Genomic DNA, 68273 nt, shown 5'->3' with positions numbered 1-68273 from the left:
AAACAAGGCGGACGCAGATGGCGAGACTGTGCCTGCTGGTAATTCCTGTACAGCTGCACCCCGTACTGGGGGTGGGGAGAGAAAGAGCGCTTGAGGTCGAGAGGTCCTGGGGGCGTGGCTGTGACCCCCCTTCAAACCAGGACTTGCCTAGACTAGGGCTGTATTTCTGCCTTCAATGGGCACTTCCTGTAACTTCAGGCTTGGACTGAGCGTTATCAGAGAGCAAGGCTGTGATGCCCTCCTAATTCCTGAGACTTCCTGGGGGCAGAGCTGGGAATCCCTCTGGCCAGGTCAGCCCCCCATGCCACTCCCAGGGTCTCACCTTGAAGAGGCGGAAGGCAGCCAGCCAGCAGGTGCGGCTCTGCTCATCTTCACTGCAGAAGATCCGAAGCCCCTTGTGGCCATTTCGAAGCTTGTTGGGCTGCGGAGAGAGGAAACTGGCTGGTCCCGTATCTGCCTTTGGGACCACATGTCTGTCCCTGCTCCACAGAGCACAGCAGGATCCAGGGAGTTTCCAGCAGGCCAGGGTGCAGGGAGAGGAGTCTGGGCATCTGAATTGGGACTCAGAAGCCCTAGGCAGGATCCAGGGGCCTGAGCAGTTCCTGCTTCCGCAGGCCAGGGGCCAGGCCTGGTCAGGTCTTCACCTTGACACAGAAGCCGAAGTCGGTGGGCATCCCGTAGAGCTTGCGGCCTTGCGTCACCACGTACACGTTGGACTCGTTCACATCTGCCACGTACTGCAGGTGCCTCGGATCCTGAGCAGCACGAGTGAGCAGGACTTGGTACAGGTGGACCCCACCCGCTATTACCTCCCCCCACAAGCCAGGTGGGGAGATTTCAGGACCAGAGAGGGGCAGGGGAGTGCCCAGGGTCACATAGCAAATAGAAGTAGAGCCAGGACTTAAACTCAGGTCATCTTTTCTCCTGCTACCTCCCTGGGCAGGTGAGCTGGGCAAGGATGTAGGGAGAGATGGTAAACTGGAGGTGGTTGGCCTGGGGGGTACGGGGGGAGAAGGGCTCAGGGGTTCCAGCAGAGAAGGGGCAACTTCTAAAAGGACCAGGGACTGCAGAGGCTGGAGCTGGCACTCTCAAGACCTCACCTTAGAGGTGCCCTTGGTGGAGTAATAGAGGCCAGATCGGCGCAAGAAGCAGAAAAAGCGTTTCCAAAGCTTCCGTCCTGAACCCCGCAGCTGCAGAAAGCCCTGGATCTCAGGGAAGCTGCCAGCATTCAGGAAGTTCTGAGCCAGAAAAGAGAAGAGAGTGGGAGGTCTGACCTCCTCCCTTCCCCTCTACCACCAGGACGTCTTCTCTTTCTTTTGGAGATGGGGTCTTATGCTAGTGCGGTGGCATGATCACAGCTCACTGCAACCTCGACCTCCCAAGCTCAAGTGATCCTCCCACCTCAGCCTCCCAAGCACCTGAGACCAGGCTCATGCCACCATTCCTGGCCTTTTCCTTTTCTTTTTTTTTTTTTTTGGAGAGACAAGGTCTCACTATGTTGCCCAGGGTGGTCTCAAACTTCTGGGCTCAGGTAATCCTCCTGCCTCAACCTCCCAAAGTGCTGGGATTACAGGCATGAGCCACCACACCCAGCCCACCCTCAGGTTTTTACAAGGAAATGCTCCACATGCATTTCTCGCCCCCATTTAACAGAAGAAACTGATGCTCAGGCAGGGAAAGTGACTTGTCCCCAGTCACACAGGACTGTGGTTTGGCTCTTTCTACCACATAGAGGGGAGGCACAGGACCTAAGGGCGGAGAAGCACTGGTCAGTTCTGGGGAGTCGTGAAATTGGGGGGGGTCTCCCCACCTGGATGAGGTCTTCATGGGATATACCAGTGTGTGCATCGAGACAGCTGGAGACCATTTTTTCTGGGAACAGGGAGTGCTGAGGGCAGAAAAGTGTCAGGGGTCAGGGCTCCAGTGTCCGGTTCAGGCTCAGGGCATCCCAGCGCCCAGACAGCCCTCACACACTCACTGGGGAGCTCTTGAACAGTTCGTACTTGGCGAAGTTTTTCCGGAAGACGAAGCGGCTATCTCCGCCCACGGGCCAGGCAGCCTGCACTTCCACCACGGACTCGTGGTCCTCCAAACCCCGCTCTGGGGTCAAGGGCAAAAAGCAGGAGTTATTGGAGATCAACCAGATCTCCCAGATGAGTCACATGCCTAGCCCAAGATGCGAGACATCACCTTCCGGCCTGGGTAGTTCCATGCACCCGACTTACCCAGTGCTAGGTGGGGGTGGCACTCCACCAGCCCCCAGGTCTCGTCGCTCAAAGCGTGAGCTCGCTGCACCAGCATTTCACACACATGGCGAGCTGTGGCACCTGCCGCCACCTCCACAGACCTGCAGGCCCCGTCCTCACTGTACACCTTTACTACCTGTGCCCCAGGAATTGCAGATGACTTGAGGGGAGGCAAAGGGTGATTCCTTCCCTTTCCGCACCTGCTAGACCCTCAGGGACTCCTAACCAAGATCCCCCGCCTCCATGGAAATGGCTGTCTATCTCCCACAGATCCAGAACCCCGCATCCCTCCCTTCCCTTCCGAGGGACAACTCACATGGGGGCGGCTGGCATCGCGGGGGAGCAGCCCTCTTGCACTAGAGGGGCCCCCAAGAATGGGGCTCTGTGAGGGAGGACTGCAGAGCTCAGGGAAGGGGTTGGGGATGGAGGGGAGGGAGGTGGCACGCCGCTCCTCCTCTCGAAGTTTCCTGTGGCAAGAAGAAAAAGGGAGAGAGATGTGGGGAAAGGAGCAGTGGCCTGCAAGCCTCTGTGTATTATCCAGCACTGACCTCCCCCAAGCCCCACATCCCATCGTACCTGCCGGTGGTTGGGATGAGGAGAGGCTGGGACCTCTTTACCTCCTCAGGCAGAGGGGTATCAGGGGGCCGGGGAGTCCCAGGAGGGGTCCCGGGGGCTGGGCAAAGGTCTTCCGGAGAGCTGCCAAGATGAGGTGGAGACAGATCCAGCTCCATGGCATCTGAGGGAGAGAGGGGCAGAATGGAACCAGTTGTGTCAGTTGTGTGCCCTTGTCCTGGGGAGAGGGGACTAGAGAAATCAGACCTCCTGACCTCACACGGTGGTTAGGGTGCCCCTCAGAGTTTACCTAGTACCTCACTGCTCTAACTGGAGTTTCCCTGAAGCCCTTGGGGAAGGACAGAATGAGCCTCATTTTATAAAAGGGGACACTGAGTCTCTGAGAAGGAAGCATTCTTACCCTCAGTCACAGGTGAGTCGGGGAGTAGAACCTGGTGCCCTGAGTCACAGGTGAGTCAGGAGTAGAACCTGGTGTTTAGACTCCAAGTCCAGTGCTCTTTCTGTTTTGTTTTTTGTTTTTTTTTTTTCACTGCAACCTCTGCCTCCTGGGTTCAAGCGATTCTCTTGCCTTAACCTCCCGAGTAACTGGGATTATAGGTGCATGCCACCATGCCCAGCTAATTTTTGTATTTTTAGTAGAGATAGGGTTTCACCACGTTGGCCAGGCTGGTCTCGAACTCCTGATCCGTCCGCCTTGGCCTCCCAAAGTGCTGGGATTACAGGCGTGAGCCACTGCGCCCAGCTCCAGTGCTCTTTCTTTAGCACAAAGTTGCTCACAGGAAGAGCTGAGGGTCCACCCACCACAAGCCTGGTGGTCACAACAGATTTCACAACCCACACACTCTCAGGCTCAGCCCTCAGGGTCAGGGCAAAGGTCCACTCCTTTGCCTCCACGCGTGGGGCACTCACTGCTCCAGGCACTGCCCGGGTTTTTCCAGCACTGTGTTGCCAGACCCAGTTGCCAGAGCCTGTTCGTACCTGGTGAAGTTTGGCCTGCCCAAGGGATGAGTGATGCAGAGGGGAGAAGGAGGTGGGGAAGGATGGGAGCCAGAAAGTCAGGAGAGCCGGCTCCGCTTCAGTGCAAGGGGGAGAGCAGACCTGGGGTAGGCGTCCTGGCCACAGCAGCCCCTAAACCTTGCGTACCCTCCCCAGGCCATCCTCCTGCCCAACTCTTTCCTGAGGCTCCAATGCTAGAGCCACTTCCTCTGAGAAGCCTTCCTGGCTTTCCACATTCTGAGTGAACGACTCCCTCTCAGCACTGTGCAGGGGCTACATCATCCATTACTGCGCACCTGTCCTATCCACTCATTTGTCCAAGGGTACCCGGTACCCCCAGGCAAGGCCAATCTCACCCATGTCTTATCACTTACAGGGGCTGCACAGACACTCAGGACAAGTAAAGACAGGAGGGCCGGCAAAGGCGAGCACTAGAGGTGGAGGTGGGGCTGGCCCCTCCTCAGGAACCAGGCAGACCCCTTTGGCTGGACTGAGACCTGGGAGAACCTGCAATCCCAGCCCCTAGCCTGTTCTCCGAACACTGGGCCAGTACTATGAGGCCACCTGGGATTGACCCCTCAGGAGGGCACAGGCACCTGACCCCTCAGTGAGGGCATCAGGGGATTTGGGGGACAGGTGAGTCAGGGCAGGCGGGACAACACTGCCTAGGGCTCTCCATTCAACCTTGACTCATCCACACAACTTCCTGGCTTAGGAGAAACAAAAACAGCCCTGCCTCTACCCTCCCCCAACCTCCCCAACCCAATGGTAGCCACAGCCGAATGGGGGAGGCATGGGACTGGGAACAGGATGGGGGAGGAACATGTGGGGCCTGAGGCTCCTCTGACATCACCTCCTCCTCCCCACCCTCGGCCTAGCTCCAGGCCAGGTGGGACCTGTGATCTGCTCTCACCCCCAGTGCCAAACCACCGCCTTGCCAGGGAGTCCCTCACCTGGGAAAGAGAGAGGCAATGCCCAGCCTGGATTCAGAGGCCCATTTGGAGAGAAGCCAGCGTCCCAGCGGTGCCCCTCCCCACCCAAAGCATCGCTCAGAGCCCCCACCCCGTGTGGATGAGGTTCCTCCCGACACATTCTCCTGGGTGTCCCGGGCAGAGGGGTACCACAGGAGCAGGAGCAGAAAGGGAAAACGCTCAAAAAGACAGACAGACAGGATGAAAGGCCAGGGAGGGGGCCCAGGGTCCTGCCAGGAGGGGCAAGATATACCCACCACCCGCTAGCAAGAGACACCAGCACCTCAATATCAGAACACGATCCCCCACTCCCACCCCAGTCTACCCTCCAAACAGCCCCGGTCTCCAAACAGCCCTGGTGACTTCATTCCAGGTTGCAGGGGGCCAACAGTGGGGTGGGGAGAGGAGCAGAGAATTCAGGAGGGCAGCGCTTGGAACGGGTTAGAAGTGGATTTGAATCACATTACAGCCTGGCCTCAGAGATCAGAGAGGGCCAGCCCAAGGCTGGGGTTTGCCTTCAGATCCCCCCACCCGGGCCCTTCAGCCCCTTCTAAGGCTGGAGGCGGGTGGAATCCTCAAGACCAAAGGGGTGAGCAGGGAGGGGAAGGGGTCCTGGCTGTAGGCCTGGCAGCTTAGAGATCTGGAGTTTTGAAACTGAGGCACCGGGAAAGTTTCGGTTGGAAAAACCGACCCCCAAAATCAGTTTGTCCCCTCAACGAGGTAACTCCGGCGGTGTCTTCCCAGCTGCCTCCTCCCCCAGTGGCTCCGGCCTCACCCGCGTTCCCGTCCTCCCAACCTCCTTGTTTACTTCCTGAATCACGCCCCACCTGGCTGGCCCTAAGGGCGGGTGGCGGGGCCCGGTGTTCAGGGCCAACAGAAAACAACTCTACTTCCCAGAGTAGGGGGAAGGGCTTGCGGGACTGAGGCCTGGGCCAGGGGCCTGGATGTGGCGGGAGCGTCCCTGTCCGCCCAGTACTCCACGCCCCGCCCCCACGGGACAGGCTTATAACCTTTTAGGGTGCAGGGCCCAGGTGAGAAGGTGAGAAACCCCTGGATGACTCCTAGTAAAAGGGAGGACCCGGGACTCTGAGGCCCCGCCCACTCTCACTCAGGAAAAATACCCAGTGAGAGAAGGCGGGGCAGCTCTTTTAAAGTTTAATTTGGGAAGAATGCTGGAGTGTCTGTGCGGTTAATCATTACAGGCTGCCTGCTTCCATGAGGTCCCCCCACCCCGCACACAGCAGGATATCAGGAGAGAGCAGAGTCCAAGACCGGCGGACCAAAAGGGAGCATTCCTGGTGGGCACTGAGGCTGGAGCGGGGCGGCGAGGGGGGGTTCCACCTTGCCGGCAGGTGCATTCTCTGTCCTCAATCTGCCAGGGAGACCCAGACCGGGTACCTGGGTCTCTCCTCAGCCTCATCAAGCAGAGGAAACAATCTGCCATCGCCTACCCCACTCTCCCCAGGCCCCACCGCACTGCAGAGCCGCTCACCCACCCCTCTAGCCTTCCTGGCCACTTCATGCTGAAGCCAGGAGGGACCCCGGCTCACCCGGCCTCCACTTTCCCACCCGAGGGCCGGAGGCGGTGTTGCTGAGCAGGGCATACAGTCTGGAGAGATGGAGCCTCAACAATTTAGAGGATCCCTCTCCTTCACCGTCCTCCAAAGTGGAGGGGGCCCTCCCCACATCTCCCCGCAGCCCGCGGAGACGTCTGTCTTAGAGACTTGGGGAAACCCAAACTGGGGTAAACTGGGCGAGCCAGGGAGTGAGGGCGGCTCTCCCAGGGTGTGCGGGGAGGGGCCAGTTTCAGCGGGAAAGCCAAGTCGGAGGAGAGAATCAGGTCTTCCTTCCCGTTCTCGCTGCTGGCTTCGGGGAGGTGTACCGGGAGGGAACAAGGAGGGCTGGAAACCAGGATGGGAACGAAAGAGGGCGGGTGGGGAGGAGGGGGCGGGGTGGGAGATGGGAGGAAAAGAGAAAAGTGGGAGGCCGAGCAACCCAGCAGGAGACCCAGCCTTTCCCTACCGGCCCCCAGACCGGCCGTGCCTGCCCCCAAAGGATGAATGCCCGCTTGGGTTCTTACCTGAACCCCGAACATCAGGACACCCGGCTGGGACCACGTCTTCAGGGAGGGAGACGCCAGGCCCTTAAGTACCTGTCCCCCTCCAGCCCCCGCCCCGGGCCTGACATCACCGAGCGGGGGAGGGGGAGAGCCAGGTGGCTCCAATCCGCCCACCTGGGCCGACGGCCAGTTCGGCCGGAGACGGGCACAGCCTGGGGCTGTGCGGCTGGGGGTTGCCTGGCAGGCTGTTGTCTGAGACCGATCTCTGTCCCCTTACCTGGAGGAGCCCCAGCAGGAGTAGCAGGACACCCGTTCCGAAGTCTGGCTCCGTCTAGGAAACCCCAGATTCCTGGATTTTATTTCAGATCCACTCCCGCTTCTCTACAGGTGGTAGGAGGGTGTCCCGACTTCGGACAGAGAAGTCAGGGCCGGGGGAGCCCTGTGTGTCCAGATTCCAGGCCCAAGGAAACTAAAATTATCTTGGGCAGATGGGGGCGTGTCCAGGGGAGGCGCCTGGGAGGAGGAAGCCTGGGAGGAGGGTGGGGACTCCCTGACACTCTACGCCAACTGGGATTGTTTTTGCCCTTCCTAGCCTGGCAGCAGGTGCCAAGAGAGGGTGCAGGTGCCTAGGAAGAGGCGGGGAAGACAGCCGAACAGACAGCACCAACAGCGAAGATCAAGAGTCCCGACCACCTGGGAGGGCGGGGGGAGGGTCTGAGGGCTGCGAGGTAAAGGGAACCACCCGTCCACTCCTCCCAAACATCCTCCCTGAACCTGGTCTGTTCATTGGCCAAGCCAGGGGGCACTTCTGCAGCTCTGGATCCCACCCCATGGGGCAAAGAGCACCCTGCCAAGGAGGGACGCCAGCCACGGGGGTGTCCAGCAACATGGCCTGCCCGTCGATCTGCAGGCACCCATACCATGGTGGCTGTGCCCTGGCCCCTCAGAGGCACCCAGGGTAAGCCCCTCCCCCGCCCCCCACCTTCTGAGCAAAGTCCAGAGTCTTGGCTTCCCCTTTAAAATCGAGGGGCTTAGGCTGGGTGGCACAGTGGGAGAAGCCATGGTGACCCAGAGAAAGCTCTGGCCTGGGCCCCTGGAGATTCCTCTTAGAGGGATCACTTTATTTTTTTGAGACAGAGTCCTGCTCTGTCACCCAAGCTGGAGTGCAGTGGCGCCATCTCGGCTTACTGCAAACTCCGCCTCCTGGGTTCAAAAGATTCTCCTGCCTCGGCCTCCTGAGTAGCTGGGATTACAGGCCACACACCCAGCTAATTTTTGTATTTTTAGTAAATCGGGGTTTCTCCACGTTGGCCAGGTTGGTCTCGAACTCCTGACCTCATGTAATCTGCCCACCTCGGCCTCCCAAAGTGTTAGGATTACAGGTGTGTGCCACCACACCCGGCCTGAGGGATCGATTTAGTTCTCTCAGGGATCACTTTAGCTCTCTAGTTCAGCACTGGGCAAACAGGGTACTTGGGAGAAGGGTTGGGAGGCAGAAATCAAAGGCTGTGGCCACCACCCAGCTTGATGCGGGTGACAGGAAAACAAATAATCCTTAGGGTGATAAGAGGTCCACCACGGGGGGGGGGGGGGGGGGCACAGAGGAGTGACTCCTGCCTCAATTTTCTCCAGAGTTTTCCTAGGAAAACCGGTATGAATGTGCCCAGCAAAGAAGTGGGGGAGGAGGCAAGGTCTCTTAGGTGATGGAGCAGCTTGTGCAAAGGCAGAGTAGACAATTCACTCATTAATTTATTCAACTCTCTGTTCAGTACCTACCATATGCCAGCCCCATGTTTGGTGCTGGGGATACTGAGGTAAGCAACAAAAACAGACCCCGTCCTATCCTCACACAGCCAATCAGGAAGATTGATGTTAATCAAAGAATCACACAAATAAGAAATGACAGGAGACAACTATGCTGGGAGAATGACTCACATAGGGAGTCAGGAAAGACTTCTCTGTGGAAGTGACAGCTGAGCAGAGGAGAAGCTGGCTGACATGGGAAGGGGGTTGGAATCAGTGCATGGGAACTGGGGAAGGAGGCCACCTTCCCAAGTGAGGAAACCACTGCCAGAGCTCTGGAGAGGAGGGGATGCAGCATGCGGAGACAGAGAGTGGGGTTGGAGGAGAAAGGAGGAAGCAGAGGCCACGTGGGTGAACCTGGACAGGTGTGGAAGGTGTGGAGAGAGGGGCTATGCTTCTGCAAATGTGGCCTCCAGACCTCCCTAACCTTGTGTGGAAAACAGATCCTTGGGATCCTCTCCAGCAATTGAATCTCAGTCTGTGGGGCTAAGACACAGGAAGGTGTGGTATTGACAAGCCCTCAGGTGGCTGTTCCGCAAGCCAGGTTTGAGAGCCATCCATCCTGTTTGTCCAGATGGGCAGGAGTAGCGGTCAAAGACCAGACCCTTCAAGTTGTATTTAGACTTAAGTAGAAGCACAGAGGAGAGGGCACATTTACATTTTAGAAGGATCATCCTGGATGGTGAAGGATGGGATGGAAACGAAGCCACGGTCAGAGGGCTGAGTGCTGTAGGAATCAACTTATATGGCTTTCTGGAGGGGGTGGAACTGTGTGAACAAAAAGCAGGTCTGGGGTTGGGGAGGAGGGAGAGGGGTCCACAGTAGGGGGCACAGGGACTTGTGGGAGGTGATGGGACCATTCTGTATCTTGGTTGTGGGGTTGGATGCACAGCTGTGTGTGTTTCTTAGGACTCATAGAAAGGTACACTCAAGGCCGGGCGCGGTGGCTCACGCCTGTAATCCCAAGACTTTGGGAGGATGAAGTAGGCGGATCATGAGGTCAGGAGTTCAAGACCAGCCTGCCCGACATGGCAAAACCCTTTCTCTACTAAAAATACAAAAATTAGCCAGGCGTGGTGGCATGCACTAAAATCCCAGCTACTCAGGAGGCTGAGGCAGGAGAATCTCTTTTTTTTTTTTTTTTTTTTGAGACGGAGTCTCGCTCTGTCGCCCAGGCTGGAGTGCAGTGGCCGGATCTCAGCTCACTACAAGCTCCGCCTCCCGGGTTCACGCCATTCTCCTGCCTCAGCCTCCTGAGTAGCTGGGACTACAGGCGCCCGCCACCTTGCCCGGCTAGTGTTTTTTTGTATTTTTAGTAGAGACGGGGTTTCACCGTGTTAGCCAGGATGGTCTCGATCTCCTGACCTCGTGATCCGCCCGTCTCGGCCTCCCAAAGTGCTGGGATTACAGGCTTGAGCCACCGTGCCCGGCCAGGAGAATCTCTTGAACTCAGGAGACAGAGGTTGCAGTGTGCTGAGTGTGAGCCATTGCGCTCCAGGCTGGGCGACAAGAGTGAGACTCTATCTCAAAAAAAAGAGAGAAAAAAAGAAAGGTACACTCAAGAGGATGAATTTCACTGTGTATAAGTTGTATCTGAATTTTAAAACAACAACAACAAGGCCGGGCGCGGTGGCTCACGCCTGTAACCCCAACACTTTGAGAGGCCGAGGCAGGCGGATCACGAGGTCAGGAGTTTGAGACTAGCCTGGCCAACATGGTGAAACCCCGTCTCTGCTAAAAATATAAAAATTAGCAGGGCGTGGTGGTGCGCACCTGTAATTCCAGCTACTCGGGAGGCTGAAGCAGGAGAATTGCTTGAACCCGGGAGGCAGAGGTTGCAAGGAGCCAAGATGGTGCCACTGCACTCCAGCTGGGGCGACAGAGCAAGACTCCATCTCGGGGGAAAAATAGTAATACTAATAAATAAGAATGAGTTTATAGGTCAATGGAACAGAATCCAGAGTCCAAGTAGAAACCCTTTTACATTTCTCAATTGGTTTTACAGGGTGCCAAGACAATTTGATGGAGGAAAGGATAGGCTTTTCAATAAATGGTACTGTGATCAATTGAATAGCCACATGCCAAAAGGTGAATTTAGATCTTTTGCTCACAGGATGCATTAAAAATAAATAAATAAATAAATAAATAAACTCGATATAGATCATATACCTGAATGTGAGAGCTAAAACCATAAAACTTCTAGAAGAAACCATGGGAGATAGTCTTCGTGGAGGCCGGGCGCGGTGGCTCACATCTGTAATCCCAGCACTTTGGGAGGCCGAGGTGGATGGATCACCTGAAGTCGGGAGTTCAAGACCAGCCTGGCCAACATGGAGAAACCCCATCTCTACTAAAAAAAAAAAAAAAAAAAAAAAAATTAGCCAGGCATGGTGGTGCATGCCTGTAATCCCAGCTACTGCGGAGTCTGAGGCAGGGGAATCGCTTAAACCAAGGAGGCAGAGGCTGTGGTGAGCCAAGATGGTGCCATTGCACTCCAGCCTGGGCAAGAAGAGCGAAATTCCATCTCAAAAAAAAAAAAGAAGAAGAAGAGGCCAGGCATGGTGGCTCATACCTGTAATCCCAGCACTCTGGGAGGCCGAGGCAGGTGAATTGCTTGAGCCCAGGAGTTTGAGACCAGCCGAGACAACCTGGCAAGACCTCATCTCTACAAAAAATATAAAATTTATCCAGGCATGGTGGTGCGGGCCTATAGTCCTGGCTACTTGGTGGGGCTGAGGTGTGACAATCGCTTGAGCCTAAGAAGTGGAGGCTGCAGTGAGCTGTGATTGTGCTACTGCGCTCCAGTCTGGGTCACAGAGCAAGACACTGTCTCAAAAAAAAGAAAGAAAAAATGAAGCCAGGTGAAGTGGCTCATGCCTGTGATCCCAGCACTTTGGGAGGCAGAGGCAGGCAGATCACTTGAGGCCAGAGATCCAGACCAGCCTGGCCAATATAGCAAAAACAGCCTGACCATTGCTACTAAAAATACAGAAAATTATCTGGGCCATGGTGGCACATGCCTGTAATCCCAGCTACTTGGGAGGCTGAGGCACAAGAATTGCTTGAACCTGGGAAGCGGAGGTTGCAGTGAGCCGAGACTGTGCCACTGCACTCCAGCCTGGGTGACACAGTGAGACCCTGTCTCAAAAAAAGAAAGAAAAAAGGCCGGGCGCGGTGGCTCAAGCCTGTAATCCCAGCACTTTGGGAGGCCGAGACGGGCGGATCACGAGGTCAGGAGATCGAGACCATCCTGGTTAATACGGTGAAACCCCGTCTCTACTAAAAAGTACAAAAAAAAAACTAGCCGGGCGAGGTGGCGGGCGCCTGTAGTCCCAGCTACTTGGGAGGCTGAGGCAGGAGAATGGCGTGAACCCGGGAGGCGGAGCTTGCAGTGAGCTGAGATCCGGCCACTGCACTCCAGCCTGGGCGACAGAGCGAGACTCCGTCTCAAAAAAAAAAAAAAAAAAAAAAAAGAAAAAAAAAAAAAAAAAAGAAAAAAGAAAAAAAATTAGCCAAAGACTGGGAGAAAATAGTTGCAAACCATATACAACTATATATGGTTGTATATATGGTTGTATATATTTTGGTTGATATCCAAAATATATAAAGAATTTTTACAAATCAATAATAAAGAGACAAACAATCCTAATAAAAATGGGCAAAAGACTTGAATAGATATTTCTTCACATATGTATATGAATGACTAATAACTACATGAAAGATACACAACAGTCATTAGATAAATGAAAATTAAAACCACAATTATATATCATGTCATGTCCACTGGGATGGTTATAATCAAAGAGACAGAAAACAAGTATTGGTGAGGATATGGAGCGACGAATCCTCATATATTGCTGGTGGGAAAATTTTGAAAAACAGTCTAGCCGTTTCTTAAAAAGTTAAACGCTAGCCTGGGCAAAACGGCAAAACCTTGTCTCTACAAAAAAATACAAAAAAAATTAGCTGGGCATGCTGGTGCGTGTCTGTCGTCCCAGCTATTCAGGAGGCTGAGGCAAGAGAATAGCTTGAGTTCAGCAGGTCGAGGCTGCAGTGAGCAGTGTTTGCACTGCTGTATTCCAGCCTGGGCAACAGAGCGAGACCCTGTCTCAAAAAAAAAAGTTAATCATAAACTTAACACATGACCCAGCAGCTCTACCCTTAGGAATCTACCCAAGAGAAATGAAAACACACACCTATGCAAAGACATCAAAACATCTGTAGCAGCATTCTTCAAAATAGACAAAAAACACTGGAACCTTAAATATCCATCAACTGGTGAATTAAGAAACAAAATGTGGCAAAACCACACGTGGAATACGACTCAGCAATGAAAAGGAACAAACTAGGCCGGGCGCGGTGGCTCAAGCCTGTAATCCCAGCACTTTGGGAGGCCGAGGCGGGTGGATCACAAGGTCAGGAGATCGAGACTATCCTGGCTAACATGGTGAAACCCCGTCTCTACTAAAAATACAAAAAAACTAGCCGGGCGCAGTAGCGGGCGCCTGTAGTCCCAGCTACTTGGGAGGCTGAGGCGGGAGAATGGCGTGAACCCGGGGGGCGGAGCTTGCAGTGAGCCGAGATCGCGCCACTGCACTCCAGCCTGGGCGACACAGTGAGACTCCGTCTCAAAAAAAAAAAAAAAAAAAAAAAAAAAAAAAAAAAAAGAAAAGGAACAAACTACTCTAGACGCTACAGCATGAATGCATCTCAAAAAACATATTGAGTGAAAGAAGCCGTAAGCAAAAGACCACATAGCATATTATTCTGTTTATATGAAACATCCAGAAAAGGCAAAGTTAGAGACAGAAAGCAGATCAGTGGTTGCATAGGACTGGAATTGGGAGCTGAATTGACCAGAAACAGGTGGGAAGGACTTACCAGGTTGACGGAAACATTCTGTAACTGGATTGTGGTGATGGTTAGGCAACTGTACAAATGACAGCATTTTCTTTCTTTTCTTTTCTTTTCTTTTTTTTAACACAGTCTCACTCTGTCGTCCAGTCGTCCAGGCTGGAGTGCAGTGGTATCTCAGCTCACTGAAACCTCCACCTCCCAGGTTCAAGCGATTCTCCTGCCTCAACCTCTGGAGTAGCTGGGATTACAGGTGTGCGCCACCACACCCAGCTAATTTTTGTATTTTTAGTAGAGACAGGGTTTTGCCGAGTTGGCCAGGCTGGTCTTGAACTCCTGGCCTTAAGTGATCTGCCCACCTTGACCTCCCAAAATGCTGGGATTACAGGTGTGAGCCACCATGCCCTGACTGTTTATATATATATATATATATAAAATAAGCCCAGGTGCAGCAGTAATCCCAGCACTTTCGGAAGCCGAGGTGGACAGATCACAAGGTCAGGAGTTCGAGACCAGCCTGGTCAACATGGTGAAACCCCATCTCCACTAAAAATAGAAAAATTAGCCAGCGGGGTGGCTGGCGCCTGTAATCCCAGCTGCTCAGGAGGCTGAGACAGGAGACTCACTTAGGCCGGGAGGTAGAGGTTGCAGTGAGCTGAGATTGCGCCATTGCACTCCAACCTGGGCAACAGAGAAAGACTCCGACTCAAAAAAAAAAAAAAAAAATACAAAACTTAGCTGGGTGTGGTGGCTAGCACCTGTAATCTCAGCTACTAGGGAGGCTGAGGCAGGAGAATCGCTTGAACCCAGGAGGCGGAGGTTGCAGTGAGCCGAGATGGCACCATTGCACTCAAGTTTGGGTGACAGAGCAGGACTCCGTCTCAAAAAAAAAAAAAAAGAAAAAGAAAAAGAAAAATAGCCTAAAGGGACACTAGAGTGGGTGGCGTGCTAGGATACCATAGCGGTACTGCAGGCAGGGAAAAGGCAGCGAGGACCTGAGCAGCCTCCATTTCCAGAGTTGCAAAATGGGAATAATGACACCAGTCCCCCAGTGAGAGGCTGGATAAGAAGGGGATGTGCAGGAACTGTTGGGGGCACACAGCCTGAAGAGTGTCTACGGTTCTCCAGTGCAGGCAAGAGGCAGTTACAAAAGACTGGAAAAAGCAGTTTAGAGCTTTGGGATCAGAAACACTTGGGTATGTAACTATAGGGCGGTTCCAAATGGCATCAGCGCCGGGCGTGGTGCCTCACGCCTGTAATCCCAGCACTTTGGGAGGCCAAGGCGGGCAGATCATTTGAGGTCAGGAGTTCGAGACCAGCCTGGCCAACATGGTGAAACCCTGTCTCTCCTAAAACAAACAAACGAACAAAAAACTGGGCCGGGCGCGGTGACTCATGTCTGTAATTCCAGCACTTTAGCAGGCCGAGGAGGGTGGATCACCTGAGGTCAAGAGTTCGAGACCAGCCTGACTAACATGGTGAAACCCTGTCTCTACTAAGAACACAAAATTAGCCGGGTGCGGTGGCACGCGCCTGTAGTCCCAACTACTCGGGAGGCTGAGGCAGAAGAATCGTTTGAACCCCGGAGGCGGAGGTTGCAGTGAGCCGAGATCTCGCCATTGCACTCCAGCCTGCGCAACAAGAGTGAAAAAAAAAAAAACAAATGCCATCAGCATGTGAGCGAGAAAATGTCAACTATTTCATACATCAGCCACACCCACTCCCATCTCCAGGATGGTTGCCCCACCGCTTTCTCTTTCTTTTGTAAACTGAAAAGCGCTCTGCAGTCTAAGATAGTCCATTAGAGTAAATGAAGCCGTGAAGTCCGGCGGACATCGGGAGTGGGGAAGCCCGGCATTCCGGCAGACCGGGCCGGGGAAGGAGGCTCTGTACGGGTTCTCCCAGACTCTGCCCGGGGCGCGAGCTCCGGAGCTGCCGTACGAGGTCAAAACGTAGCAATGGCGGAGGCCTACAGGGGGCGCCTGGGCGCCACGCTCGGCCCCGCCCCGCCCCAACGCCACGCTCGGCCCCGCCTCGCTCCAGAGGCCCCGCCCCGTCACGTGCCCGCTGAGCGCGTCACACCCGGAAGCAGGGGCCCGAGCGGAGCAGGCAGCTATGAGCGGGGAGCCGGGGCAGACGTCCGTAGCGCCCCCTCCCGAGGAGGTGGAGCCGGGGAGTGGGGTCCGCATCATGGTGGAGTACTGGTGAGCGGTCCCGGCTGGAGGACCCCTACCCTGGTCCCGTGGGCCGGACGGAGGTGGGTCCACGGGAGGCCCCACCCCCGAGTCCCCAGCCCAGCCCCATTTCTTCTCCCCAGTGAACCCTGCGGCTTCGAGGCGACCTACCTGGAGCTGGCCAGTGCTGTGAAGGAGCAGTATCCGGGCATCGAGATCGAGTCGCGCCTGGGGGGCACAGGTGAGGCTCATGGAACACCTGCTGAGTCAGTCTGTACTCTAAATCCCAGCTCTCCCGCTTTCTAGTTCTGACATTGGCTGCTTTATGTAAAGTGCCTGCAGTGCCTGGCACATGGTAAAATGTCCAGCCAACATGAGTTCCCTTCCATATGTCAGGGGGTTCACAGAGGCCTGCGGGGGAAAAACCTATTAGACTGCAATCGTGTAGGGTTGGAGGGGAGGGAGTCTTTCATTGTTGCCAGGGGCACACAGGCGAGGCCTCCCTCAGGTTCCCTGGAGTTGACCCAGGGTTGGGGAATGGCTTAAGGAGCTACAAATGGGTCTCCAGTGGGAGTGGTGGGGGACCCCTTTGAAGGAACTCCTGATTTCTGCCTATGTTCTCAGGGTACCATTTATTTATCTGTTGATTTCTTACCAGGTGCCTTTGAGATAGAGATAAATGGACAGCTGGTGTTCTCCAAGCTGGAGAATGGGGGCTTTCCCTATGAGAAAGATGTGAGTATTTGCAGTGTTGGGAGGACCTCTGGGTCATCCTACCCCAACAGTGCATCATCCCGTCATTCCACATCTCTGTCCTCTAGCTCATTGAGGCCATCCGAAGAGCCAGTAAAGGAGAACCCCTAGAAAAGATCACCAACAGCCGTCCTCCCTGCGTCATCCTGTGACTGCACAGGATTCTGGGTTCCTGCTCTGTTCTGGGGTCCAAGCCTTGGTCTCCCTTTGGTCCTGCTGGGAGCTCCCCCTGCCTCTTTCCCCTACTTAGCTCCTTAGCAAAGAGACCCTGGCCTCCACTTTGCCCTTTTGGGTACAAGGAAGGAATAAGATTCCATGGCCTTGGGGGCAGGAGAGAGACACTCTCCACGGACACTTCCCCAGCCACCTTATACCCCCTTCCCAGGATAAGTGCCCACAAAAGCCTGGTCCACTCTTCACCTCGGTAATACCTGTCTGATGCCACAGTAGATTTTATTTATTTTCCCCAACCCAGGGCAATGTCAGCCATTGGCAGTAAAGTGGCACTACAAACACTAATGCTAACTAGTGTGTGTTTTTATATGTCCAATCTGGGAATGTGGGGGGCACAGAAGTCCGGCCGGCCCAGCCTTTGTACCGCCAGGGTGGCTGTGCTGGCTTGGGTGGGCTTTCTGGACAGCTACTCCTTAGGTCAGTGAGCTCCTCTGGCATAGCCAAGGCAAGGAAAATGAGTCCCACAGTAGACCCTGCCTCGTCTTTCGCCCACTCAACCGCCACTCTCCTGACTCACAAGGAGGAAATAACCCCATTCTGGTGAGTGGCCTTAGGAATTCGTTCTAAGAAAGAATGATCTGGTTGTTAAAGGGCTCTCAGATCCGAATCCAGCTTCCCGATCCCCCCCAACCCTGAAGCTAGAGAACTGGATGTCAGGCTCCTCATCCAAGCTTTCTGAAGATTCCTGGCCACTCCCTCCAGGAAAAGAGGAGTTGAGTGTAAGGTGAGCAGGAAGGGATGGTGCAGAGCTACCCCCAGACATAGGCAGGTGCCTAACTGTTCTCCAAAATATATTTGCAAATGGAGAAAGTGGGTGTGGAGAAGGACCCCCCACATCTGCCTCCCCATACAACACCCATTCTCCCCCTGGGTCTTTATTTCATCTTTAAAAAACAAAACAAAGTAAAAACTAAACAGAAAAGCACTCTGTACAAGGCCTGGATACTGACACCATTGCTGCTCCTTCCTCATGGGGGGCAGTACTAGGTCTCAGGGACAATCTCTGAATGGGTCGCTCTTGTTCTTAGACACTCCCTTAGGGCCACTTCCCCTCTCAGGCCAGCTTCCCTAAGGCTTTCAGTATGCAGGATCTGGAAGGAAAGGGCCAGGCTGGGCTGTGGCATCCACTGGACCCTAGAGTCTCATTGGGCAGGGCCCCAGAATCCACCAAGACTCCCCAGTGCTGTTCCTCTTCCAACTAGGCTGGACCCCTTCCAGCCATCTGGGAACTCAAGCAGGAAGTTTCCTTAGGACAGGTTCCGGGCATGGCAGATTCCTCTGGAAGTGGTCGGAGGGCCCGCCCGCCTCTTGATGCCAGTGGAAGTCAGGCCTTCCCTGCTCCCTGAGGACACATCGGGCTTCTGCGGACTTGGCCTTCTGGTTCACACTGGCACGTCCAGACCCAGGTACTCTGGGTTCTCTGCCGTAGGTGTCCCTTTGAAGGTGCTGGGTGGAGCCCCCCGCTCTGATGGGTCCTGGTCCCAGTAATAGAGGTTGTCGAAGGCTGGGCTGAAGGCAGGAGGAAGGTGGGGCTGAGGGGCAGCTCCTCCCCGGGGTGCCAAGTACTCGGGGTTCTCCACAGCACCCCCAAAGGCAAAAACGTCTTTGACAACCCCATTCTTCCCTGGGGAGAGAGTCTTGGGCCTTTCCAGAGTGGCACCAGTAGGTCGGGCAGGAGACAGAGGGCCCTCTTGGGGCGAAGGGGGCTGTGGCCGAACATCTGGCTGGTTCACATATTCTGAAAGGCCAAGAGAAGATGACCTATTAGGGGAAGGAACCCCGGTGTCGCTGCCACTCCCTCTGCCCCCACAGTGGACCCTGGGCTGAGGGTCCCCCCTCCCCCGCCCATCAGTCTCTCCGCTTAGACTGGACTCCATACCGGGCTGGGGACTGCAGGTCAGGGGGGCAACGTAGCCGTCAGTCTCAGAGGGCAGGGGTACCGTGGGGTCCTCACTGTACCGCTGTAGAGGGCTGGGGTCATGTGCGGGGAGGCTTTGCAGCCCCTTGGCTGCCCCCATTCCCAGGTCACCATCAAATACATCAGAGCCAGTCCCTTCGGAGGGTGCCCGTGGAGACCTGGGGGCCTCCTCTTCAGAGGGCTCCAGCCCTAGCGTCAGGTCCCCACCGCCACTCTGGGAACAAGAAAGTAAGTCATGATGGGAGTCACTTAATGGATCTGGGATGGGGACTCCATGGGAGGTGACAGGGTCACAGGAGAAAAACAGGTCACCTTTGGGGTACGACACAGTCACCGTGGAGAGAATGGGGTCACAGAGGTTGGAAGGCAGTAAGAATTTTTTGTAGGGATAATGGGGTCTCCTTGAGAGGTGACAGTTGAGGGAACATCAGAGAAAGGGACCCTAGTCCACCGGGGATGGAGGAGGTAAGCAGCCACACAGTGTGACCGAAGGCACTGACCCTGGTAGATGAGCTGCGGTGCCTGTGGTGGACCATGCCCCCAGTGCCCGGGGCAGGGTCTGGACAGAAGAAGCCCTGCTGGGGTACCAGATACTCCTCAGCATCCACCAGGTCCCCCATGTCATCGTCCTCCAGCAGTGAGCGGTAGAAGGTGCTGTCCAAGGGACTGGCTGGGCCCAAGTCCTCATTCTGCGGAGGAAGGAGAGGTGGGATGGTGGCCCCTCCCCAGCCCAGCATGCAGCATTCCATGAAGAAGGCTCATAGCAGGTGAGGGGAATGGCACACCGGACTCATCTCTCCTTCCCACCCTCTGCAGGAGGGTACTCTTAGCTACAGGCAGGGATGGGGCACAGAGGCCCAGTACCTGGATGACCACAAAGCGCTGGGGGTCCCTGGCCATGCGGGAGAATTCCGACACCAACTCCCGGAATCTCGGCCGACATTCAGAGTCAATCATCCAACCTGGGGCAGGAGGGAGGCCAGCATCTAGCCCCGGCCCTGTGTGCCTGCTGCCTCCCCTCCCACTCCCATTGCAGTCTGGTCTAGATAGTCCCAAGGGACAGCCCAAAGCCCTTGGTGGTAGAGAAGTAGTACCAGACTCTGGGGGCTTCAGCCAGAACCTTCGGGCATCTCTACTAGTTTCCCTTTTAATTTTTTTTTCTTTTTGTTTGCTTTTTTATTTTTTTGAGATGAGGTTTCACTCTGTCGCCCAGGCTGGATTTCAGTGGCGCAATCATAGCTTACTGCCACCTTCACCTGGGCTCAAGTGATCTTCCTGCCTCAGCCTCTCCCGAGTAGCTGGGACTACAGGCACACACCACCACACCCAGCGAATTTTTTTATTTTTTGTAGAGATAGGGTCTCACTGTGTTGCCCAGTCTGGTCTTGAACTCCTGGCTTCAAGGGATCTTCCCACCTCAGCCTCCCAAAGTACTGGGATTACAGGCATGAGCCACTGTGCCCAGCTTAATATTGTACATAAGGTTCTCTAGTTGTTCCTCAAGAGTGGCTTTGGACTTTGACTGTAAAAGGGATATGAGAAGGTTTTGAGGCTCCTAATACACCAGGGTTCCTGGGTCTACATACATCCTGGTCCCCTTTCATGCCCTTTGTGGGCTTCTCGACCCAGGACCTCCCACCCTCCTCCAGGCAGCCCGCACAGCTCAGCCACGCACATTTGACCATGATCATGTAGACATCAATGGTGCAGATGGGGGGCTGGGGCAGCCGCTCCCCCTTTTCCAGCAGGTCAGGGATCTCCCGGGCTGGGATCCCATCGTAAGGTTTGGCCCCAAAAGTCATCAGCTCCCACACAGTCACACCTAAGGCAGAGACAGGGTCAGGAGTGGGAGGGCCAGAGGTTCTGCCCAGGAGTCTGGCATCATGGCAGCAGGGGGGAGATGTGATGCCAGGAGACAGAATCTACCCAGTCTTTCCCTAATCCTGGGAAGTGCACAGACCCTGCAAGGTGGGGCACAGGCAGCCCCTTCCCTCCCTCCACATGCTGAGGTGGCCCCATAATTCTCCCCATCCCAGCTCTCATCCTCCCTCCAGCCATGACTCCTCACCCACCCCTCCCAACACTCCCCACCACACACCGTAACTCCACACATCACTCTGGTGGGTGAACCGCCGTCGGAGAATGGACTCCAGCGCCATCCACTTGATGGGCACCTGGGAGGGCAGAAGAGGAAGTCCTCCAACTGTGTGTGGTGGGGAGGTGGCCACTCAGAGTTCTCCCAGGGGCCAGACCCCACTCCACCCGACTTCCTCTGCTCCTTCACCTAACCTTGCCCCCATCTGCATGGTACTCTGTCTCGTCAATGTCCAGCAGCCGAGCCAGCCCAAAGTCTGTAATTTTGACATGGTTGGGACTCTTGACCAGCACGTTCCGAGCAGCCAAGTCCCTGTGTACGAGCCGCACATCCTCCAGGTAGCTCATCCCCTGGAATGGGAAGCACCCAGGTAGACCTTCTGGGAGGGCCTGGCCCTGGTCATATGCCCAGGAAGCGTCCCCATCCTAGCCCCTCGTGGACATAGGGGCTTGCTCCAAAGGGACCCGCAAAGAGCCCAGGTGCCCTAAGTGCATACCTTGGCAATCTGCATACACCAGTTCAGCAGGTCCTGGGAGCCCAGGCGTCCGCGGTTTTCTCGGACATGGTCTAAGAGGCAGCCATAGGGCATAAGCTGTGTCACCAGCTGCACCGTGGATGTCAGGCAGATGCCCAGGAGGCGGGAGACATATGGGGAGCCCACACCAGCCATCACGTATGCTTCCTGGGGACAAGGGTACACTGAGAGGGTATGGGAGACCTCACACCCCCAAACACCACACAGCCTCCCAACCATCACACAGCCTCCCAACCACCACACACCCCCAAACACCACACAGCCTCGCAACCACCACACAGCCTCCCGACCATCACAAACCACAGCCGCGGCCCACGGCCTGTGAATGCCCAAAGTACCAGCCTGGCCAACATGGTGAAACCCCGTCTCTACTAAAAATACAAAAATTAGGCCGGGCACGGTGGCTCACGCCTGTAATCCCAGCACTTTGGGAGGCCGAGGCAGGCGGATCACGAGGTCAGGAGTTTGAGACCAGCTTGGCCAACATGGTGAAACCCCATCTCTACTAAAAATACAAAAATTAGCCGGGCGTGATGGCTCACACCTATAATCCCAGCTACTCAGGAGACTGAGGGAGGAGAATCGCTTTAACCTGGGAGGCCGAGCCAAGACCACGCCATTTCACTCCAGCCTGGGTGACAGAGCGAGACTATGTCTCAAAAAAAAAAAAAAAAACAGGCAGGTGCTTGTAATTCCAGCTACTCAGGAGCCTAAGGCATGAAAATCGCTTGAGCCCAGGAGGTGGAGGTTGCAGTGAGCTGAGATCACGCCACTGCACTCCAGCCTGGGTGACAGAGCAAGGCTCCGTCTCCAAAAAAATAGTCTAGGTTTGCGGGAGTCATATCTCCCCAAACCCCAATGAAGAGAGACCAGAGCCCAGACCTGCAGCCATGGGGTCCTTCCTGTCCTCCCAGCAGAAGAGGGTAGAGGGGCTTACGTCTAAGATTTCTTTGTTGGCTTTGGGGGATGTGTTTTCCCTCAACACTTTGATGGCCACTGGAATTTTCACATTCTCCCCATCAGGGATCCAGATGCCCTGGGCAGAAAGAAGAGGATATGAGTGAGAAGAGCGTGGGCTGGATCCTACCTGCCTTCCAGGAGATCATTACTTGTGCTCCAAACATCCTTCCCCACCCTAGGGCTTGCTCCCGTTCCCTTCTGCTCCGTTGTAACTGCCCTCCCCCAAATACTGCCTCCGGCTCTTGCCCCTCCCATCGGAACTGCCGGCCACACCCCTCCAGGCACCGCCCCCACCTTCTGGGGCCGCCCACCCCAGGACCTGGCCCTGACCTTGTAGACTGTGCCAAAAGCTCCAGATCCAAGCACCTTCACCTTCCTCAGCTCCGTCTCTTTCAGGATCCGCATCTGCGCCTGGTTGGGCATCGCTCCACTCGGTGTCAGTGGCTCCACCAGCTGGGGTGAGGGGGTGGTGGGTCAGTGCCGGGAGCCAGTGCAGACCCCACGCGGGCTGGCAGGCCTTCACCCCGCCTTACCTCCGTTTCCTGCAGCAGCCTCCGCATCGTGTACTTCCGGATCTTCTGCTGCCGTCGCTTGATGAGGATTCCAAAGACCACCCCCAAGACCACGACCAGCAGAATGCCCACCACAGCAGAGATGATGGACGTCAGAGGGCTGGGGGCGGAGCCAGGGTCAGGGATTGAGGGCTAGTTTGGGGTAGGAGGGACAAAGGGGGCCCACGGGGGACATGAAGAAGGTGTTTGGCATTCGGAAAGGGAAGTCGGAAGGGTGACCCACAGGCTTGGACCCTCTCCTACTCTAAACCTCCCTTGGCTCCCCACTGCCTCCACAATAAAGTCCAAACTCCTTGTAGGCAATCAGAGCCCTCTCCACATCTCCAGATTCTCTATACTTGGTTCTCTAGCCTTGGCTCTGCCTTAGAGCTCCAACACTTTATGGTGTAAAAATCACTAAGGATGCTGGGCACAGTGGCTCACGCCTGGAATCCCAGCACTTTGGGAGGCTGAGGCGGGTGGATCACAAGGTCAGGAGTTCGAGACCGGCCTGGTCAACATAGTGAAATCCCGTCTCTACTAAAAATACACACAAAAAAATGAGCTGGGCGTGGTGTGAGTGCCTGTAATCCCAGCTGCTTGGGAGACTGAGGCAGGAGAATCACTTGAACCCAGGAGACGGAGGTTGCAGTGAGCCGAGATTGCGCCACTGCACTACAGCCTGGGCAACAGTAAGAGACTGCATCTCAAAAAAAAAAAAATCACTAAGGAGACTGTTAATACACATGTCCCTCAACACCATGGGGCCACATCCTGATAAACCAATTGTAAGTTGAAACTGAAAATGCATTTAAGACACCTAGCCTGGCCGGGCGCGGTGGCTCACGCCTGTAATCCCAGCTCTCAGGGAGGCAGAGGCGGGAGGATAACTTGAGCCCAGGAGTTTGAGACCTGCCTGGGTAATATAGCGAGACCCCGTTCTCCACAAAAAGGAAAAAAAAAAAAAAAAGACAAAAAAGACACCTAGCCTGGCTCACACGTGCTCAGAACATTTACACTGCCAGCAGCTTACAGTTGGGCAGAATCATCTGACACAAAGCCTATTTTATAATAAACTGTTAAATAGTTTGTGTTATTTATTTATTTATTTAGTTTTGAGACAGGGCCTTCCTGTGTTGCCCAGGCTGAGTGCAGTGGTGAGATCATGGCCCACTGCAGCCTTGACCTCCGGGCTCAAGCAATCCTTCCACCTCAGCTGCCCAAGTAGCTGGGACTACAGACACATGACACCACATTTGGCTAGTTTTTTTTTTTTTGTAGAAATGGGGTCTCACTGTGTTGCCCAGGCCGGTCTCGAGCTTCTAACCTCAAAGGATCCTCCCACCTTGGCCTCCTAAAGTGCTGGGATTACAGGTGTGAGCTACTGTGCCTGGCTATGTAATTTATTGAATATTGAAAGTAGGGGCCGGGCGCGGTGGCTCAAGCCTGTAATCCTAGCACTTTGGGAGGCCGAGACGGGCGGATCACGAGGTCAGGAGATCGAGACCATCCTGGCTAATACGGTGAAACCCCGTCTCTACTAAAAAATACAAAAAACTAGCCGGGCGAGGTGGCGAGCGCCTGTAGTCCCCGCTACTCGGGAGGCTGAGCCAGGAGAATGGCCTAAACCCGGGAGGCGGAGCTTGCAGTGAGCAGAGATCCGGCCACTGCACTCCAGCCTGGGTGACAGAGCGAGACTCCGTCTCAAAAAAAAAAAAAAAAAAAAAAAAAAAAAAAAAAAAAAAAGAAAGTAGGGCTGGGCACAGTGGCTTGAGGTTGAGGTGGGCGGATCACCTGAGGTCGAGAGTTCGAGACCAGTCTGACTAACATGGAGAAACCCCATCTCTACTAAAAATACAAAATTAGCCAGGCATGGTGGTGCATGCCTGTAATCCCAGCTACTCTGGAGGCTGAGGAGGAGAATCACTTGAACCTGGGAGGTGGAGGTTGCGGTGAGCCAAGATTGTGCCATTGTATTCCAGCCTGGGCAACAACAGGGAAACGTCTCAAAAAAAAAAAAAAAAAAAAAAAAAGTGAAAAACAGAATGGCTGTATGGGTATTCAAGGTACAGTTTTTACTGAATGATTTTCCATACCTCCCGGTGTTTGCATAGGCTGACCCTTCAGCCTGGACCACCATTTCTCCACAGGGTCATCTTTTAAGACTTGGCTTGGCCAGGTGTGGCTCATGCCTGTAATCCCAGCACTTTGGGAAGCCAAGGCAGATGGATCACCTGAGGTCAGCAGTTCAAGACCAGCCTGGCCAACATGGCGAAACCCTGTCTCTACTAAAAATACAAAAATTAGCCGGGCATGATGGCACATGCCTGTAATCCCAGCTACTACAGGGGCTTAGACAGGAGGATTGCTTGAATCTGGGAGGTAGAGGTTGCAGTGAGCCAAGATCGTGCCATTGCACTTGGGCCTGGGCAACAGAGCAAGACTCCATCTAAAAAAAAAAAAAGAGACTTGGCTCATTGCCAGGAGTGGTGGCTCATGCCTGTAATCCCAACACTTTGGGAGGCCAAAACAGGAGGATCACTTAAGCCCACGAGTTTGAGACCAGCTTGGGCAACACAGTGAGATCCTGTCTATACAAAAAAAATTTTTTAATTAGCCAGGTGTGGTGGCATGCTCCCATAGTCCCAGCTGCCGCAGCAGGGTCACTTGAGCCCAGGAGGCCAAGGCTGCAGTGCGCCTGTGATTGCACCACCACATTCAAGACTGGACAACAGAGCAAGACCCTGTCTCAATCACTCAATAAAAAGATAGCGTATCTGGCTGGGCACGGTGGCTAACATCTGTAATCCCAGCACTTTGGCAGGCCGAGGTGGGCGGATCTCAAGGTCAAGAGATGGAGACAATCCTGGCCAACAAGGTGAAACCCCGTCTCTACTAAAAATACAAAAATTAGCTGGGTGTGGTGGCGCATGCCTGTAATCCCAGCTACTCGGGAGCCTCAGGCCAGGAGGCAGAGGTTGCAGTGAAATGAGATGGTGCCACTGTACTCCAGCCTGCCGACAGAGTGAGACTCCATCTCAAAAAAAAAAAAAGATAGTGCATCCTGGGATAGATGGAGCTCCTCGATGTTGATCCAATATTCTTGTCATCCTGTCCTCTCCGCACCCCCTTGCTTAGCACAGGGTCTGGCCCATACCAAGCCTGTAACACATACTCATTTCACGGACAGATGATTGCCTAAGACAAAGACTTCAGTCTTTTTCTACCCAAAGTCCTTCCCAAAGGTCCCCACTGCCCAGGCAGTCAAGTCCCACCCTGTGGCTTGGGTTCAGGGCCTCTGGCCTCCAGGTCAGACCCCACCCTGACTCTAATGACCCCTGTGCTTACTCAACAGCCCCCGACACCAGAACTTTGAAGACATCCTGGATTTCCTGATGCCTCCCCCTCCAGTGTCACCTTGCACCCCAGTGCTTTCTACCTAAATGCAAGTGCAATTCCTGCTCCTCTCTCAAAGCCTGGCTCAAATTCCACCTCCTCCTTGAAGCCTCCCACCATCCCCAGTTAAGAATTCATCGCTCCTTCAGCGGTGTGGCTGCACTCTTCTCTGCCTCTCTTGACTTCCACGGAATTGCACTTTGCCCGTGTCCCTCACAGGACATCAAGTTACTCCAGGCTGGGGAGGGACTGGGTTTTCTAGCCATCGTTCCCTGCGGTCCCCTTCCCTCAGTTTCGGAGCAGGTCCTCTGTCACTTGTTGAAGTGGAAAATGACAGGAGGTTCCACAGTGGAAGAGTGAGTGGGAAGGGACATATGTCAGGGGGTCCCCTCCCTACAGCAGTGACCACCCAGCATCCAGTGGGGGAGTGAAGGGCAACGCGGGGTACATCCTGGGGTCCAAGCCAACCTGGCTCTCTGCTCGGCGGGGCAGCCCTTGTCATCCAGGTCCACACAGCTGCAGGAGAAAGAGTCTCATCAACAATTCTGGGAACCACCCTCTTGGGAACCACCATTCCAGTCTCACAACAAACCCGGGAGGGGTGTGGCTGGGTCATTATCCCCATTTGACAAAGGTAGAAACTGGGCTCAAAGCCATCAGTGCTCCTTCTACCACCCCACAAGGAGACTCCTTCTCCAGCCAAGGAACCCGCATGCCCCTCTCCCCTGCAGCACCTTGTGGTAGGTAGGAAGCAGGGAGGGGCACCCAGAAAAGCAAGTAAGGGGGCTCAACTATTCCCTCCATAGAAGAATCTCAGGGTAAACTGATACGACTTCTCCAGAGAACGGTTTGGCAACACCTATGAAATATTATCTATGATGCAGCAAATTCTCCTCTGAATACAGACCGTACATATTGCTTGCAAATGCTTTTGTCACTTAACAGAATCTTGCAATGTTTTTCCATGTTCTAATACCATGATCTGGATCTAGGATCCATATGGATCTGGACCCATATTCTCTCTTTTTTTTTTTTTTTCTTTTTTTTCTCGAGATGGAGTTTCGCTCTGTTGCCCAGGTTGGAGTGCACTGGTGCAATCTCGGCTCACCGCAACCTCCGCCGCCCAGGTTCAAGCAATTCTCCTGTCTCAACTTCTCAAATAGCTGGGATTACAGGTGCCCACCACCACGCCCGGCTAATTTTTGTATTTTTAGTAGAGACGGGGTTTTGCCATGTTGGCCAGGCTGGTCTTGAACTCCTGACCTCTGGTGATCTGCCTGCCTCGGCCTCCCAAAGTGCTGGGATTACAGGCGTGAGCCACTGCACCCAGTCCGGACCCATATTCTTTTAATTTTTCTCATTTAGTTGTCTTTAAATTGAAACGCATGAATACATCCTTGTGATAAACATTGCCAGCACTATATACCCTAAAAATGCCAATGCGTGGACACTAGGGCTCACTTGTGTATGGAGCTCAATTGCAATAAACTGTGAAAACAGGGAAACAAGCTCAATATCCCTCAAAAACAAAGTGAAATTACATCCATGTTATAGGTTGAGTAATTAAAAAAAAATAAAGATGGTAGATCTGTCTGTACTCACAAGAAAGGATACCTCAAGTCGGAGGGAAAGTAAACTGCAGAATAGTATGAAGAGAATGATCCCATTTACATTACAAAATGTACACGCACACAAATCTGATGACAAGTGGAACTATATGAAATTGCTGTTTCTTGACCTTTTTTTTTTTTTTTTTTTTTTTTGAGACAAGAGTCTTGTTCTGTCATCCAGGCTGGAGTGCAGTGGCACAATCTAGGCTCATTAAAACCTCCGCCTCACGGGTTTTCTCCTACCTCAGCCTCCCGAGTAGCTGGGATTTCAGGTGTGCATCACCATACCCGGCTAATTTTTGTATTTTTAGTAGAGACAGGGTGTCGCTATGTTGGCCAGATTGATCTCGAACTCCTGATCTCAAGTGATCCGCCTGCCTCAGACTCCCAAAGTGCTGGAATTACAGGTGTGAGTCACCGCGCGCCCAGGTTCTTGACCATTTTTGGTTTACACAAACAGCAATCTTATTTGACTCAACCTAATATAAATGTAGTGTGTCTATATAAGTGTGCAGAAAAGAGCCCAGAAAGATGAACACACAAGTCAATGCGGTGGTTCTCCCAGCCCACAGGAGAGACTGGGTGGACAGGGAGTTGAGTGAAAGGGCACATTGGTTTTGTAACATTTATACTTTTATGTTACTGAAAATGTTTATCACAAGGATGTATTCATGTGTTTCATGTGTAAAGACAACTAAATAAGAAAAATTAAAAGAATAAGGTAGATCGCCATGTTAGAACATGGAAAAACATTTCAAGGTCCTGGAAAGTGAGAAAAAGCAATTTGCAAACAATATGTATGAACTATGATTCTATTTGGTAAAAAGAAATATGTGACTGGGCATGGTGGCTCACCCCTGTAATCCCAACACTTTGGGAGGCCGAGGCTGGCAGATCACCTGAGGTCAGGGGTTCAAGACCAGCCTGGCCAACATGGTGAAACCCCATCTACTGAAAATACAAAAATTAACTAGGCAAGGTAGCATGTTCCTGTAATCCCAGCTACTCAGGAGGCCAAGGCAGGAGAATTGCTTGAACCCAGGAGGTAGAAGCTGCAGTGAGCCAAGATTGCACCCCTGCACTCCAGCCTGGGTGACAGAGTGAGACTCCATCTAAAAATATATATATATGTGTGTGTGTGTGTGTGTGTGTGTGTGTGTTAGAACGTGCACAGATAAAAATAACTGGAGAATAATATTAATGTATGTTAACTTATATATACATATTAGAATGTGCACAGACAAAAATAACTAGAGGAAAAATATTTCAAATTATTAACAGTGGGGATAGAACTGCTAGGGCATTAATTTATATTTCATGTTTTAATTTTACCATTTTAACAATGTGTTATTTTTATTTTTATTTTTTTTGAGATGGAGTCTCGTTCTGTCGCCTAGGCTGGAGTGCAGTGGCGCAGTCTCAGCTCCCCTACAAGCTCCGCCTCCTGAGTTCATGCCATTCTCCTGCCTCAGACTGCCGAGTAGCTGGGATTACAGGCGCCCACCACCACACCCGGCTAATTTTTTATATTATTTAGTAGAGACGGGGTTTCACCGTGTTAGCCAGGCTGGTCTCAAACTCCTGACCTCAGGTCATCTGTCCGCCTCGGCCTCCCACAGTGCTGGGATTATGGGCGTGAGCCACCGTGCCCGGCCCCAACAATGTGTTATTTTTGCCATCAGAAATAAGATATGATAAAGGGAGAGTTGGTCCCCTTTTATAGTAAGAGCCCCAGAGAGACCCCTGAAAGGAAAGTCCTCCTTTCTGCAGAAAAGACCCTCGGACTCACGAGTGGGTGCAGTTGATGGGGCAAGGCTGGCACGTGCCCTCCTCATCTGGAAACTTCCAGATGGGCATGTAGGAGAGGTCAGGTTTCACACCGCTGGGGCAGCGGGCCACGCAGAAGGGAGGGTCCTTATAGTGGGCACAGGCCACACACTGGTCAGCCTCCTGGGAGGGGCAGAAAAGGTTTGTGGGGGGCTGGCACTGACACCCCCAGGGCAGTAGGATCAGGCCCTTAGTTGGGTCCCCTTTGTGCTTCCCAAGGCCACCCAGCAGCAATTTTCACCATGCTCCTGGGACAAACACCTCTGCTCTTCACCCAGTCTCTGTGGACCCTCCCTCGGGGCCCTCCTCCAAGCTTGATCCTGGGCGGGACTTGAGCCAGAGAATGGGAGGCACCCAGAGAAGAAAACGCATTACCTAAGGTGTAACAGCGAGTAACAACAGTCACTGCTGCATAGAAGGCCTTTCCCGGGCTTCACTGTGCCAAGCCCTGTTTAATTTCATTCTCGCCACACCCCAGCAAGGTAGGTACTATTACAATACCCATTTTAGGAATAAAACACCAAGGTTGGAAGCAGGACCTGGGTCTGAATCCAGGTAGTCTGACGCCTGAGCCCGCAGGGCTAACTACCCTAGCACAGCCACAGCCACAGCCGCAAACGCAGACCTCCTTAGAACCTTTTCATAGTCTGAAGGGCCCCAGGGTCCCCCGGGCCCCCTTTCCTGCCACTCTGCTGCTGTTCGGGTCTGAGTGCTGAGCCCTCTCCAGGGATATTTTACCAGACAGCACACCCTGCCGCGTCTCGCCATCCTGCCAAGTCCCTGGCAATCCCCCTCACTGCACCCCTCCACCCAGCTCTGAGCCCACCAGCAGCTCACCGGTCCAAAACATGTCACTGAGCCATTCTGGGGCTGACACTCAGGGTGGCACAGCAAACAGTGTCTGGCATTCACATACTCCCTGGGGAGCCTGAGAGAAAGGACAGTGGTGAGGGGGTCTGAGAGGAGCCCCATGCACCCCTCCAGCCACCCCTCTCCTCTGCCCCTCATACCCCTGCAGTACTCGGCATTCCTCCACGCACTCCTGGCCCCGAAGGAACTGGCTGCAGTTGACACACTGGGTGGGCCCTGGACCCCAGCAGTGCCCTCGGGCGCACAGCTGGTGGCAGGCCAGGCCCTCGCCCACTGCAGTGAGGAGGAAGGGACCGCAGGGGACTTTTAGGGGAGGCCCCAGGTCCAAGTGAACCAGGGAACTGGCTGTGGGCATGGCTCTGGGCTGAAGGGGTGGGGACAGGTGGGGCCGATGTAGGGAGAGGAAGAGTTCTGAGATTTCAGAAACAGAGGGGGAGGGAAGGATGCCAAGGCAGGTAGGACCCAGCTAGAGAAGCCATGCCAAGAGGCCAAGCCAGCCAGAGCTGCGCTGAGTCAAGAAGGGTGCACAGGGACAGGCAGTCTGCACAAGTCCAAGAACGCTGGTGCCAGGACCCCGTGGGCACTCTTGTGTGCTGGCAGATGGGGAGCACACACACTGGGCTCCCTGTCTTACCACACTCGTCCTCTGGCCGGTTGGCAGTGTGGAGCAGGGCTTGGTGCGGGTTCCGGAAAAGCTGGTCCCAGGGCACCGTGTGCACAAAGCAGAGGCGAGTGTTATGGTGGATGAGGGCCAGTCCACTGCCCAGTTCCCTCAGCGAGCGCAGCCCCAGCCAGCTGATGCCCAGCCCTTGCAGGGTCAGTGAGTAGGCGCCACTATGGGAGAAAGGAGGGCACCTTACCATGGTCCCCTTCCCGGACAGCAAAGGCTACTCTCATCTTCCTCCATCCCCAGCACACTCTGCAGACTTTCATGGAAAGGTTACTGCTATGTCCCAGGGGAACAGGAATACTCCCTCAGGCCCAAAGCTTCCCACAGGGACTCCTCCCTGGGACTCCTCTCCATCAGGCCCCTTCTTTCCCAGTACTTACTTGTGCAGAATTCGTCCCCGGATTACTTGCAGGTTCTGGAGGACGCTAAGGTCAGGCAGGCTGTCTGGCCATGCTGAGATGTATAGGTAACCTGCAGGCAGAGGATGAGATTAGGGGAGTGGGGACAGGACACGGACTCCCAGCCCCGGCAGAGCAGGATGCAGAGACAGAGCCCACCTGTGATCTCTTCCAGAGTCTCAAACACTCGGAGCTGCTCTGGCTGAAGCGGGGCGGTGTTGGAGGCTGGGTCGCTGGAGGGATCAGGAGAGGAATCAGCAGGGCCAGGAACAGGGTGGACATCACTGCCAACACTGGCCGTGCCAGCCACTCCCCACCGTGAATGCCTTCACTCAAACCCTTTGCCCATCGAGCCCAGCTGTTCCCATCCTGGGCTTCAAAGCCCAGGCCTTAGTTTGGCAACATCTATCAAAACAGTATTTATATCCTTTGATCTAGAAATCTTATTTCTGCCCGGACACAGTGGCTCACACCTATAATCCCAGCACTTTGGGAGGCTGAGGCAGGCAGATCACAGGTCAAGAGATGGAGACTATCCTGGCCAACATGGTGAAACCCCATCTCTACTACAAATACAAAAATTAGCTGGGTGTGTTGCCGCGCGCCTATAGTCCCAGTTACTCGAGAGGCTGAGGCAGGAGAATCGCTTGAACCTGGGAGGCAGAGGTTGCAGTGAGCCGAGATCACACCACTGCACTCCAGCCTGCCGACAGAGCGAGACTCCATCTCAAAAAATTAAATTAAATTAAATTAAAATTAAAATAAATAAAATGTAGACTCTTAGCATACAGTTTGATGAGTTTTGACAAATGGATTCACTCATGTATCCAATACCCCAATCAATATACAGAACATTTCTATTACCCCAGAAATGTCCTCATGTCCCTCCCATTTGAGGCCCCCCACCCTAGGGCAACCACCATTCTGATCTCTCCCACCACAGAGTGGTCTTGTCTGTTCAGAGCCTCACATAAAGGGGATCAGACAGTATGGAATCTTGTCTCTGGCTTCCTTTGCTCAATGTAATGTTTCTGAGATTCAGTCATGTTGTATCAGTAGTTCGTTTCCTTTAGTTGCTAAGTAGAACTTCACCAAATGGACATACTGCCACTTGTTTATTCCCTCACCGAGTGATGCACATTTGAGTTATTTCCAATTTGGGGATATTTTGAATAAAGGTGCTATGAACTCAAAGGGAATTTTACTTTATCTAGATGGTCTGACCTCCATACAAGTCCTTGTTCACGGATAGCATGTCATTTACAAAAATAACCACTCCCACCCCAAAGACCCTGCTCCCTCTGGGCTCCCATCTGCTTTCTTTGCATTCTTGCCCTCCCCCCCCCATCAACTTCTGTCTCCTGCCATCCCCGAGAGATGCTGCCACATCTGGATCCTCAGGACTCTGTCTGCCCTGACACTGTCTCAGGCCATTGTGCCCACTCTTACCCATCAAAGCTCTCTGGCAGAAATGCCAAGCTCCCAAAGATCTTCTTGCAGCCAGCAAACTCTTGGATATTGGCACTGGTGACCGCCCTCACCTCTCGCAAGTGCTCCATGCCCAGACCATAGCACACTGAGGGGGTGGAGGTGGGTGGGTGGGGAAGGGGCTGTCTCAGCCTTCACACCGGGACAGGTTAACAGCTACATGGGCATCAGGGTCCAGGCCCCTCCCCACACTGACAGAGGACATAGGGACGCTTGTAGGGCTGAGGAGGGCCAGGGGTAGACAGTAGAAGGCAAGGACTGGGTCCCAAGAGGGTCTGAGGAAGGATAGGACAGGGAGGGCTGGGCCAGGGTTCATGCACAGAGGGACAGGAACTGCAGCTGGCCTTGGGGGCAGTGAGTGGGTACCTCGGGCACAGGGCTTGCTGCACTTCTCACATCGCTGTGTTCCGTCCTCCGCTGTCACCTCTTGGTTGTGCAGGGGGCAGACGAGGGTGCAGGATCCCACGTCCGTAGAAAGGTAGTTGTCTAAGGAGAGCAGGAACATGTAGCCACATTCCCTGGCCCTTCGTGCACCACCATGAACAGCGTCACCGTGCCCAGGCACAAGAAGAACAGTATCAACCAATACTTAAATGCCCTACCATGTGTCAGCACCTGACATCCATTTACTCCTCACAAGAACTGGATGGGATCAGCACTGTGAGATTCCCATTTTGCAAAAAGGGAGACCAAAGCAGAGAGTTCTGTAAATTATTCAAGGTCATTGTGCTACTGGGTGGAGGAGCGAGGATTTGAACTCAAATGGTCTGGCTCTACATTTTATCCTCTCCCTAACACAGTCAGCCAGGATCTGAAGGTCCACTCCTGTTCCTGTGAAAGGAGGAGAGAGGTTCCCCAGGTCTGAGCCCAGTCCATAAATGCCCATCAGTAAATAGGTGATCTGTTAAATAAAACTGATCTAGGCCAGGCACGATGGCTCACGCCTGTAATCCCAGCACTCTGGGAGACCAAGGTGGGCGGATCACTTGAGGTCAGGAGTTTGAGACCAACTTGGCCAACATGGTGAAACTCCGTTTCTACTAAAAATACAAAAAGTACCCAGCCATGGTCGCGCATGCCTGTAGTCCCAGCTACTCAACAGTCTGAGGCACAAGAATCGTTTGAATGCGGGAGGCAGAGGTTGCAGTGAGCCGAGATTGCACCACTGCACTCCAGCCTGGGCAACAGAGTGAGATTCTGCCAAAAAAAAAACCAACAAAGTCCGGGGGCGGTGGCTCATGCCTGTAATCCCAGCACTTCCGGAGGCCGAGGCAGGTGGATCGCCTACAGTCAGGAGTTCGAGACCACCCTGGTCAATGTGGTGAAACCCTGTCTTTACTAAAAATACAAAAATTAGCCAGGCGTGGTGGTGGGCACCTGTAATCCCAGGTACTCAAGAGGCTGAGACACAAGAATAGCATGAACCTGGGAGGCGAAGGTTGTAGTGAGCCGAGATTGTGCCACTGTGATAGAGCTAAACTCAGTCTCAAAAACAAGACAAAACAAAAGGTAAAACTGATCTAGCCAGACTATAGAATAAAAGCTAACATTTAGGAGCGCTTAGTACATACCAGGCACTGTTCTAAGAGCTTTACAAATATAACTCTTTCAAATATTATAACTACCTTATGAAGTTGGGACTATTCTTTCCCCCATTTTACTGATGAGGAAACTGAGGCACAGCAAGAGGGTCACGTGCCTACTAACTGATAGAGCCGGGTTTCAAACCCAGGCAGGCTGGCTCCCACGTCTGGGCTCTTAGCTGCCTCTCCTTACTGCCACCTGCTCCACAGCTGTTGAAAGAACGAGGCAGTTCGGCAGGAACTGTCATGACCGGCTCTCAAAGCAAGGTGCAGACAGTGCTCCCCATATGCTCCCGTTTACAGAAACAAACCTCCCCACCAAAACGATGAAAACTGTGTTTCTCCCTGGCACTCACAGGGACAGGCAGTCACACAGCTGGCGCCGAATGTATACCGGCCCTCGGGGTTGGGCATGGACTCAAAGGTGTCTGTGTTGTAGGTGACCAGGGCTGGGCAGTGCAGTTCACAGATGCCGCTGTGGTTGAAGTGGAGGCAGGCCTGGGAGGACAGGTGGCTGGTTGTCACTGTTCTGTTTTGCCCTGCTGTGCTGGGGCAATAGGGCAGTACCAGGCAGGGTGCCCACCCCTTGCATCCTGGGGGATAGGGCACATTGGGCACACAGCAGAGGCACATACCAGGCAGTCAGAGTGCTTGGGGCCCGTGCAGCCAGCAGCACACTGCTCATGGCAGCAGTCAGTGGGCAGTGGCCCCTTGCAGCGGGCACAGCCACCGGCACAGACAGTGCGCGTCACTGTTGGGCAAAGGGCAGGATGAAGGCTGAGTGGCACCCTGAGCTCCAGACCCTCATCAGCATCACCTTCTAGGGAGACTACCTGCCCCAGGGAAGACATCCCAAGCCTGTTATCCCACCCCTCCCATGTCACCTGTATGACACCTGCATTCCACCCAGCCCCGGTCCTGGCCCTCCCCTTCCCTGACTCCAGGCCTCCCTGAGACTCACAGCTCTGACAATCCTCAGAACTCTCTCCCCAGCAGCGGGAGCCCTTACACACCGGAGAACAGGGGTGGCCTGAGGACAGAACCAGAGAGAGGCAGTGAGAGAGATCTCTAACAGTGAGAGGACGGGTTAATAACGGAGAGAGACACAAACAGCAGCAGAGGCCACGAGGCCAACTGCACAGTGAAGGAGGGACCCAGACAGGCTGAGAGGCCCCCAAACCACAGGCACAACCTAGAAGCAGAGGAAGACAGGACAGAGAACCCCAGAGATGAAGAGGCACAGAGAGATGGCAGGAGGGACAGAGAGGGAGGAAATGGGTGTAGGCGGCTGGGGCAGTGGCGGGCAGGCACTGGGTTGTAAGTTGGGAGTCTGGGGCTGGGGTCAGGCTGTCTGAGAGAAGAGGCAGCAGGGAGGGGCATGGCTTACAGGCCCGAGAGCGGTTGGTGTCGATCAGTGTGAGAGCCAGCTGGTTGTTCTTATGGAAGATGTCCTTCCACAAAATCGTGTCCTGGTAGCAGAGCTGGGGGTTCCGCTGGATCAAGACCCCTCCTTTCAAGATCTCTGTGGGGTGAGCAATGATCAGGGGACTCTTTCCCCTTCTGTCACCTTCTACTTCCCTTGGGGCCCTCCTGCCTTCTAAAAGAGGAGCAGGCCTTTTATACAACCCCAGATTCCCCAGGGAGGAGAGAAAGATATCGTCACCGTCTTTGAGCCCCACCACCACCACCCCTGCAACATGAACAAAGCGAGAGCCAGGGAGGAGTGAGTTGTCCATGCTACGTCCAGATGCTCACGTGGACCGCAGCTTTCTCCTTCCCTCTCACCTCTACTCCGGACATGTTGCTTGGTGGTTAAGAGACCGTGGAGTCTAAAACCCAGCCCCATCACTCACATCTCTGCAAGCCTCAGTTTTCTCATATGTAAAATGAGAATAACACTGATTCTTTCCTGACAGGACTGCAGTGTGACTGAAATGGGCCATGCGGGCAAAGCACCTGGCACCCAGACTCTGGGGCAGAGTCAGCTCCAGGGCCAGCAAACAGTTACATAGGCTGTTCACTGTACACTTCACTCAGCCAAGTGGGGGCAAAAACCCAGCCTGCATTCTCATGATTGAATTCTGTGCGCTGACGCAAGCTGCAGCTTCCTAGGAAGAAGGGGAATCTTTTTCCAGTCTTCTCAGGGTGTCTTCCCAGGCTCTGCCTGCGTCTGCCCAGAAGGGACACCATTTCTAATGCACACAAAGCCTCCCCATGGTTAGCAGTGGCCCTGGTCAGCTCTGAATAACCAAGAGAAGGTTTCAATGACGGCGAAGGCCACCTGTGAGGCTTCGAAGCTGCAGCTCCCGCAGGCCTCCTGGGGAGGCCCCTGTGACAGGGGTGGTATTGTTCAGCGGGTCTCCATTGTCTAGCACGGCCAGGGCATAGTTGTCCTCAAAGAGCTGGGTGCCTCGCACAATCCGCAGCCTCTGCAGTGGGACCTGCCTCACTTGGTTGTGAGCGATGAGCACGTAGCCCTGCACCTCCTGGATGTCCTGGAAGGGGGAAGCAGGGTGGGGCTGAAACAGGGACACTGCCACCCCCAGGGCCTCCCTGAGGTTCCCCAGTACTTGGAGATCTTGGGCAAGGCCCCCAGCCACTGAGCAGTCCTGTTCCCTCTTATATAAAACGATAAAATGGAGATAAAGATCACGCCCCACCTTGCCTCACCAGATTCTTATACGATCAAGAAAGATAATGGTGGGGGGGCACTTCGTAAACTCTGAACAGGTACCCCACCCTCTCTGCATCTCAGTTTCTTCATCAGTGAAAGCAAAGGCCTGGATGGGATGGCGTCTGCAATTTTTTTTTTTTTTGAGATGGAGTTTCGCTCTTGTTGCCCAGGCTGGAGTACAATGGCATGATCTCGGCTCACTGCAACCTCCGCCTCCCAGGTTCAAGCGATTCTCCTGCCTCAGCCTTCCCAAGTAGCTGGAATTATAGGCATGTGCTACCACTCCCAGCTAATTTTATATTTTTATTAGAGACGGGGTTTCTCCATGTTGGTCAGGCTGGTCTCAAACTCCCGACCTCAGGTGATCTGTCCACCTCAGCCTCCCAAAGTGCTGGGATTACAGGCATGAGCCACCGTGCTCAGCCGGCGTCTGCAATTTGACAAACCAAGCACATGGCCCCACTCCAGGGTCCGTGGACACGACCCAGCAGGTTGGTTTCCACACTCTCCTGCTCATAATCTTTTCATAGACATTTCTCTTTTGAGCTTCACAATTGCTCCCCATATACAGATAGGGAAACTGAGACCCCGTGAAGCTAAGGGGGTGTAGGCCACATTCATAGGGCTCATCAGTGGCAGAACTGGGCCTGTAATCCACCTTTCTCACCAGCCCTTTCTGCTGCTGTAGATGGGAGAAGGATAGTGGCTGGGGCAGGTGGACAGGGGACATGATCATGCTGGCAAGAGAGCACAAGATTTAGCGGAAACACAGACGCATCCCATCCAGAGATGACCTCGGCCAGCCACATTAGAGAGAGAGTCAACTGATTCTGCAGTAAAATGAATGGGGGTTAGACGTTAGAAAGGACTTCCTGGTTGAGAAACCACAACAAAAGAGGAAACAAAGGGCAGGGCACCTTCTTCTGCCACCCACCTGTAAACAGAGGGCTCAGCCCAGCTGGAGGCAGGGCCTGGCTGGGTTGCCCACGGGCCTCACCTGCAGGAAGGAGAGGCTGGCATTGGTGGGCAGGTAGGTGAGTTCCAGGTTACCCTGCACCACCTGGCAGCCCTGGTAGAGGTGGCGGAGCATGTCCAGGTGGGTCTCGGGACTGGCAGGGAGCCGCAGCTTCATGTCTGTGCCGGTGCACACTGGCAGGAGGGAGCAGATGGGTCAGAGGATGCTGGCGGGGGACCTTCTTGGACCTGGCCTCCCCACCCAAACTCACTCCCAGAGTCATTTCATCTCAGACAGGGAGAAGGCTGACTGAAGGACCCCTCCGCCGACATCCCTTGCACACTGCAGGTTTAACAGCAGGAGAAAGCTTGTGTGCTTGGGAAGTAGAGGGATTTCAGGGGAAAGGCTCCTTCTGACTAGGCCCACCCTGTGCATCCAGAGGCTGCCCCAGTGTGCCAGCCCTGTGGAGCTCACCCGCCAGTACAGGGTGTTGGCTGGCAAAGAAAGGCTTCCTTTGTCCCAAAGGCACAACTCAGGGCCAAGGGGTAAAAATCCCCCAAGAGAGGCGATGACGAATTCTGAATCTTCTGGATGCCCCCTGCCCCTCTCCCAAGCAAACAAACTCGGTGCATTCTCCCTATGCCATTCCAGCACACCCACGTGCCAACCTCTTGGCAAGGGATCCACACCCCCGTAATGCCACCCAGAGAGTGGGGAAGGAGGGTCAGCTGGAGTTGTAGCTGGGGCATGGGGCAACCGGGGCCCTGGTCATTGCAGAGACCTCTGGGAGTCTCCCATGAAGAGAAAAGGAGCATCAGACTCCAGTTGTGGGCATCTGGACCCAGGCTGCAGATCTCAGGCCAGGGTGAAGCATGCGCCAAAGGTTCCTGTGCTAGCACCCTCATCCTGGCCACCTCCTCAGGGCAAGACTCCAGAACGAGCTGGCAGAATCTGTGCCACGAAACTGCTGCCACAAAGGCACTACGTCAGCCCTGCATACCTGCCCAGCGCCAGCCATCAGCCATGAGGCATGGAGCTGAACTACCATACCTGGCCCACCTGGACCCCAGCCTGGTATCCCTGAGACCAGAAATGCCCACTAAGGCCAGGAATACTAGAGGGGGCAAAGCAACCCTGGTGAGGGGGCGCCGGGATAGCAGCTCACCCCGGGCCTGCCAGCGGGGGGAGATGAAAGTGCCCAGATGAACTTGTTTTTCTGCTCTGGTGAGATGAATCACCTGGCGTGTCTTGCCCAGGAGATCGGGAGGGTGGGGACAGAGGGCACCCTCAGGCCCACAGGTGCCTGAGCTGCCCAGAATTCCTGCCGGTCACTGCTCCACCTCCTGCAGGCTACATGCAGATTCAGGGACAACACAAGGGCCGGGTTGGGGTCTGACACCAGGGGCACTGCTCTCCCAGCAAGTTGGAGTCTAAGGTCAAATCCTAGGGGGTAATATGAGGTACCCCCTGCCTTCAGAGAGCTGGGAGAGGCTGGCAGGGTGAGTCCCCAGGTTCCCTGCCCGGGCCAGTGGCCACAAACTGGTGGTCTCCCAGTGATACCCAGAGTGGCCTCTATTCCCACCTCTCTAGGCATATATGCACAAAGAGGGAGGAACAGGAGGGCCCAGAAATAGAACTCAAGGGTCCATGTCCCTGAGGGAGGCCTCCCCACTCCATGCCTCACCCACTTGCACCCCCTCCTCTTCCCCACGCTTCCTCCTCTCCCCACAGACTCCCAAGAGAAACAGGAGCTGGGGGTGGCAGGCCAGGCCCAAAATAACGCCCTGCTGCCAGGACCTCCCCGGGCCTCAGCCCTTCAGCTGCTTTATAGACACAGCTGTCTGCAGGCCCAGACCCCAGGCCCTGGCTCAAGCCCAGGGTCCCCACAGGGCTGGGGCAGGGGCCGACTCCACCCCCTGCAGCCCTTTTCAAGGGACGCCAGCTGTGGCTGCCAGGCAATAGGAAAACAACAAGTGGGAGTGGGGGCTGCCACAGTAACTGATCTGAGCACCTACTGTGTGCCTGGCAGGCACTCTGGATGGATCCACGTAACATGCTCCAGAAACTGGGGCTGCAACCTCCATCTTGCAAAGAAGACAACTGCAGCTGGCAGGGGTTAGCTCTCGCATCATAAAGCTTGTGAGCAACAGGCAGGACTGGAACTCAGGCCGGCCTGCCTTCAGATCCCGCATTCCTTCCACTAGGCCTAACTGCACACACACAAATCCACCCCACACCCCACGCCAATGTAAACACATGCTAATTCTCCCAATGCCACCTATAAACACCACAGGCTCTAGGGAGGGCAGGGCAGCCGGGCTGGGTTGGGCTGGAGGGTCAGAACGGGTGGTAGCCCCACCCCACTAGCAAGTTTGTTTACCTGATTTGTGGCCAATTTGAGCCTGATTAAGAATCTTAAAGTGTTTTCAGACAGGTGGTAAAATTGGTACCCTGAGAACGGCTCCCAGGGAACTGCAGGCTTGCTGGCTGACACCCTCACCAGCCTACATGAAGTCAAGAAGGCCTTCCTGACACCTCCCTCCCACTCTCCCATCTCCTTACCACTGTCCCCATATCTGCCCTGTCCCATTGATTTTCTTTTTTTGAGACAGAGTCTCGCCCTGTCGCTCAGGCTGGAGTGCAGTGGTGCGATCTCGGCTCACTGCAACCTCTGCCTCCCAGGTTCAAGCAATTCTCCTGCCTCAGCCTCCTGAGTAGCTAGGATTACAGGCACCTGCCACCACACCTGGCTAATTTTTGTATTTTTAGTTGAGACGGGATTTCACCATGTTAGCCAGGCTGGTCTCGAACTGCTGACCCTGTGATCCACCCGTCTCAGCCTCCCAAAGTGCTGGGATTACAGGTGTGAGCCACGGCGCCCGGCGCCCACTGATTTCCTGGGAGGTAGGTCCTAATTCTACCTAGGAGCATCCTTGTCTCCAGGACCCTGCCCCTCAGGAACCTCAACTTCCAATTCCCCAGAGCAAAGACAGTATGAGGCAGGATCAGCCACAGGCACCGCTGGATGAGTGTCTGCTGAGTGAATGAATGAGTGAATGAAGTCCAGTGAAGAGTCTCCAAACAAAAGGGACCGGTTGAGGTCATGGTATCCATCTCTCTGCTCAGAGCTGGTCATAGTCCTTCATGTCTCTCTGGACTCTGGTGGTCAGGACTCGACCCCAGCCCTGGGGTTTCTCTCAGGTGGATTCTCTCCTCCCCACCAGCTTGCAGCCCCTGCTGCTCCTCTTGCTCACAGCAGAAAAGCCAACACTTCCCTTGGTTTCCATGAACACTACAGTAAAATGACCTGTGTCCCCAAAGCTCAGCTCTCCCAGACCCACAATGTCACAGACCATTCAAGTGACACTGGGATTCCCCAACCACAAACACCTGGTGTATAAGGCCTGACATCAGACCAGGGCCTGGGCCCAGAGTCTTTAGATGAGAACCCTAGCTCGGCTACTCACTGAGTGATCTTGAGCAAGTCCCCAGACCTCCAGGGCAGAAGCTAAATTGGATTCATCTCTATGCCCTGCAGTACCTGCAACTCAGTGCATATTTACTGACCTAAACTTGGCTGTAACAGCTCTTACTCCCTCAGAGGAGGTATATGAGAGTTAAATGAGGTAATGAATTGCGCAGCCATCTGTAAACATGACGAGGCTTTGTAAACAGAACTGGGACAACACAAACATTCGCTAGAAAATTCTCCCACTCCTTGAAAGAGTACACATCCCAGCCGGGCGCGGTGGCTCAAGCCTGTAATCCCAGCACTTTGGGAGGCTGAGACGGGCGGATCACAAGGTCAGGAGATCGAGACCATCCTGGCTAACACGGTGAAACCCCGTCTCTACTAAAAAATACAAAAAACTAGCCGGGCGAGGTGGCGGGCGCCTGTGGTCCCAGCTACTCGGGAGGCTGAGGCAGGAGAATGGCGTGAACCCGGGAGGCGGAGCTTGCAGTGAGCTGAGATCCGGCCACTGCACTCCAGCCTGGGCGACAGAGCCAGACTCAGTCTCAAAAAAAAAAAAACTAAAAAAAAAAAAAGAAAGAAAGAGTACACATCCCTTACCCCACCTCGACTCTCTTCCCAGTGGGAGGATGGGTGGCCAAACAAAAGATGGAAGTGCCACTCTAGAGGGGCTTCTCACAGGTGGAGGGTAGGGAAGGGAATCTCTTTCCAGATCATTCCATCACCCAAGGACAGGCACAACTACCCCGAGCCCCACCCCAGCCCTCCCAACCACAGCCCCACACTGGCCCCTCACACTGACACTTCAGCTGTCTCTCTCGCCCACAGCCCTGTGTGTCAACGTGGCCTCTGTCCCCTCCTGCCCGCAGCCCCCTGTCATGCTGGCAGGGCCCATAAGGAAGACAGGCATTGGCTGGACAGGAAGGCAGAGGACTCTGAAGTCAGGAGGGGACCTCAGGGCCCCCCAGCTCAGCCCCACTTTCTACAGCCTAGAGAAGTGGATGGAAAGGTCATTCGCCTGAACAAGAGGAGCGCTTCTCTTCCCAACTGGCCACCTGCCTGCCCCTAAGGTTTTGTTCAACCCATTACTGTTGGCTGGAATAAGACTCTAACCACCTCTTAATGCCTCCTCATCAGAGTCCAAAAATGCCCTGGACATTACTGGGTAGCTGGGAGCCTTGGATAAGGTGTTTCATTTCTCTGAACTTCCATTTTCTCATCTGTGCACCTACTTCACAGGACTGTTGCAGAGATTAAATGAAACCATGGATAAAAACCTAGCATATAGGAAGTACACCGTACGTTTCTTAAAAGTTAAGACAAGACAGGTTCATACAGCAGGAATATGGGTAATCCCAAACCACGAGAAAATTAAACATGCTTTGTGTTTGACTTTGGAAAGCCCTTTTTTTCTTTTTACATTGGATCCCTATCTTTTCAATTGTTTTTTCTTGACAAACAAAATGAGTACTTTCCCCAAGTATAGTAAAGACAGGAGGCTGTTGGAAGAATCATCCTGGAATTAAAATATGAAGGAGTTCTGCAAGATTAAAAGAATGTATTTGCTGCAATTTGTAAAACCCATACCTCTAAGAAAGGATCTTAGCAAAATCCTGACCCCTCTGGGGCTCCCCCTAGGCTTCCCCTTCCCCCACATTCCTGCCCCAGCCCTCAGCCCTTGCGTAAAATCTGGGTGCTGGAGGCAGCTGGGTGGTGCACCATTTTTCTGAAACGGGGTCTCATTCTGTCACCCAGGCTGGAGAGCATTTGCGATCACGGCTCACTGCAGCCTCAACTTCCTGGGCTCAGGTGATCCTCCTGCCTCAGCCTCCAGAGTAGCTGGGACTACAGGCACATGTCACCACATCCAACTAATTTTTGTATTTTTTGTACAGACAGAGTTTTGCCTTGTTGCCCAGGCTGTGCAATGACTTTTTAACCAACTCCTGCACAACACAATCAATAGTGCAGGTTGAGGGGGTGAGGACATAAGGAGGCCCCATCCAGAGAACCCAGCCCTCAAATCCAGCTCTGCCATTCCCTGATCAACTCCCAGCCAAGGTGAGGAAGGGCAGCAGCTCAGCCTGACAGCTCAGTATGGCCTCACCCTTCTCATCAGAAGGTGAGAGGTGAAGATGCCTGCCTGGGAAACAGGGAGGGCAACGATGTACTCCCTGGAAGAGAGGAACCTTCTTCCTCAGCAAGAAGGCGTGGCCACAGAAGGCCACCTCCCTCTGTTTATGGCAGATCTGGCCCAGCACCTTGAGGGAGTTCCTGGAGGGGACAGAGTTCAGCCTGTGTCCCCGAGTCAGCAGAGAGACTGCTGTTTGGCAACACAAAGCCCAGACACACAAACACAAAGACCACACAACTGAGGAACACCCTGGCATAGACATGCAGAGATAACATGGCCATGCACTCACTCACAGAGAGCCCCTCGGGCAACACACCGACAGGATGACACCCACCCCCTCCCCAGACCCCCTGACCTATGGAGACCACCCACAACTCCCAGAACACTTTCATTTTGTTTCCCCTACAGCCCAGTGACTCAGGGGGCAGCGTCCCTCATTGCTCCCCCTCATTACTCATTCATACAGCAATTTCGAACGCATGGTTGGAGGTCGCACTGCCTGGGGTCCCATCTTGCCCCTACCACTTACTAGCTGCTACTCAATCTCTTTAAGTCCAGAATGCTGGCAGAACTTCCACTATAGGGGTGTTCTAGGATTAAAGGAGAATGCATGCAAAACACCACAAACAGTTCCTGGCAGAGTATACCTGGCCCAGGCTATATGTTAGCTTTTATGATTAATGCACACAGGTGGACAGATGGGTCAGGATACACACTGCCCCCACTCACCCTTCCCCACGCACAGCACCAAGGAAAAGGCAGCAGAACAACGCAGCCTTCCCTAGGCCCCCATCTGGCCTTATTTCTTAACTTCCTTCCCTGGGAACTCTCCCACTTTACACCCCAAGAAACCCACCACCACCCCTCCATGGTCCACGCGCTCTAAAAGTCACAGAGTACAGTCCCTAAGCTGGCCCCAAGAATCTGTTCAAACCAAACATCTCCCCCGCCCCCAACCCAGACCCCAGCAAGAGGCCACCCTCTGGGCCATCCTTTCCTCCCCGGCTCTGGTTGGGACAGGTTGCCATGCCACCCTCCACCCCACCACACACACACACCCGACCCCGCCAGAAGCAGGAGCAACCAAACCAAAATCGTCTGAAGGGGAGCAGGGAGGGGCTGGAGGAGGGGCAAGGCAGAGGACCCCCCCCAAGGAATCCAGCCCAGGCCAGTCCGGAGGCGGAGGCTGCCAACTGGAAAGGCTTTGAGAAAGCTTGAGGGGGCTCAAGAAGGGGGGAAACGCGCGCGCGCGCGCCCTACGCAATATACCCTTTGCGGGAAAACTTTCTGAACAGTTTCAGAGAACTTCTTTGACAAGTTTCCAGAGCCCCTCGGAGCCTGGAAAGCGCCAGTCTCTTGGACGGGCCATCTCGAGCCGCTGCTGTGTAACTGCCCCTCCGGCCCGAGGGCCCGGCTGCCCTGAGCGTCTGGACTGTCCGCAACTTCGGGATGGGAGAGCTCGTCCAGGCCCTTCTGGCCCCGCCGGCCGGGGGACCTTGGCGGGGGATCCAGGGGGCAGGGTCCCGCCGCTGCTCCGTCCCCTCCCAACACCAGACCCACCTTGGGTGCCCGCAGCTCCGGGGGGCAAGAGGGCGAGGAGGAGCCCCCAGCGGCACCAGGCCGCCAGCTCCATGGTGCTCACTGCGGCTCCGGCCCCATGGCTCCGGCTGGACCCGGCTGGGAGGGCGCGGGGCGCGGGGTGCGGCGAGGGGTGGGGGCCGGGCGCGCGGCGCCGGAAAGAGTCCCGTGGGAAGGGGCGCACAGCTGCCCGGGGGGCTCCCCTGGTTTCTCCGGTCCCAATGGAGGGGAATCTCAGTTCCACAACTTCATTCTTATACTTCCTCAAGCAGCCCTCCTCCTCCACCTCCTCCTCCTCCTGTGATTGGGAGCAAGCGCGCTCCCAGCTCGCCCCCTCCAACTGCATTCCAACAAGTCTGGGAGTGGCAACTCCCAGCTTCACTTTCTCCCTCTCTTCGCGCAGGCCTGGGTGCGTCCCTCCCAGCTCCGGGACGCCTGGGTTGCCTGCAGCCGTTCTCACACTTTTCCTCAGAGAATCCCTAAATGCAGAGGCTGGTGATTCTGCCACCTCCCCCCGGAGTCCGGGACAAATTCCCTAGGCTGCCACTCTTAACACTTTTTTAAGTCTCAGGTTTTATCTTAAACTTTTCTGGGGAGCTTGCATCCTACTCCATCCCAAGCCTATTTGTTTTAATATCAAATAATGGTTTTCCCACCACATCCTCTAGTAAAATTGATAGTCAAGGAGGGGGATGTGTTGTGTTTGCCTTGTGGCTTCCAGGACCCCAGGGCATATCTTCTGGAATCTTTTAAGTATCTGAAAGCATGATCTTAAGGGTCTACAAATTTGGGAGGAGATGGTCACATCGAAAGGACTTTTTTTTTTTTTTTTTTTTTTTTGAGATGAAGTTTTGCTGTTGTTGCCCAGGCTGGAGAGCAATGGCACAATCTCTGCTCACCGCAACCTCTGCCTCCCTGGTTCAAGCGATTCTCCTGCCTCAGCCTCCCGAGCAGCTGGGATTACAGGCATGTGCCACCACGACCAGCTAATTTTTGGTATTTTTAGTGGAGACGGGGTTTCTCCACATTCGTCAGGCTGGTCTCGAACTCCTGACCTCAGGTAATCCTCCCGCCTCAGCCTCCCAAAGTGCTGGGATTACAGGCTTACAGGCATGAGCCACTGCACCCAGCCTGAAAGGACTTCTATCTCAGTCCTTCAAAGTGCATCCTTCTTGCTTATTTAAAGAGGCACCCAGCACCCAGTGCATTCAAGGTTTCTTCTTTGCCCCTTGCCTTCTATTAGCCTGCTTAATTCCGCTTCCCAACCACATTCTACTTGGAGTCCCTGGCCCTATTCCTTAGGCCTAGTGGTAGGGGTAGGGATGGAAGGAAGACTTTTTTTTTTAAATTTCAACAAAGATATTGCATGGGACATATTTATACTAACAAATTATTCATTGTTTATCTGAAATTCAAATTTAACTGGGCCTCCTTATTTTTATGTGCTAAATCTGGCAGTTCTAGTTGGAATGCCCCAGCCAAAAATGCAGCTATACTGGTCAAGAAGGGATCAAAGGCACCTATCAGGGACTGGAGAATGAAGGACAGTAGCATCTCTTTCTCTCTTCCCTCCCCCCTATCCCCCACACCTCTTTAAAGGTATATACTTGCATTTCTAAACTTGCTTCCATGAGCTGAGCACACTTATAGGCAGGCACCTCTTGTGGGACAGGTTGCTATGCCATCCTAGGGGGTTGAGAAACAGGGGCCTCTGGGACCAAGAGGACCTGGGTTCAAATCTTGAATCTGGCCGGGCACGGTGACTCATGCCTGTAATCCCAGCACTTCGGGAGGCTGAGGCGGGCGGATCACAAGGTCAGGAGATCGTGACCATCCTGGCTAACACGGTGAAAACCCGTCTCAACTAAAAATACAAAAAATTAGCCGGGCGTGGTGGCGGGCGCCTGTAGTCCCAGCTACTTGGGAGGCCGAGGCAGGAGAATGGCGTGAACCCAGGAGGCAGAGCTTGCAGTGAGCTGAGATCGGGCCACTGCTCTCCAGCCTGGACAACAGAGTGAGACTCCATCTCAAAATACGCATATATATATATCTCTTAAATCTATCACATATCAGTCATGTGACCTTGGGCAAGTGACTGAGCATCTCTGGTCTCAGTTAGCTCATCTGTAAAACAGCATCTGGCATACTATGCTGGGGTTAAAGGAGATAATGCTCTGGAAGCACTCAGTGCAATACTTGGCATATAATAATTGCTCAATAAATGGTCCCAGATTTAGTTATACTGGGGCAGATCCAGGTTTTGTGGGGCTTCGAGCTTATATAATTTGGGAAACTCTCTTTAAGAAAGTAATACAGGCCAGGCGCGGTGGCTCAAGCCTGTAATCCCAGCACTTTGGGAGGCCAAGACGGGCGGATCACAAGGTCAGGAGATCGAGACCATCCTGGCTAACACGGTGAAACCCTGTCTCTACTAAAAAATACAAAAAAACTAGCCAGGTGAGGTGGCGGGTGCCTGTAGTCCCAGCTACTCAGGAGTCTGAGGCAGGAGAATGGCGTAAACCCGGGAGGCGGAGCTTGCAGTGAGCTGAGATCCAGCCACTGTACTCCAGTCTGGGTGACAGAGCAAGACTCCGTCTCAAAAAAAAAAAAAAAAAAAAGAAAAGAAAAAAAAGAAAGTAATACAAAGTTGGCCGAGCATGGTGGCTCATGCCTGTAATCCCAGCACTTTGGGAGGCCGAGGCGGGCAGATCATGAGGTCAGGAGTTCGAGACCAGCCTGGCCAACGTGGCAAAACCCCTTCTCTACTAAAAATACAAAAATTAGCCAGGTGTGGTGGCGGGCACCTGTAATCCCAGCTACTCGGGAGGCTGAGGCAAGAGAATCGCTTGAAATCAGAGGGCAGAGGTTGAAGTGAGCCGAGATCACGCCACTGCACTCCAGCCTGGGCTACAGAGTGAGACTCCATTGAAAGAAAGAAAGAAAGGAGAGAGAGAGAGAGAGAGAAAGAGAGAAAGAAAAAGAGAAAGAAAGAAAGAAAGAGAGAGAGACGGAGGGAGGGAGGGAGGGAAAGGAATGAAACAGAAAAAAACCCTAGCACGGCCAGGTGCAGTGGCTCATGCCTGCAATCCCAGCACTTTGGGAGGCCAAGGCGGGTAGATCACCTGAGGTCGCGAGTTCGAGACCAGCCTGACCAACATGGAGAAACCCTGTCTCTACTAAAAACACAAAATTAGCCGGGCATGGTGGCACATGCCTGTAATCCCAGCTACTCGGGGAGGCTGAGGCAGGCGAATTGCTTGATCCTGGGAAGCGGAGGTTGCGGTGAGCCAAGATCGCGCCATTGTACTCTAGCCTGGACAACAAGAGTGAAACTCTGCCTAAAAAATAACAGGCCGGGCGCGGTGGCGCACGACTGTAATCCCAGCACTTTGGGAGGCCGAGGCGGGTGAATCACAAGGTCAGGAGATCGAGACCACGGTGAAACCCTGTCTCTACTAAAAATACAAAAAATTAGCCGGATGCGGTGGCGGGCGCCTGTAGTCCCAGCTACTCAGGAGGCTGAGGCAGGAGAATGGTGTGAACCTGGGAGGCAGAGCTTGCAGTGAGCTGAGATTGCGCCACTGCACTCCAGCCTGGGCGACAGAGCGAGACTCTGTCTCAAAAAATAATAATAATACTAATAATAATAATAATAAATAAATAAATAATAAAAATAAAACCCTAGCACATGCATGTAGTAAGGATAAAGTGGAGTTTTGTATAGGTATCCGGAGTGATGATGTAAAATTGACTTATTCCTTGGACCGTTGTCACAAACATTCGAGAAATATTGCTGTATATGGAACACAGCAGCCCTTCTGGATGGCCATCAATATCCCTGTTTTCTTTTGGGCTGGTGTTAGGGTTAGGGTGAGGATCAGGGGAACTGAGGTAAGCAATTTGCCCAGGATGTCTTAGGGCTAGTGAGAAAAGTTGAGCATGTATCAAAACTGACCCCTTACTCTCACCCCATCATCCAGCCCAGGACTGGTGAACGTGCCTCTCAGTCCTGCAGCTTACAGCCCTGCAGGAAGAGGACAGGCTGACCTGGCTCCGGGAGTCACTGATTCGTCATACCTTGAAGGGCTTGCACCTGGACGAGTGCGCAGGCGGCCTTAGAGGCCATCGGGATGTTAGGGTCAGGGTTAGAGGTGTCCTTTCTCCCCAGGCCCCACCCCTGCCTTGCTGGCGTGTCCCGAAAGGTTAGTCCAGTCAGAAAAGCTACTGTGGATGCCATGCTTCATTGGACCCTACTCTGTGCCACTCTGACCTAGAGCCACAGTCCTCAGAACACTGAGTCCCCAAGACTCCAGAGGAAGCAGGTGTTATCATTCTCCATTTTGCAGAAAAGGAACCCTGAGATTCCACGAGCTAAAGCAGCTTTCCCAAGGTCACAGAGCAGAGCTGGGAACTGAGCCATGGCAGCTTTGGCTTCACTCATTACCCTCAAGAGCCCCAGTCAAGGGTACCAGGAGGGGAACCAGAGGAAAGAAGTTCGGGTAACTACAGGTTCCTCCCTCTACAAAGATCCTGCCTTCCCCCCTTCACTCTTCACCCCGGCCCAGGCAAACCCATCCTCTCTGCATCCCAGATCCCAGGAAGAAACCCGGACTGGCAGACAATGCCTAGTCGCAGTGGGCGGTAGAAAGGGTGGAGCCAGCTGGAGTGGGGACCGGAGTGGGGATGGGGGGAGGAGCTGGGGTCAGAACTCACGCCCTAGGGAGGAGGCTCGGAGAGGGGCCGAGCCTCTGAAAGAGAATGAGCCCATTCAGAGCCGGGAAGCCAGAGGAAAAAACCTAGTCTGGTGTCTGACAAGAGGAGAGGAAGGGGGGCAGGGGTGGGCGCTGCTGATTCGATTTCCTTCTTAACTCTCCCTCCAGCAGGGCCTGGCAGGAGAGCCCAGGAAAGAGGATGTCCGAGGGACAAAGACAGTGAGGGGGACCCTCAGGGAAGGGAAGGGGGTGCTGGTGAGAGGGGTCTAGCTAGGGGGCTGGGGAGAGGGAGCTGGAACAGAGCGGGGCTGACTGTGGGACAGAGGGCAGTAAACCCAGATCAGGGCAGATGTGTGTGTTTTGCCCAAGACCCCGGCCTGTGGGCAGTGGAGTGACCACTGACACCAAAGAGGCAGGACAGGGCTCTAGCTTCCGAGAGTGACCTCTAAGTCAACAGACTGGGGCTGGAACCAGCAGCCTGTGAAATGCCAGTCAATCATTGACCAGCCGTGGAGACTGGGGGACACAAGAGACTCGTGTGTGTGTGTGTGTGTGTGTGTGTGTGTGTGTACACGTGCACCAAAGTCTCCTCCCTCTACCTACTTCACCAGCCAGCCTGGGGTCAGAGGACTGAAAGCAAACAGAAATCGGGAGGAGCCGTCTGGTCCATAGTCCGAGGTCCAGGCCACAAACTGAGGCCTACCCCACAGCACCTTGAGGCTGGGGCACAGGTTGCTGAGGAAGTGACTGTAGGAATTAGTTCATTGGAAAGAGTCCCTCAGAGTAGGCTTGAGGCATCCCTTTGGGCCAAAGACGGATAACTTAGTTAGAAGCTTCTGATGGGAAAATTGGTCCCTCCTCGGGGTGGCCTTTGATGAGCACTTGTATCCTAACCACTGGGAGGCCACCCCTGGAGCCCAGGGTTAGCCCTAGTCTCCAGGACAGCAAAGGGGCAGAACCAAGCTTGCCAGACACACTGACCCTGGGCCCCTCTTACCCGCATCTCAGGAATGCAGGCCCCGGCCCCAGGAGTCACTTTTATCTCTCCCCACGCTGCTCTGCTGAAACAAAAAGCCGTCTTGTGTCCTGGGACTCACCTCACTGTTGTGCATGTCCACAAAAGCACATGTCACTGTCATCACTGCCTGCACAGGCACGGCTGTCAGGGTCTGAGTCTCTGTGCTGCACTGCGTTTGTCCTGGCCATGCTACTCATGCCCCCATTTTATCTGTGACTCTTTCCTCAGGGAGTAGCTTTGCATGTGGCCTTGAATATAGTTTTGCTTTGCCATCTGAAATAGACGAGTTGGACAGAATGGGTCCTGGTCACAATATTTTCAGATTCGGTATAGGGACAGTGACCCCTTCAACCCCCACACTTGTCCCTTGAAAGCCCCACTGAGCCATCCTTCTCCCAGATTCTGGATTCCTTGTTTCTGGAGCACTAAGTCTTCCTGCCCGCTCCATTCCAGTGATCCACGGGGCCTTTCAGGACATCACTTGCTCACTCGACTTGCTGCTGGAGGTATAGACCGCTGGGGTGTGAATGAGGGCATTCTTGCCTCTGGCTTTTGGTCTGAGGAAGAGGAGACTAGGAACCTTTGAGAAGCGTACAACTATGGCAATCACAAATCTTGATTTCAGGGAACAATTCATTTCTGATGGTTTCATTCACTGAACCCACCTGGTTGATTCTTCTCTTCCTTTGCCCCTCACATCCAGTCATTCTTTAAGAGCTATCAACTCCTCTTTTTAATACATTTATGCTTATTCTACCTCCATCTCCAGCTAGTCTGAGTCTCTATCATTTCTCCTTTGGGCTAAAGCAGCAGACTTTGATCACTACCCACTCCACCAGTGCTACTTTTGACACCCTGCAATGCTCCCCCTAGCAACAGCAGCCAAAATAAATGTTTTATTATTATTTTATATATATATATATATATATTTTTTTTTTTTTTTTGAGACAGAGTCTCACTATCATCCAGGCTGGAGTGCGGTGGTGTGATCTCGGCTCACTGCAACCTCTGTGTCCCGGATTCAAGCGATTCTCCTGCCTCAGCCTCCCAAGTAGCTGGGATTGCAGGCATGTGCCACCACATCCAGCTAATTTTTGTATTTTTAATAGAGGTAGAGTTTCTCCATGTTGGCCAGGCTGGTCTCGAACTCCTGACCTCAGGTGATCTGCCCACCTCAGCCTCCCAAAGTGCTGGGATTACAGGCATGAGCCACTGCGCCCGGCCTATTTATTTTTTAACTGAGACTCCTGACCTGAGGTGATCCACCTACCTCAGCCTCCCAAAGGGCTAGGATTACAGGCGTGAGCCACTGCACCCGGCCCTAGTATTATTATTATTATTATTATTATTATTATTATTATTATTATTTCGAGATGGAGTCTCACTCTGTTGCCCAGGCTAGAATGCAACAGTGCGATCTTGGCTCACTGCAACCTCTGCCTCCCAGGTTCAAGCAATTCTCCTGCCTCAGCCTCCTGAGTAGCTGGGATTACAGGCGCGCACCACCATGCCTGGTTAATTTTTGTATTTTTAGTAGAGATGGGGTTTCACCATGTTGGTCAGGCTGGTCTCGAACTCCTGACCTCGTGATTCGCCCGCCTTGGCCTCCCAAAGGGCTGGGATTACAGGCATGAGCCATCGTGCTCGGCCGCTATTATTATTATTTTAGAGACGGGGTCTCACTCTGTCACCCATGCTGCAGATCAGTGGCCTGATCATAGCTCAATTTTGAACTTCGAACTCTAAGCGATCCTCCTGCCTTGGTCTCCCAAAGTGTTGGGATTACAGGTGTGAATCACTGTGTCTAGACCAAAGTAAATGTTTTGCTTGTTTGTTTGTTTGTTTTCTGAGATAGTCTTGCTCTGTCGCCCAGGCTGGAGTGCAGTGGCGCAATCTCGGCTCACTGCAAGCTCCACCTCCCAGGTTCACGCCATTCTTCTACTTCAGCCTCCCGAGTAGCTGGGACTACAGGCAACTGCCACCATGCCCGGCCAATTTTTTGGGTTTTTTTTTAGTAGAGACGGGGTTTCACTGTGTTAGCCACGATGGTCTTGAACTCCTGACCTCGTGATCCACCCGCCTCGGCCTCCCAAAGTGCTGGGATTATAGGCATGAGCCACCGCGCCCGGCCCAGTAAATGTCTTTTTTTTTTTTTTTTTTTTTTTTGAGACAGAGTCTTGCTCTGTTGCCCAGGCTGGAGTGCAGTGGCCGGATCTCAGCTCACTGCAAGCTTTGCCTCCCAGGTTCACACCATTCTCCTGCCTCAGCCTCCCGAGTAGCTGGGACTACAGGCACCTGCCACCTCACCCGGCTAGTTTTTTGTATTTTTTTAGTTAGAGATGGGTTTTCACTGTGTTAGCCAGGATGGTCTCGATCTCCTGGATCTCCTGACCTCGTGATCCGCCCGTCTTGGCCTCCCAAAGTGTTGGGATTACAGGCTTGAGCCACCGCGCCCTGCCATAAATGTTTTATTTTTTTTTATTTTTATTTTTTTTTTTTTTTTATTTTTTTTTTTTTTTGAGACGGAGTCTCGCGCTGTGTCACCCAGGCTGGAGTGCAGTGGCACGATCTCGGCTCACTGCAAGCTCCGCCTCCCAGGTTCAGGCCATTCTCCTGCCTCAGCCTCCGAGTAGCTGGGACTACAGGCGCCCGCCACCACGCCCGGCTAGTTTTTTGTATTTTTAGTAGAGACGGGGTTTCACCATGTTAGCCAGGATGGTCTCGATCTCCTGACCTCGTGATCCGCCCGCCTCGGCCTCCCAAAGTGCTGGGATTACAGGCTTGAGCCACCGCGCCCGGCTAAATGTTTTAAACATAAATCAAGTTGTGCCATTTGCTCCAGGACCAAAATACTCCTCATTGGCTTCCAATTGTCTCAACTCTTCACCATGACCTGAGACCTGTCTCGGCTGCTGCTTCAGTCTCACAGCAGTCCAGCCAGTAGCTTCTTTTCTGCTTTTCAATGATGCCAAGCATGTTCCTACCTTAGGGCCTTTGCGTTGGCGGTTCCCTCAGCCTAGAACAATCTGTCCCCAGGTGTTTTTTGTGTGTGTGGTTTTTTGTTTTGTTTTGCTTTTTGAGACAGGGTCTCACTCTGTTGCCCAGGCTGGAGTGCAATGGCATGATCTCGGCTCACTGCAACCTCCACCTCCCAGGTTCAAGTGATTCTCCTGCCTCAGCCTCCCCAGTAGCTGGGATTACAGGCACATACCACCACGCCTGGCTAATTTTTTTTTTTTTCTTTTTGAGATGAAGTTTCTACCTCCCAGGCTGGAGTGCAGTAGCATGATCTTGGCTCACTGCAACCTCCGCCTCTCGGGTTGAAGCAATTCTCCTGCCTCAGCCTCCTGAGTAGCTGGGACTGGCGTGCACCACCGTGCTCAGCTAATTTTTTTTTTTTTTTTTTTTTTGTTTTTTTTTTTTTTTTTGTTTTTTTTTTTTTGAGACGGAGTCTCGCTCTGTAGCCCAGGCTGGAGTGCAGTGGCCAGATCTCAGCTCACTGCAAGCTCCGCCTCCCGGGTTTACGCCATTCTCCTGCCTCAGCCTTCCCGAGTAGCTGGGACTACAAGCGCCCGCCACCGCGCCCGGCTAGTTTTTTGTATTTTTTAGTAGAGACGGGGTTTCACCGTGTTCGCCAGGATGGTCTCGATCTCCTGACCTCGTGATCCGCCCGTCTCGGCCTCCCAAAGTGCTGGGATTACAGGCTTGAGCCACCGCGCCCGGCCTTTTTTTTGTATTTTTAGTAGAGACAGGGTTTCACCCTCTTGGCCAGGCTGGTCTCGAACACCTGACCTCAAGTGATCCACCCACCTCGGCCTCCCAAAGAGCCAGGATTACAGGCAGGAGCTGCTGTGCCCAGCCCCAGGTGTTAATGTGGCTGTTTCCTTCTGGTCATGCTGGTTTCAGCTCAAAAAAGCCTTTCCTAGCCACCCAATCCAAAGTAGACTTTCCCTCTCTCCCCATTCCCCTCCTCCTGCTGTCACTGTCACATTATCCAGTTACACGGTTCACTTGAATACAACATGGAGGATAGGGGTGCTGTCCCTTATGCAGTCAAACATCTGTGCATAACTTTTTTTTTTTTTTTTTTTTTTTTTCCCGAGACAATGTCTCGCTCTGTCGCCCAGGCTGGAGTGCAGTGGCACAATCATAGCTCACTGCTACCTTGAACTCTTGGGCTCAAGCAATCCTCCCACCTCAGTCTCCCAAGTATCTGGGAATACAGGTGCATGCCACCATGCCTGGCTAATTTTTAGAAAAATATTTATTTTGTAAAGACAGGGTTTTGCTGTGTTGCCAGAGTCACCTGGAACTCCTGGCCTTAAGCAATCTTCCCTCCTGCCTCCTAAAGTGCTGGGTGCTGGGACTAGAGGCATGAGCCACCAGCATGCCCAGCCTTTTTTTTTTTTTTTGTTAATTTAAGAGACAGGGTCTTGCTCTGTACCCAGGCTAGAGTGCAGTGGTGTGATCATAGTTCACTGTAACCACAAATTCCTGTGCTCAAGCGATCTGTGTATGTATAACTTTTGACTCCCCCAAAACTTAACTACTGGCCAGTACCATGGCTCATGCCTGTAATCCCAGCACTTAGGTAGGCTGAGATAGCAGGACTGCTTGAGCTCAGGATTCAAGACCAGCCTAGGCAATAGGGAAACACTGTCTTTACAAAATTTTTTTTTTTTTTTTTTTTTTTTTTTTTTTTGAGACGGAGTCTCGCTCTGTCGCCCAGGCTGGAGTGCAGTGGCCGGATCTCAGCTCACTGCAAGCCCCACCTCCTGGGTTCACGCCATTCTCCCGCCTCAGCCTCCCGAGTAGCTGGGACCACAGGCGCCCGCCACCTCGCCCGGCTAATTTTTTGTATTTTTTAGTAGAGACGGGGTTTCACCGTGTTAGCCAGCATGGTCTCGATCTCCTGACCTCGTGATCCGCCCGTCTCGGCCTCCCAAAGTGCTGGGATTACAGGCTTGAGCCACCGCACCCGGCCACAAAAATTTTTAAAAATTAACTGGGCATGGTGGCAAGCACCTTTATTCCCAGCTACTGGAGAGGCTGAGACAAGAGGATTGCTTGAGCCCAGGAGTTTTTGGTTGCAGTGAGCCATGATCGCACCACAGCACTCCAGCCTGGGCAACAGAGGGAGACCTTGTCACAAAACAAAAAAACTAATAATCTACCGTTTACCAGAATCCTTATCAATAGCAAACAGTCCGTTCACACACATTTTGTATGTGATATGTATTATATACTATATTTTTACAATAAAGGAAGCTAGAGAAAAGAAAATGCTACTAAGAAAATCATAAGTAAGAAAAAAACATATTTACCATTCATTAAGCGGAAGTGGATCATCATAAAGGTTTTCATTCTCATCACCTTCACACTGAGTAGGCTGAGGAGGAGGAAAAGAAAGGAAAAGAGATGGGCTTGGTCTTGCTATTTTGGGGGTGGTAAAGGTGGAAGAAATGTGAGTATAAATGGACCCGTGCAATTCAAACCTGTGTTGTTCAAGGGTCAAATGCATTTAACTCGATGCTTGCTACTGCATGAAATTGTTTGTACATTTTTTCCTCGCGTTTTTGTTTTTGTTTTGAGACAGAGACTTGCTCTGTCGCCCAGGCTAGAATGCAGTGGTACAATCTTGGCTCACTGCAACCTCTGCCTCCCAAGTTCAAGCAATTCTCCCGCCTAAGCCTCCCAAGTAGGTGGGATCACAGGCACCTGCCATCATGCCCGGCTAATTTTTGTATTTTTGTAAAGATGAGCTTTCATCATTTTGGTCAGGCTGGTCTTGAACTCCTGACCTCAGGTGATCTGCTGGCCTCAGCCTCCTTAAGGGCTGGGATTACAGGCAGAAGCCACCGCACCCAGCTTTTCTTTGTTTTTAATTGATTATATACACAGGCAGTACACAATTTTAAAGGTACAAAAAAAAAAATGTTCCTGGCCGGCTGCAGTGGCTCATGCTTATAATTAATCCTAGCACTTTGGGAGGCTGAGGCGGGCAGATCACCTGAGGTCAGGAGTTCGAGACCAGCCTGACCAACATGGAGAAACCCTGTCTTTACTAAAAATACAAAATTAGCCAGGCATGGAGGCGCATGCCTATAATCCCAGCTACTCCGGAGACTGAGGCAGGAGAATCGCTTGAACCTGGGAGGCAGAGGTTGCGGTTAGCCAAGATTGTGTCACTGAACTCCAACCTGGACAACGAGAGCAAAAACTCAGTCTCAAAAAAAAAAAAAAAGTGTTTCTTACTTCCCTATTGATCAGACACATAGTCCTACTTCCCACCAGAGGCAAGAACTATTTCTACTTTCTTATTTATCTTTCTAGATTTATTCTCTAAAATAACAACCATAATACTATGCGCATAACACGTACCTTTATTTTTCTTCGCATAGGGTACTGTATATAAGTGTATAGGTGCACATACACATGCATACACACACACACATTTTGTTCTGCACTGTGCATTTGATACTTATCAAAAATATTTGGCCAGGTGTGGTGGCTCATGCCTATAATCCCAGCACTTTGGGAGGCTGAGATGGGTGGATCATATGAGGTCGGGAGTTCAAGACCAGCCTTACCAACATGGTGAAGCCCCATCTCTACTAAAAAATACAAAAATTAGCCAGGTGTGGCAGCGCACACCTGTAATCCCAGCTACTCGGGAGGCTGAGGCACGACAGATATATATATATATCATTAAGGTTTTACCATACTAGTGTATTACAAATCTGCCCCATTCCTATTAATTTCTCTTCAGCTTTCCATTGTATGGCTCTCCCTCCATTAATATAATTCATTCTCTATTGATGGATATTTCGTTGTTTCCTTTTTTCTTCTTGCTATTGAAAGCAATGACTAATGCTACCACAAATAACCGTACTTACACAAATTTGCACTTGTTTAGGTATACTGGAGCTTACGTAGGTATACCTAGGAGTGAAATTGCTGGGTTAGAGGGTATGTGTGTGTATATATATATATATATATATATATATATTTTTTTTTTTTATGTAGATGGAGTCTCACTCTGTCACCAGGCTGGAGTGCAGTGGCGCAATCTAGGTTCACTGCAACCTCCGACTCCCTGGTTCAAGCAATTCTCCTGCCTCAGCCTCCCAAAGTAGCTGGGATTACAGGCACATGCCACCACCTTCAGCTAATTTTTTTGTATTTTTAGTAGAGAAGAGGTTTCACCATGTTGGCTAGGATGGTCTCTATCTCCTGATCTCATGATCCGCCTGCCTTGGCCTCCCAAAGCGGTGGGATTACAGATGCGAGCCACCGCACCTGGTTTCAGTCTTTTGTTTGACACTTGTTTATGGCCTGTCTCCCTCCTCTGACCATGAAAAGGACAGTGCCGGCCGGGCGCGGTGGCTCAAGCCTGTAATCCCAGCACTTTGGGAGGCCGAGACGGGCGGATCACGAGGTCAGGAGATCGAGACCATCCTGGCGAACACGGTGAAACCCCGTCTCTACTAAAAAATACAAAAAACTAGCCGGGCGAGGCGGCGGGCGCCTGTAGTCCCAGCTACTCGGGAGGCTGAGGTAGGAGAATGGCGTAAACCCGGGGGGCGGAGCTTGCAGTGAGCTGAGATCCGGCCACTGCACTCCAGCCTGGGCGACAGAGCGAGACTCCGTCTCAAAAAAAAAAAAAAAAAAAAAAAAAACAAAACGAAAAGGACAGTGCCTTGTTCATTACTCTGTTCCCAGAGAACTGCACATGGTAAACTTCAATAAATATTTGATGAATAAGGAATCCTCATTGTAGACTCTCTACCAATTTTGTTCTAAGAGTATGGTCAGCTTGCCATTCAGCCTTTAGCACACTATACTTTTTTTTTTTTTTTTGAGACGGAGTTTTGCTCTTGTTGCCCAGGCTGGAGTGCAATGGCATGATGTCTGCTCTCCACAACCTCCGCCTCCCGGATTCAAGTGATTCTCCTGCCTCAGCCTCCCAAGTAGCTGGGATTACAGGCATGTGCCACCACACCTGGCTAATTTTGTATTTTTAGTAGAGACGGGGTTTCTCCATGTTGGGTCAGGCTGGTCTCGAACTCCTGACCTCAGATGATCCACCTGCCTTGCCCTCCCAAACTGCTGGGATTACAGGCATGAGTCACCATGCCTGGCCAGCACACTATACTATAACATATGCTTTGTCTTTCTCTTTCTTCCCCCCATGAGTACAATGGCTGATACACAGTAGGACTCAATAAGCCTGAGTTGAAGGAATGAATTAATGACTTTTCCGACTGTGGCTCACACCTGAAGCCAAATACAAGTTAGGAAGAAGGATAAGCTAAGGAAGCTCAGGGGAGAACTAGGGGCTCCAGGCTAGAAAGTTGGGAAGAGGAGAGGCCAGGTAATCACTATCTAGACATTGTTGTCTGGGGCTGTGCTGGAAGGGAAATTCTCAAGAGCTGTCCCAGAGAGACAATATCCCATCTTCCAAGAAGTCAACAGGACAGAAGTCTCTACTCCCCCTTCCACCATTAATCTAGGATTGTTTTTTCCATCAGGTATGCAGGCATGGGTTTTCAAGGACCTCTGAAACACTTTAGACCTCAACAATTTCCATTGTTAGTTCTAAAATATAAGAAAGCTGCGAAAATTAATATTTTATGGCCGTGTGGCGCGGCTCATGTCTGTAATCCCAGCACTTTGGGAGGTTGAGGTGGGAAGATCACCTGAGCCCAGGAATTGGAGATCAGCCTAGGCAACATATCTAGACCCTGTCTCTACAAAAAATAAAAAAATTAGCCGGACATAGTGGTGCATGCTGCAGTCCCAGCTACTCAGGAGGCTGAGGTGGAAGGATCACTTGCATCTGGGAGGTCGAGGTAGCAGTGATGGAGTGCAATGGCGCAATCTCGGCTCACTGCAACCTCTGCCTCCCCGGTTCAAGCAATTCTCCTGCCTCAGCCTCCGGAGTAGCTGGGATTACAGGCATGTGCCACCACGCCCGGCTAATTTTGTATTTTTAGTAGGGACCAGGTTTCTCCATGTTGGTCAGGCTGATCTCAAACTCCCAACCTCAGTTGATCTGTCCACCTCGGCCTCCCAAAGTGCTGGGATTATAGGCGTGAGCCACCGCCCCCAACCTTACGTACAAATTTTCTAAAGGGGAGAATCCCTACTTTGTCAGGATTTCATCCTCTTTAATCCTAAATGTCCTCATCGTTAAATGAGGATCCTCATAGAAAGACTCATCCCAGAGTCACAGTAAGGACAAAATGAAATGAAAAAAAAAAAAAAGTATTGTGAAAGAACTAATCTGTAAGATGCAAAGTAGTATTAGCACTGGATTTCCGGTCAGCTCCTGGAGGGCTAAGGGTTGTTTTATTCATTTCAGCTTCTCAGTCAGTATCAGTTGGGTGGTCAACTCCAGGGGACACTATTCATGTTATATTTAACTGGAAGAATTGCCATTCACAGAAAATGCAATGTGAATGCTGCTCCCCAGAGCACCATTCACAGATAATGCAATGTGAATGGTGCCTCCTGGAGATTTTGCCTTGCTTAGCAAGGTGCTAGAGCTAAGGACTCAGAAATGTTTGTTAAGTGACTGAATGGAATCCCACTCTACTTCTTACTCATTCCAACCCCCAGGACAAAAAAGGAAAAGTTGACAAGGGGTGAGGAGAGTGGGGGAGGAGAAAGGGTGATCCTTAGCTACAAGGCTTCTCTGAGACTGGGTGTGGGTCGCTGCTGGTGGGAGTGCAGGGGAGGTGAGAGGGGAGAGGACACTAAAGCAAGCGTCCTGTTCCCAGGGTTCTCCTAATTTTCCTAGAAATATTATACCTCTCCGATCTCAGTGTAGAACCATACTGATGATTTTACAGCCCTGGATTTGTCAAGTTCTTATGTTGATGTATGCTGTTCATTCATTAAACAGACGAACAAACAAACGCACTTAGCGCCTACCATGAGCCAAATTCTGTGCTAGCACTGGAGGTAGAGTGGTGAACAGGATAGCGAAGGTTCTACCTCGCGTGGGGAAGCAATCAGTCTCGGGAGGTGGTACTTCAATTGCGACTAGAAGAAAAAAGAGGAGTGAGCAATTCAGACCAGGCCAGGTAGTCAGGAAGCTTGAGGGACATAACCCTCTGAAGCGGGGCTGGAGCAAGGGAGTGAGGGAGACTAGTGGGCAGGGGCCAAATCACGCACGGCTTGTGGAGATTGTATTTTATCCAAGGTAATTGGGAGCCAGTAAATAATTTTAAGAAAAAAAAAGTGTTACGGGCAAATTTTAATTTTTCAAAATGGAGCGCAGGTTGGAAGGGGCAAAAGTAGAGGCAGGGAGAGCCGTTAAGAGGCTACTGCAGCTGTCTTGGCGACACATGATGTCTTTAACCAGGGTGGTGCCAGAAGAGATGGAGAGAAGTGGATAGTTACAGGTACGTTTAGGAAGTAAAATCCGACAGGGCTGGTGACAGTAAACAGCCCTACCTCAAAAAAGATCCTGGAAAAGAAAACACTTTAGTTTGCTCATTAACCCATCAGGCGTCCCCCTTCCCTTAACCCTTAACCCAGTCGCCTCGATATACGGACACAGCAGGGGGACGAGGGGCGGGGCACGCGCCCACAAAAATCCGGGAACTTTAATTTAAACTGGGTGGACGTCACCCAGAGTACAATAAAGAACACAGGAACTTCCGGTTACTCCGGAAGTGGAAGCTTCACATACTCCTAAGCTCCTCCCCCGGCGGCGAGCCAGGGAGAAAGGATGGCCGGTCGGGCGGCGCGGTTGGTCCTGCTAGCTGGGGCCGCGGCGCTGGCGAGCGGCTCCCAGGGCGACCGTGAGCCGGTGTACCGCGATTGCGTACTGCAGTGCGAAGAGCAGAACTGCTCTGGGGGCGCTCTGAATCACTTCCGCTCCCGCCAGCCAATCTACATGAGTCTAGCAGGTAAGCCCCACCCCCACGGTAAGCCCCGCCCATTTGTCTTGCTCCCGCCCCCTGCGCCCCCAATACGCCTCTGCAATCCCTGAACCTTAGTTTCCGCATGAGGTCTCTTATGAATGTGAGTGAAGCCCCTAAGGTGATGAGAGCCTTACCAGCCTCTCTTACTTTCCCAGAAGCTTTCATTTACTTATTTATTCAGTCAAAAGGGTATTTATTAAATACATTCAGGCTACAATGTCTAGGAATGGCACAGAAATCAGACCAGGGTCCCACACATTGGGACTCACAGTCCCCACGGGGACATGAGCCTTCTCAAGTGCAAGGCAGAGAATGATCTGAGCCCCTGAAAGACTCTTAGATTGAGAAGTGTTTGGGATAGGATGGTGTCGGTTCTGGCTTTGAAGAGTTGGGGGCAGGGATCATCTTGGAACGTTTTGTGTGAAGTGTGAAGGAGGGACTTTGGACTGGTACTTTCAATTTGGACCATAGTGGGCAAAGAACCAACGTATTGAGCACTCAGTGTGTGACAGATGTCACAATATGTCCGGTAATTTTTATCACACCCTTTGAGATAGTTTCTCTAATCCCAGTTGTACAGATGGGGATTAGAGAGATTAAATGCCCTGCCCAAGGTCACACAGCCAGTATGTGGTAAAGTGGAGTTTCCAGTTCTGGCCTGTTTGACCACAAGCTTGTCCTCTTTACTATTATGCCACTTTGCATTCCAGACAGAGGGAACAGAGAGAATGGATGCCCTGGGCAGATGTGGGCACATCCAGGAGCTTTATTTACTCAGGGAGCAGGGTACATGAACAGGAGTAGTGACCAATATGGTTGAAAAGGCAATTTGGAGCCTCAAAAGTCAGGTTGAAGAATTTGAGCTTCATTTTCATAGGAAGGGGGTAAGATAGCAAGAACTCTTTCCAGGAGAGTAAGAGCAAATTCTATATTCAGGAAGGACAAACATAAGCCCAGGTTTCCATAGATGAGTTCATCAGATGCCAAGATCTTGATGGACTTGAGCAAAAGGAGAGGAAATGTTTGCCAACGTAGAAAGATCATTTGAGCCCTGGAGTTCAAGACTAGCCTAGGCAACATGACAAGATGCCATCTCTAAAAAAATTAAAAGAATTAGCCAGACATTGTGGTCTCAGCTACTTGGGAGGCTGAGGTGGGAGGATCATTTGAGCCCAGGGGATCAAGGCTGTGGTGAGCCATGATCTCCCCACTGTACCCCAGCCTGGATGAAAGAGTGAGACCCGGTCTCAAAAAAAAAAAAAAGCCAGGCACGGTGGCTTGTGCCTGTAATTCCAGCACTTTGGGAGGCAGAGGCAGGCAGAGGTTGGGAGTTCAAGACCAGCCTGACCAACATGGAGAAATCCCATCTCTACTAAAACTACAAAATTAGCCAGGTGTGGTGGTGCATGCCTGTAATCCCAGCTACTCGGGAGGCTGAGGCAGGAGAATCACTTGAACCCGGGAGGCGGAGGTTGCAGTGAACCGAGATTGCACCATTGCACTCCAGCCTGGGCAACAAGAGCGAAACTTTGTCTCAAAAAAAAAAAAAAAAAAAAACAAATGCCGGGCGCTGTGGCTCAAGCCTGTAATCCCAGCACTTTGGGAGGCCGAGGCAGGCAGATCACAAGGTCAGGAGATCGAGACCATCCTCACTAACATGGTGAAACCCCGTCTCTACTAAAAAATACAAAAAAACTAGCCAGGCATGGTGGCGGGCACCTGTAGTCCCAGCTACTCAGGAGGCTGAGGCAGGAGAATGGCGTAAACCCAGGAGGTGGAGCTTGCAGTGAGCCGAGATCCGGCCACTGCACTCCAGCCTGGGCAGCAGAGCAAGACTCCGTCTCAAAAAAAAAAAAGACAAGGCCGGGCGCGGTGGCTCAAGCCTGTAATCCCAGCACTTTGGGAGGCCGAGGCGGGTGGATCACGAGGTCAGGAGATCGAGACCATCCTGGCTAACATGGTGAAACCCCGTCTCTACTAAAAATACAAAAAACTAGCCGGGCGTGGTGGCGGGCGCCTGTAGTCCCAGCTACTCGGAGGCTGAGGCGGGAGAATGGCGTGAACCCGGGAGGCGGAGCTTGCAGTGAGCCGAGATCGCGCCACTGCACTCCAGCCTGGGCGACACAGCGAGACTCCGTCTCAAAAAAAAAAAAAAAAAAAGACAAATATCTCTAATTGCTCACTAAAATATGCATATATAGATACACCTTCCCCTATTTGTATGTCTCCCCATCTCTCATTCATTCAAATGGGAAGCTAGAATTTTGAGATTTCTCCTGGTTCTCTCCAACCTACAGGCCCTCTTGGCCTGTATTTGAGCTTGGACCCATTCATGCTGTCTTTCCTCTCTGTGCTGGGGAGTTCACCAGGCCACATTTGTCTGTTTCAGGCTGGACCTGTCGGGACGACTGTAAGTATGAGTGTATGTGGGTCACCGTTGGTCTCTACCTCCAGGAAGGTCACAAAGTGCCTCAGTTCCATGGCAAGGTGAGTTGGAGGGTCAGGGTAGGCATATGGTAGTAGTGTGGTAGGAGTAAGATACTCCCTGGTTGGACCACACTGTCCAAGCAGTCTGAGGCGTGGGGTGATGGGTGTGTGTTGGAGGCGGGTACCTGTTCTCCCCAAAATCTGCTGGTTTCCATAGAATTGGATAGGACCCATGTGTCCTGCCTCTGGATTTGGAGTAGCAATATCTGGAAGGCTTTGGAGTCTCCTCAGAGAGTGGTGCTGGGCCTCTTAGAATGGTTGAGATGCCCACCTTACTGCAGGGACAAATTCCCTTACCTACTGTGGCATGTTTCCTGTTGCTTCTCCAGTAGGGGTCTGGATCCATAGTAATACGCTTCAGCTTGTCCAGCGAGGCACAGTTTGCTGGTTCCTTTCTTTCTTTCTTTTTTTTTCTTTTTTTTTTTAGACGGAGTCTCCCTCTGTCGCCCAGGCTGGAGTGCAGTGGCACGATCTTGGCTCACTGCAACCTCTACCTCCCAGGTTCAAACAATTCTCCTGCCTCAGCCTCCCGAGTAGCTGGGACTACAGGCGTGCATGCCACCACGCCCGGCTAATTTTTTGTATTTTTTTTTTTTTTTTTAGTAGAGACAGGGTGTCACCGTGTTAGCCAGGATGGTCTCAATCTCCTGACCTTGTGATCCTCCTGCCTCGGCTTCCCAAAGTGCTGGGATTACAGGCGTGAGCCACTGTGCCCAGCCTGCTGGTATCTTTCAATCCAGTATTATCTCATTCTGGCCTGTTGAGGTTGGCAGGAAGTATTCGCCCCCGTTTTTCACAGAGTGAGCTGAGGCTCAGTGGTAGAGGAGGGGTTGGGACCTGTGTCTTCTGGATGGCAACTCTGTGCTGTTTCCGCCAGGCCATACTGAGTCATCTACCCTGACCCATCTGGTCTTCCCAGAGATCAGGGCTTACAGTGCTGTGCCTGCTGGCCAGGATGGGGGTATAACCCTTAACCAGGCGCTGGAACAGGGCTCACTGGTCTGAAGAGGTACTGAACCTGAGGCTTTGGTCAAACTCCAGAGCTGAGGACCCAGCTGAGGACCTGTTGCTGCAGCATGTCAAGAATAGGTGGACTGGGCCAGTTGAGGGTTGCCTGCCCCTCAAACCCCCTTCATCTGCTCCTTTTTCAGTGGCCCTTCTCCCGGTTCCTGTTCTTTCAAGAACCGGCATCTGCCGTGGCCTCTTTTCTCAATGGCCTAGCCAGCCTGGTGATGCTCTGCCGCTACCGCACCTTCGTGCCAGCCTCCTCCCCCATGTACCACACCTGTGTGGCCTTCGCCTGGGTAGGTAACCTAGCAGGACTCCTGCTGTCTCCCCTTATCTAGGAAGGAGGAACTCTATATCCCTATTAACACCCAACAGGGCTTCTACTTACCAGCTTCCCCTCTGTTTTCTAGGGCTAAAGTTGCAACTACAGGATGGTAAGGTCTGGGGAGAAAACAGGGAGGGTGCTAAATCGGGCCTTACGTTTCCAGCAGAGCCCTAGGTCAGGCTGTTTGCGAAGGAGAGAGGAAAGAAGGGCATTTTTCTTGTCCCGAAGAAGGAAGCCACTAAAAGACCCAGTAGGACAGTTTACAAACACAGAAGGGAAATGGGGGGCTAGAGAGGTTGCTGGGACCACAGGTCTTTCCAAAGGCCCCTCTGGAGGACTTGGAGCAATCTCAATTCCAGCCCAGGCCTGATGGGGAGTCACAGCCATAGTCTCTGTCTAGAGCTCAGCCTAGTCTTTGTTTTTTTTGTTTTTTTGGTTTTTTTTTTGAGATGGAGTCTCACTGTGTCACCCAGGCTGGAGTGCAAATGGTGCAGTCTTGGCTCACTGCAACCTCCACTTCCTGGGTTCAAGTGATTCTCCTGCCTCAGCCTCCCAAGTAGTTGGGATTACAGGTGCATGCCACCATGCCTGGCTAATTTTGTATTTTTAGTAGAGATGGGGTTTCTCCATGTTGGTCAGGCTGGTCTTGAACTCCTGACCTCAGGTAATCCACCCGCCTCAGCCTCCCAAAGTGCAGGGATTACAGGCATGAGTCACTGCACCCAGCGAGCTCAGCTTAAGCTTAGACTATCCCTGGAGAAGCCCAGGTATGGTTACATCTGCAGGTGCAGAAAGGGCTGTCAGCTTTACAGTATGACTGATTTGAAGAGCTGTATTCAGGGCCTGATATAGTGTGATAATCACAGACTGGGGTGCAGATATGAACCATGAAAGCCTTGGGAAGGGCGTGAGAATAAAAGGGTGCAATGGATGTCTCTAGGTCAGAGCTACCCCTGTAAGCCTTAAGGAAAAAATTTCCACTCACTCACCTTCCTGCTGTCATGGAAGCCATTCACTCAGGTGTTGAGCACCTACTATATGCCAGGCACTTTACTGGGTACTGGAGATCCAGAAGTCTGCCCTCTGGTGCTAATCATACAATTGAATGTAAGAGTACACCTATGAAAAAGTGCAGTCGGAGAGAGGTGCTTCAGGGGTGCGTGTAATGGCAGACCGAGACCAGCATGGGGCTGTTAGGGAAGGCTTCCCCGGGGAAGGGGCATTAAAGGTAAGGTGGGAAGGATGCATGAATGTTAACTAGGTAAATTTGAGAAGAGTAGTGGAAGACTTCTAAAGAGAAGTCTTAGAGAGTGCCCAGGTGGGAGAGAGTGAGGGTCGTTCCAGGCAGCCTGACATGCAGGAAATCAGAGAGTAGGTGTGAGCTGGGCGGACTGATGGGTGGTGGATGGGGCCAGCCATGGAGAGCCTCACATTGGAGATCTTGACTCTCAAAGCATCAGGAAGCACAGAGGGATTTTATTTTATTTTATTTTATTTTATTTGAGACAAAGTCCTACTCTGTTGCCCCAGCTGGAGTGCAGTGGCGCTATCTTGGTTCACTGCAACCTCCGCCTCCCAGTTCAAGCGATTCTCCTGACTCAGCCTCCTGAGCAGCTGGGACTACAGGCATGTGCCACCATGCCTGGCTAATTTTTGTATTTTTAGTAGAGAGGGGGGTTTCACTATGTTGGTCAGGCTGGTCTTGAACTCCTGACCTCGTGATCTACCCTCCTCGCCCTCCCAAAGTGCTGGGATTACAGGCATGAGCCACCACGCTCAGCCTACGGAGGGATTTTAAATGAGGGTTGCGGAGAAAAGTGGTTTCATGAATAGATTTGTCCTTTGGAAAGCTCATTCTGGCTACTGTGTAGAGAACAGATTGGAGGGGGCGGGAGTGGATGCAATAGACCAGTTGGTAGTTTTAGCACAGGGCCCAGTAGCTAGACTAGAGAGGTGGCATGGGTCTTGAGCATTGGAGAGAAGTAAACTTGAGCTGTGTTTTAGAGATGACATTAAAACTCTTTAAAAATTTATTTTATTTCCTTAACAAATACGTACATAGCTCATACTGTTTACCAGGCATCACTCTAAGCATTTAATAAGTGTTAACCTTGTTCATCCATAATAAGTGGCAAAAGGCAAATTACAGCAAACTTACTTATAGATCCAATTGGCTTTAATTTGTGATTCATGAATTGGGGCAGCCTCCATTCTACAAAATAGAATGCAAATTTCCACTGGGCAATAGCAGAACAGTGGGTTTTGTAAGGTGGGAACCAGGAATCAGAACCATAGAAAGAAACCTGATTGGTTAACATCAGGTTTTTTTTTATAAGGGTTAAAGCAGAGGAGACTTCCTTACTTGGGTAGACTGGACTCTCCTGTTTTCAGGAAAAGTGGGCTGTTTTGGAA

The 68273-nt window shown here is 52.7% G+C and overlaps 4 protein-coding genes across 14 annotated transcripts in view; 2 read left to right on the top strand and 2 right to left on the bottom strand.

Annotated features, from left to right (window-relative positions):
- The window catches only part of GRB7 (growth factor receptor bound protein 7), a 9342-nt gene extending 1989 nt beyond the window's left edge, over positions 1-7353 (bottom strand). For 2 of the 4 annotated variants that reach the window (XM_025361878.1, XM_025361881.1), the window contains exons 1-10: positions 7123-7353; positions 2823-3036; positions 2563-2713; positions 2226-2382; positions 1979-2100; positions 1811-1888; positions 1101-1238; positions 645-755; positions 323-421; positions 1-65 (exon numbers count right to left, since the gene is read on the bottom strand). The exon at positions 1-65 is cut by the window's left edge and continues 16 nt beyond it. In XM_025361878.1, the coding sequence (XP_025217663.1) occupies positions 1-65; positions 323-421; positions 645-755; positions 1101-1238; positions 1811-1888; positions 1979-2100; positions 2226-2382; positions 2563-2713; positions 2823-2977 (1076 nt within the window). In that variant the 5' untranslated portion in view covers positions 2978-3036; positions 7123-7353. Of the gene's footprint in view, positions 66-322; positions 422-644; positions 756-1100; positions 1239-1810; positions 1889-1978; positions 2101-2225; positions 2383-2562; positions 2714-2822; positions 3037-6336; positions 6484-6866; positions 6929-7122 lie in introns of those variants that run through there. The other 2 variants (XM_025361879.1, XM_025361880.1) reach the window with 2 other exon arrangements.
- An 8202-nt stretch (positions 7354-15555) lies between these two features.
- MIEN1 (migration and invasion enhancer 1) lies at positions 15556-16948 on the top strand. 2 transcript variants are annotated; one of them, XM_025361170.1, is made up of 4 exons: positions 15556-15706; positions 15820-15917; positions 16335-16411; positions 16498-16948. In XM_025361170.1, the coding sequence occupies exons 1-4, from the start codon at positions 15618-15620 to the stop codon at positions 16579-16581; spliced, it is 348 nt and encodes a 115-aa protein (XP_025216955.1). In that variant the 5' UTR covers positions 15556-15617; the 3' UTR covers positions 16582-16948. The 2 variants fall into 2 exon arrangements, with proteins under 2 accessions (XP_025216955.1, XP_025216954.1); XM_025361169.1 differs by having other exon boundaries at positions 16335-16948.
- Positions 16949-17440: 492 nt separating this feature from the next.
- ERBB2 (erb-b2 receptor tyrosine kinase 2) lies at positions 17441-45715 on the bottom strand. Of its 2 annotated transcripts, none has more exons than XR_003116148.1 (27): positions 45360-45715; positions 38236-38387; positions 36846-37059; positions 35952-36086; positions 35526-35594; positions 35200-35315; positions 34921-35062; positions 33348-33467; positions 32943-33069; positions 31653-31726; positions 31476-31566; positions 31060-31259; positions 30566-30698; positions 30393-30483; positions 29518-29678; positions 26587-26634; positions 22705-22843; positions 22502-22624; positions 22149-22247; positions 21173-21358; positions 20871-21026; positions 20680-20755; positions 20257-20403; positions 19446-19543; positions 19078-19270; positions 18543-18795; positions 17441-18401 (listed from the first exon to the last, which is right to left on the bottom strand). XR_003116148.1 is itself a non-coding variant. In XM_025361161.1 (27 exons), exons 1-27 carry the CDS (start codon positions 45430-45432, stop codon positions 18046-18048), a joined length of 3768 nt encoding a protein of 1255 aa, XP_025216946.1. In that variant the 5' UTR covers positions 45433-45715; the 3' UTR covers positions 17441-18045. The 2 variants fall into 2 exon arrangements, 1 of the variants encoding a protein (XP_025216946.1); XM_025361161.1 differs by having other exon boundaries at positions 19082-19270.
- A 16037-nt stretch (positions 45716-61752) lies between these two features.
- Positions 61753-68273, top strand: part of PGAP3 (post-GPI attachment to proteins 3) — a 17539-nt gene continuing 11018 nt past the window's right edge. For 4 of the 6 annotated variants that reach the window (XM_025361168.1, XM_025361167.1, XM_025361163.1 and 1 more), the window contains exons 1-3: positions 61788-62026; positions 64431-64528; positions 65680-65832. In XM_025361168.1, coding sequence (XP_025216953.1) covers positions 61846-62026; positions 64431-64528; positions 65680-65832 — 432 coding nt within the window. In that variant the 5' untranslated portion in view covers positions 61788-61845. Of the gene's footprint in view, positions 62027-64430; positions 64529-65679; positions 65833-68273 lie in introns of all 6 variants that reach the window. The other 2 variants (XM_025361162.1, XM_025361164.1) reach the window with 2 other exon arrangements.

This window comes from Theropithecus gelada, chromosome 16 (genome assembly GCF_003255815.1).
Source record: "Theropithecus gelada isolate Dixy chromosome 16, Tgel_1.0, whole genome shotgun sequence".
Classification (NCBI taxonomy): domain Eukaryota; kingdom Metazoa; phylum Chordata; class Mammalia; order Primates; family Cercopithecidae; genus Theropithecus; species Theropithecus gelada.
The sequence above is the reverse complement of the archived record's forward strand: the minus strand, read 5'-3'. Positions and strand labels throughout refer to the sequence as shown.

Bases quoted from the DNA above. Each gene is read 5' to 3' on its own strand.
- MIEN1 (XM_025361169.1), top strand. From the start codon at position 15,618: ATGAGCGGGGAGCCGGGGCAGACGTCCGTAGCGCCCCCTCCCGAGGAG. The intron at 15,707-15,819 runs GTGAGCGGTCCC...TCTTCTCCCCAG, and splicing joins CGCATCATGGTGGAGTACTG to TGAACCCTGCGGCTTCGAGG. The intron at 15,918-16,334 runs GTGAGGCTCATG...ATTTCTTACCAG, and splicing joins GTCGCGCCTGGGGGGCACAG to GTGCCTTTGAGATAGAGATA.
- ERBB2 (XM_025361161.1), bottom strand. From the start codon at position 45,432: ATGGAGCTGGCGGCCTGGTGCCGCTGGGGGCTCCTCCTCGCCCTCTTG. The intron at 21,359-22,148 runs GTAAGCCCCTCT...CCTTGTCCCCAG, and splicing joins CCAACAAAGAAATCTTAGAC to GAAGCATACGTGATGGCTGG. The intron at 19,271-19,445 runs GTACTGGGCCTC...CTTCCTCCGCAG, and splicing joins AGCGCTTTGTGGTCATCCAG to AATGAGGACTTGGGCCCAGC.